This window comes from Lathyrus oleraceus, chromosome 2 (assembly GCF_024323335.1).
Source record: "Lathyrus oleraceus cultivar Zhongwan6 chromosome 2, CAAS_Psat_ZW6_1.0, whole genome shotgun sequence".
Classification (NCBI taxonomy): domain Eukaryota; kingdom Viridiplantae; phylum Streptophyta; class Magnoliopsida; order Fabales; family Fabaceae; genus Lathyrus; species Lathyrus oleraceus.
The window spans coordinates 325,739,131-325,811,219 of record NC_066580.1 but is presented as its reverse complement, the minus strand read 5'-3'; the positions used below and the strand labels follow the sequence as shown (position 1 = coordinate 325,811,219).

General features: G+C 35.4%; 2 protein-coding genes, 1 long non-coding RNA gene and 1 pseudogene across 4 annotated transcripts; 2 read left to right on the top strand and 2 right to left on the bottom strand.

The window, feature by feature from the left end:
- Window positions 1-44,752: 44,752 nt before the first annotated feature.
- On the top strand, window positions 44,753-45,577 carry LOC127123067 (ATP-dependent 6-phosphofructokinase 2-like; annotated as a pseudogene).
- A 412-nt stretch (window positions 45,578-45,989) lies between these two features.
- Window positions 45,990-46,772, bottom strand: LOC127123066 (formate dehydrogenase, chloroplastic/mitochondrial-like). The gene has a single exon (XM_051053326.1). It carries the CDS (start codon window positions 46,770-46,772, stop codon window positions 45,990-45,992), a length of 783 nt encoding a protein of 260 aa, XP_050909283.1.
- Window positions 46,773-49,429: 2,657 nt separating this feature from the next.
- On the bottom strand, window positions 49,430-50,945 carry LOC127119342 (uncharacterized). The gene is made up of 2 exons (XR_007802760.1): window positions 50,521-50,945; window positions 49,430-49,841 (listed from the first exon to the last, which is right to left on the bottom strand). It is a non-coding gene; the product is annotated as an uncharacterized LOC127119342 (long non-coding RNA).
- Window positions 50,946-65,616: 14,671 nt separating this feature from the next.
- LOC127119341 (RING-H2 finger protein ATL47) lies at window positions 65,617-67,294 on the top strand. Of its 2 annotated transcripts, XM_051049565.1 has the most exons (2): window positions 65,617-66,460; window positions 66,626-67,294. In XM_051049565.1, the coding sequence occupies exons 1-2, from the start codon at window positions 66,103-66,105 to the stop codon at window positions 67,210-67,212; spliced, it is 945 nt and encodes a 314-aa protein (XP_050905522.1). In that variant the 5' UTR covers window positions 65,617-66,102; the 3' UTR covers window positions 67,213-67,294. The 2 variants fall into 2 exon arrangements, with proteins under 2 accessions (XP_050905522.1, XP_050905520.1); XM_051049563.1 differs by having other exon boundaries at window positions 65,618-67,294.
- The last annotated feature ends 4,795 nt before the right edge of the window (window positions 67,295-72,089 follow it).

Below are 72,089 nucleotides of genomic sequence, written 5' to 3'. Positions count from 1 at the left end.
TTATAAAACAAAACAGCTTTATGCATTGATACATGAGAGTATGCATCGATGCATACTGTAATATAAGTGAGTATTTGGTGAAATGAATTAATCATGTATCGATGCACAATTCGTATGTATTGATGCATGCTCCTTTTTCACTAGCATGTATCGATGCCTAATGCGTATGTATTGATACATAGGTTGTTTCAATTTGTCATGTATCGATGCCTAATGCGTATGCATTGATACACAGTCTGTTTCAATTGATCATGTATCGATGCAGGGATCGTATGGATCGATACATGGAGCCTTTTGCCTTTCATGTATTGATGCATGACTCGTATGCATCGATGCATACTGAACAAAAGAAGTTTTGTGATATACCACATGCAGTATGTATCGATGCAAAGGTTTATGTGTTGATGCATACTGACATAAAATGGATTTTATGTGTTATTTTAAGAGATGTGTCAATGTAGGTCTTTTATGTAATGTTATGCAACAATAGAATGGGATAGAAACACAATAAGAACACAAGTGTATCAAGTGATGTAATGCACAACCAACATTTGGATGATGATCACACAATTTGCTATCATTCAAAATTAATTCAAGTAAAGAATTCTCTCACAAACTCCCCCTTTTTATGATGGCAAATTCTTGGCAGGATGTGTGATACTCCCCCTGAGTTTGTGCATATCTGCATTTTCTCCCCCTTTGTCAACATCAAAAAGAGAGAGAAACAGGTTTATCACGGTAGCATGGTGAAGCAGGTCATGGCAAAAAATTGATAAAAAGCTATCATTCACAAAGAAGGAAGCTTCAAGGTAAAGAATCATTCACAAAGAAGGACGAATAAGGGTAAAAACAGTAGAGATAAACAGCAATAGAAAAGCATTTTAAAGATACGAACGAGTTTAAGAGTTACATAAGCTAAACCATATATTGTGCAACAAAGTAAAACTTGAGCAATATGAAATGAAATGCAGTGAGATGAAAAGATGGTGGGTTAATTTGGATTGTGGCCACCACAGGACTCCTCATCATGTCTGTCAGGATCTTTGTAGCTTGGCGGAGGCGGAGGAGGAGGCATTGTGTCTGGATTTTGGCCCATGAAGGAGTATTGCCTAAATCGGTTCTGAACTTCAATGCTTCTAAAGCTGTCCATAATACCAGGATTTTCACGGCAGTCGTCCATAAAGCCGGACATTTCGTTGTAGAAAACCTGATGCCATTTAACCAAGTCTTGGTGCCAAGCGTGTTGATTCTGATAAATCCGTGTATGCTCATCATGCCAGTCACGATGCTCGTTGTGCCATTCAGATTGTTGAACATGCCAGTACCGTGCTTCTTCATGGCGTTCTTTGTTGACAATTTCCATCTGTTGAAGCATATGAGTGATGTCCGCAGTTGGTGTTGAGGATGAAGTACCACCGGAGAATGGAGGGGCTGTAGGTTCAGGTACATAGTTGGTAGGGGACCACCTTCGTGGCACCCAATCACCCCAACCAGCATTGGCCTCAGCTTGTGGTACATCTATTTCAGCCGCATCCTGCATTTCTTCATCAGGCTGATCTTCAGCAACATGGATGCGTTCCGAAGGCACGTCAAAGTTGTAAATTCTGGTTTTGGATTTTCTTTCGAAGAAATAGAAACATTTGCGGTCCTTGTCCCACCGATATCCCATATGTGATAGAGTGGCAGAGTCAAACTCTTGAGCAGCAGATGGAGATAGGAGAGGAACAATAGGTATTGCAACTTTCCAAAACTTAAGAATTTTCATTATTTGAGAAGCATAACCTAGAGCCACATTCTTGGAGCTGTCTCGTACGAAAAATAGACGTTTTACAAAGTAGTTAGCCCAATTTAAGAAAACCTTATTTTGCAGAATGTAGAGAAGATGTATGCTGGGCCTGTCCAACCGGGAATGTCCACTGTTTGTTGGACGCAGAATGTGTGTAATAATCCAGTGAAGAATACGCGGAGTTTGCTTGATCATACCAGACGTGACGTGTTCATCATCACTCAACGGTCTGTCTATCTTTAAGATAGATGGAGTAAAGTCCTTCATGTCAAATTCAGGATCAAAATGCAGGTCATGCCAGGACTTGACAGCCATCGACGGAGGCGGCATTTGAAATACTGTTTCCCAATCAGAGGCTTCAAAGGTATATGTTCTGACTCCGATAGAACACCGGAACAGATAGCCTCTACCAGTTTGTAAGCCAGCATGAAAGACCCGAATGAAATCCTCATGATAATCATCCTTTGTGGACAGAAACGACCCAAGTCTTTGTGCATGTAAGAGTTCAACCACTTCATTCAGGTGCAGGTGAATAGCATCTGTTTTATCAAAGACATGAGGTTTCATGACTAACCTTGTCTTGAAGGATTCCTCAAATTCAGCAGCAATAGCAGGATGAAGTAGCTCTAAGGCATTTGAAGGAACGTCTGGTGGTTGCTGAGAAGTACCGGCTGTTTCCTTTCCCTTTCCTTTTCCTTTGGCTCTGGCTGGAATAGTGCGTGGAGGCATGGTGATGTGAGATTTAGGGTTTTAGAGAGAGAGAGTGAAGATGAGAAAGATTAGGGTTAGCCACTGGTTTTGGGGTTTTTGAGAATAGATGATATGAAGTCTTGAGATAGGAAGTGATAGGATTGGCTGATGTGTCGATGCATGAGAGAGAAAAAAATGCATTTAATTCAGATAGCATCAGTATGTGTCGATGCAAATGGTCATGCATCGATGCCTATTATTCATATTTGGCCTGTGTATCGATACGTGCGATGGATGCATCGAAGCATCCTGAACCATTTTAAAAAAATTGAAATTCTGAATATATGTATCGATGCATACATGTTTTGTGTCGATGCATACTGATGCCAAAGCAGATTTTGATGACTTTTGATGCAGTATGGATATGCGTTATGCACTATGTCATGATGATTATGCTCAAGAGAGATTCAGAAGTCAGATTGTTAATGTGCACACAATATAGACAAGGAATATATGCAATCAAATTTTATATCAACTAGACAGAATTCTAAACTCTAAGAACCTCTTCTTGTATGAACCTTCACTTGATCTGAGCACGATCAAGATTTTCCTGCACGAAATTGCAAACAATTCACCGGTTCCACGACCTGCTTGCGAAATCCCCCGATCTCCAAACGCAACGCTGCGGCTGAATATGTTCTGCAAACGTGACTCCCAAACCCTCAAGAACACTCCAGTTCTTGAAGGACAAACCAGTAGGTTTTTCCTAGAAACCCCCTTCAATCTTCAACTCAGCTAGATCTTTGATCGTTCCACTGAAAACCACAGCTAGATCCTTGATCGTACCACTGAACGTTATCTCGATGCTTCTTTTTATCCAAAGAACAAGAATGGTTATGTGTAAATGTTCTTGAAGAAAAGTGATTGAGAAGATGAAGAAGATGAAGTCTCTTTCAGGTTTCTATTTGCTCTCAAAACAATTGCTCCAACACTGCTTTTTGATCTTGTGTTCAATTGTTTTTCCTCAATGAATTCGTTGCGTTTGCTGCTGTCATAACCTGTCTTTTATATGCAACCACAGGAACTGTTATAAAACAAAACAGCTTTATGCATTGATACATGAGAGTATGCATCGATGCATACTGTAATATAAGTGAGTATTTGGTGAAATGAATTAATCATGTATCGATGCACAATTCGTATGTATTGATGCATGCTCCTTTTTCACTAGCATGTATCGATGCCTAATGCGTATGTATTGATACATAGGCTGTTTCAATTTGTCATGTATCGATGCCTAATGCGTATGCATTGATACACAGTCTGTTTCAATTGATCATGTATCGATGCAGGGATCGTATGGATCGATACATGGAGCCTTTTGCCTTTCATGTATTGATGCATGACTCGTATGCATCGATGCATACTGAACAAAAGAAGTTTTGTGATATACCACATGCAGTATGTATCGATGCAAAGGTTTATGTGTTGATGCATACTGACATAAAATGGATTTTATGTGTTATTTTAAGAGATGTGTCAATGTAGGTCTTTTATGTAATGTTATGCAACAATAGAATGGGATAGAAACACAATAAGAACACAAGTGTATCAAGTGATGTAATGCACAACCAACATTTGGATGATGATCACACAATTTGCTATCATTCAAAATTAATTCAAGTAAAGAATTCTCTCACAAACTCCCCCTTTTTTATGATGGCAAATTCTTGGCAGGATGTGTGATACTCCCCCTGAGTTTGTGCATATCTGCATTTTCTCCCCCTTTGTCAACATCAAAAAGAGAGAGAAACAGGTTTATCACGGTAGCATGGTGAAGCAGGTCATGGCAAAAAATTGATAAAAAGCTATCATTCACAAAGAAGGAAGCTTCAAGGTAAAGAATCATTCACAAAGAAGGACGAATAAGGGTAAAAACAGTAGAGATAAACAGCAATAGAAAAGCATTTTAAAGATACGAACGAGTTTAAGAGTTACATAAGCTAAACCATATATTGTGCAACAAAGTAAAACTTGAGCAATATGAAATGAAATGCAGTGAGATGAAAAGATGGTGGGTTAATTTGGATTGTGGCCACCACAGGACTCCTCATCATGTCTGTCAGGATCTTTGTAGCTTGGCGGAGGCGGAGGAGGAGGCATTGTGTCTGGATTTTGGCCCATGAAGGAGTATTGCCTAAATCGGTTCTGAACTTCAATGCTTCTAAAGCTGTCCATAATACCAGGATTTTCACGGCAGTCGTCCATAAAGCCGGACATTTCGTTGTAGAAAACCTGATGCCATTTAACCAAGTCTTGGTGCCAAGCGTGTTGATTCTGATAAATCCGTGTATGCTCATCATGCCAGTCACGATGCTCGTTGTGCCATTCAGATTGTTGAACATGCCAGTACCGTGCTTCTTCATGGCGTTCTTTGTTGACAATTTCCATCTGTTGAAGCATATGAGTGATGTCCGCAGTTGGTGTTGAGGATGAAGTACCATCGGAGAATGGAGGGGCTGTAGGTTCAGGTACATAGTTGGTAGGGGACCACCTTCGTGGCACCCAATCACCCCAACCAGCATTGGCCTCAGCTTGTGGTACATCTATTTCAGCCGCATCCTGCATTTCTTCATCAGGCTGATCTTCAGCAACATGGATGCGTTCCGAAGGCACGTCAAAGTTGTAAATTCTGGTTTTGGATTTTCTTTCGAAGAAATAGAAACATTTGCGGTCCTTGTCCCACCGATATCCCATATGTGATAGAGTGGCAGAGTCAAACTCTTGAGCAGCAGATGGAGATAGGAGAGGAACAATAGGTATTGCAACTTTCCAAAACTTAAGAATTTTCATTATTTGAGAAGCATAACCTAGAACCACATTCTTGGAGCTGTCTCGTACGAAAAATAGACGTTTTACAAAGTAGTTAGCCCAATTTAAGAAAACCTTATTTTGCAGAATGTAGAGAAGATGTATGTTGGGCCTATCCAACCGGGAATGTCCACTGTTTGTTGGACGCAGAATGTATGTAATAATCCAGTGAAGAATACGCGGAGTTTGCTTGATCATACCAGACGTGACGTGTTCATCATCACTCAACGGTCTGTCTATCTTTAAGATAGATGGAGTAAAGTCCTTCATGTCAAATTCAGGATCAAAATGCAGGTCATGCCAGGACTTGACAGCCATCGACGGAGGCGGCATTTGAAATACTGTTTCCCAATCAGAGGCTTTAAAGGTATATGTTCTGACTCCGATAGAACACCGGAACAGATAGCCTCTACCAGTTTGTAAGCCAGCATGAAAGACCCGAATGAAATCCTCATGATAATCATCCTTTGTGGACAGAAACGACCCAAGTCTTTGTGCATGTAAGAGTTCAACCACTTCATTCAGGTGCAGGTGAATAGCATCTGTTTTATCAAAGACATGAGGTTTCATGACTAACCTTGTCTTGAAGGATTCCTCAAATTCAGCAGCAATAGCAGGATGAAGTAGCTCTAAGGCATTTGAAGGAACGTCTGGTGGTTGCTGAGAAGTACCGGCTGTTTCCTTTCCCTTTCCTTTTCCTTTGGCTCTGGCTGGAATAGTGCGTGGAGGCATGGTGATGTGAGATTTAGGGTTTTAGAGAGAGAGAGTGAAGATGAGAAAGATTAGGGTTAGCCACTGGTTTTGGGGTTTTTGAGAACAGATGATATGAAGTCTTGAGATAGGAAGTGATAGGATTGGCTGATGTGTCGATGCATGAGAGAGAAAAAAATGCATTTAATTCAGATAGCATCAGTATGTGTCGATGCAAATGGTCATGCATCGATGCCTATTATTCATATTTGGCCTGTGTATCGATACGTGCGATGGATGCATCGATGCATCCTGAACCATTTTTAAAAAATTGAAATTCTGAATATATGTATCGATGCATACATGTTTTGTGTCGATGCATACTGATGCCAAAGCAGATTTTGATGACTTTTGATGCAGTATGGATATGCGTTATGCACTATGTCATGATGATTATGCTCAAGAGAGATTCAGAAGTCAGATTGTTAATGTGCACACAATATAGACAAGGAATATATGCAATCAAATTTTATATCAACTAGAGTAAGAACATTTGTTCTAACATACACAATCACTCAGCAATAAGAAAATTGTAGAAAGGATTGATATTACCTCTGTTGGAGAAATCTTGTGATGGATAATTGACATCTAAAACAACTCTTATCAACAATGGTGAGGCATACTATAATTAAGAGGTAACATGCTTATGACATCAATTGAGAAAGATCTAAGATCCCTAATTCGCGACGAATGTTGAAGAAAGGTTCCGTTGCAAACGGTTTAGTGAAAATATCAGCAAGCTGATTTTTGGAATCAACGTGCTCAAAGACAACGTCTTCTTTTTCAACATGATCACGAAGGAAATGATGTCTAATCTCTATGTGTTTAGTGCGTGAGTGTAAAACAGGGTTTTTAGTAAGGTTTATGGCACTAGTGTTGTCACATTTGATAGGAATACGTTTGAGTTGAATGTTGAAGTCTTGTAGTTGCTGCTTCAGCCATAAAATCTGAGCGCAACAACTACCGGCTGCAACGTATTCTGCCTCTGCAGTTGACAAAGCCACAGAAACTTGCTTTTTGCTATGCCAACTGACCAAGGAGTTTGAAAATAGGTGACATGTACCACTTGTGCTTTTCCTATCTGATTTGCAGCCAGCAAAATCAGAATCGGAGTACCCTACTAAGCTACAATCACTTCCTTTGGAATACCAAAGCCCATATTTAGGTGTTCCGTGAAGATATCTAAATATGCGCTTCACCGCTTTTAGGTGTGATTCCTTAGGATTTGATTGATAGCGTGCACACATACAAACACTAAACATGATGTCAGGTCTAGAAGCAGAAAGATACAAGAGAGATCCATTCATACCTCTGAACCTTTTGACATCTACACACTTACCGTGCTCATCCTTATCTAGATTTCCATTGGTAGGCATTGGGGTGTCGATTGATTTTTGAGTCATTCATTCCAAAGCGCTTGAGTAGTTCTCTGCAGTATTTTGTTTGACATACTGCTGTACCCTCATCAAGTTGCTTTATTTGCAGTCCTAAGAAGTAGTTCAGCTCCCCCATTAGACTCATCTCAAATTCACCCTGCATAACCTTAGAGAATTCTTCGACCAAGTGTATGTTAGTTGAACCAAATATGATATCGTCGACATAAACTTGAACTAAAAGAATGTGCTTCCCTTTGTGTTTAATAAAGAGAGTATTGTCCACTTTACCTCTTGAATATCCATGATCAATTAGGAATTTGCTAAGCCTTTCATACCAAACCCGAGGGGCTTGTTTAAGACCATACAAAGCTCGTTTTAATTTGTAAACATGATCTGGATTTTCAGCATTTTCAAAACCAGGAGGTTGTGAAACATATACTTCTTCATTTATGACACCATTAAGAAAGGCACTCTTTACGTTCATTTGGTAAAGCTTAAAATCCTTAAAACACGCATAGGCAAGCAAAAGACGTATAGCTTCAAGGCGAGCAACTGGAGCATAAGTTTCCTCATAGTCTATGCCCTCCTCTTGATTATACCCTTGTGCTACTAAACGTGCCTTGTTCCTAGTAATCACTCCGTTTTCATCAAGCTTGTTTCTAAAAACCCACTTAGTGCCTATGATATGATGATCTCGCGGACGAGGGACAAGTTCCCAAACGTCATTTCTTTTAAATTGATTAAGCTCTTCTTGCATGGCCATTAGCCAAAATTCATCTATCAAGGCCTCTTTGGCGTTCTTAGGTTCTACTTGTGAAACAAACGTGAAGTGAGAACAAAAATTACTTATCTTAGAACGAGTCATTACTCCCTTTGAAATGTCTCCCAAGATGTTGTCAATGGGATGGTCTTTTGAGGATCTCCAAGCTGTTGGAAGATCATTCACTTCAGCTGTCTTTTCTTCCTCAATTTCTTCATGACTAGTATCTTCCTCCTTCTCATGGGCAGCTGTTTTGGACTGATCAGTTTCCTCAACAGCTTCCTTGAGTATGTCTTCTGTAGATACACCTGCGTCATCAAAAGAAATACCTTTTCCGACATTTTTCGGATAAGACTCATCAAAAGAAACATGAACAGATTCTTCAACGGTAAGTAAACGCTTATTATACACTCTATATGCTTTACTTGACAGTGAGTAACCAAGAAATATACCTTCATCCGCTTTTGCATCAAACTTCCCAATGTTTTCCTTTCCGTTATTCAAAACAAAACATTTACAACCGAATACGTGAAGATGTGACAAGTTTGGTTTTCTTCCTTTCAAAAGTTCATAAGGAGTTTTATTTAAAATAGGGCGAATTAAGATTCTGTTTAGAACATAACAGGCTGTGCTGACAGCATCAGCCCAAAAGTATTTTGGTAATCCACCCTCATTAAGCATTGTTCTTGCCAACTCCTCTAAAACACGATTTTTACGCTCCACAACGCCATTTTGTTGTGGAGTGCGAGGGGCTGAAAAGTTATGCTCAATACCATACTTGTCACAAAACTTCTCAAAGTGATAATTTTGAAACTCACCACCATGATCGCTACGAATTGTAACTATTTTGGAATTCATTTTGTTTTGGGACAGATTTGCAAAATTTTTAAAAGCAGAAAAAGTTTCATCTTTGCTATGAAGGAATATAGTCCAAGTGAATCTAGAGTAGTCATCAACTATTACAAAGCCATAGTAATTTCCACCTAGGCTCTTTGTCCTAGAAGGTCCAAAGAGGTCCATATGGAGAAGCTCAAGGGGTCGTGAAGTTGAAATTACGTTTTTAGATTTAAAAGAGACCCTTGTTTGCTTTCCCATTTGGCACGCATCACATAGGTGGTCTTTTGAAAATTTTATTTTTGGTAGACCGACTACTAGATCCTTAGATACAACCTTATTAAGCAAATCAAAATTAACATGTGCTAAACGTCTATGCCAAAGCCAAGAATCATCATTCAAGGTGACTAGACATTTAGTACTTGTTAAAGGTACATCAAACAGGTCAAGCATATAGATATTGTTTACTCTTACACCCTTAAACACAATGTTTTGTTCAGCATGTTCAATTATGCAGCAAGTTTTTGTAAACGAAACTTTATAGCCCATGTCGCATAGTTGACTTATACTTAACAAATTGTGTTTAAGTCCCTCTACTAGATGGACATTTGAAATAGTAGTGGTGGAGGGATTACCTACACTACCTTTGCCGAGTATAGCTCCTTTGTTATTGTCTCCATAAGTAACATATCCCTTCTTCTTTGCCTTGAAGTCTATGAAAAGCGATATGTCACCGGTCATGTGCCTCGAGCAGCCGCTGTCAAGAAACCACCTTCTATCTGCGGAGGCAAGGCACTCATCCTTTTTGTCATTGTTTTTCTTCTTGTGGTAGGACAGATTTTTTGTGTGAGCCATAAGGCACAGATTTGCAGCTTCATCACCATCACTTGAGCTTTGTGTGCTTGATGAATCACTATCATTTTCCCATGCAATGTACGCTCTTCTTTGTTTGCTGTACCCTTTTGGTGAATCTTTTCTTTGATCCTTATACTTCATAGGGCAATCCGTTTTATAATGTCCAGATTTACCACAATTAAAACAGGATCCTCTTCCTCTACTCTTCTTGTTCTCTTCTTGTTTCGAATTTGTAGATTGTTTTCGAAACTTCATGAGATTTTTGTCGGAATGCTTGACTCCATTCTTTCGAATGAATCTATTGTATCTCCTTACAAACAGTCCCATTTCCTCATCATCCGAGTCTTTGTCACTACTTGAATCATTGTCGCTTTGCTCTTTTCGTGAGGACTTAGAGCTAGAGGCCACAAGAGCTATTGGCTTCTTCTCTCCCTCTTTGTCTCTTTTCTTCTCCTTTTCCTTCTTACTTTTGTTCTCATATTTTTCAAGACTTTCCAATGCTTGCTGATGTTCTTCCAGCTTTCCAAACAAAGTTGTAATCGTAAGTCTTGTTAGATCGTTGGCTTCCTTGATTGCTGTTACTTTAGGTTGCCACTCCCTGCTAAGACACCTGAGAATTTTATTAGTAGCAATTTCATTGGAAATAGGTTTTCCAAGAGCATTCAATCGGTTAGTTAGATGAGTGAATCTCTTTTGCATGTCGGAGATGGATTCTCCTTGTTTCATGCGAAAGAGCTCAAACTCTTGATTGAGTGTGTTAATGCGGGACTGTTTTACTTCAGTAGTACCCTCATGGGCAACTTCTAAAGCATCCCACATTTCTTTAGCTGTCGTGCAATGGGACACTCGATAATACTCATCAACACCAAGTGCTGAAATTAACATGTTTCGAGCTCTCCAATCACACGACCACTTTTTCTCATCTTTCTCATTCCAATCATCTTCTGGTTTAGGTACTATGGCGCCAGCTGCATTAGTCATAGTAATTTGAAACGGACCGTTTTCAATGGCAGCCCATACTAGCCTATCCACAGAATTTATATGAACTCGCATGCAGTCTTTCCAGTAGCCATAATTTTCACCGTTGAAAATAGGCGCTCTATTATACGCCCCCTTTGGTTCAGAATCCATACTGTTACAGGCAGCCACAGAGCACCAGCGAACCGGCGCTCTGATACCACTTGTTAGACGGTGTGGCTAGTGATCGAGAGGGGGGGTGAATAGATCACCTCTTTAAAATTTAACGGATTTAAAGTTTTTATCAGAGTTTTCAAAGTTGGCGGAAAAATCAGTCCCGAATCGACTTCCGTCTATTCTGAACCGCTACTAGAAAACCGGACACACAAGTTTAATGCTGGATTTTAATGAGAATGACAGAGACAATCCACACCAGAAATTTAACTAATTGAATGCACTTATCATTAAAGTCTATTTCCAATGAATAACGACTAGCTAACCGTTTTGTCAAACAGTTGGTGTGTGTGTGATCAATGATAGACAGCAATGAAGTTTGCTTAAAAGTTTTCTTGCCACTGCTGTCTTGCAAAAGGAACAATCACAACACACTAACTGGAATTGCTAAAACAGTTTTAAAACGTAAAGAGGAATAAGGTAAGAATACGATACGCAGAGATTTGGTAAGGAAGTTCCCCACGTCGTCCTCGCGTGTGGGTACGTCTCCCTCTCAATTTCAAAAGAAATTGAGAACTTTGATTATCAATTATTGCAGAATCCGTTGATACAAGGTTATGATACAAAGACAGAATTCTAAACTCTAAGAACCTCTTCTTGTATGAACCTTCACTTGATCTGAGCACGATCAAGATTTTCCTGCACGAAATTGCAAACAATTCACCGGTTCCACGACCTGCTTGCGAAATCCCCCGATCTCCAAACGCAACGCTGCGGCTGAATATGTTCTGCAAACGTGACTCCCAAACCCTCAAGAACACTCCAGTTCTTGAAGGACAAACCAGTAGGTTTTTCCTAGAAACCCCCTTCAATCTTCAACTCAGCTAGATCTTTGATCGTTCCACTGAAAACCACAGCTAGATCCTTGATCGTACCACTGAACGTTATCTCGATGCTTCTTTTTATCCAAAGAACAAGAATGGTTATGTGTAAATGTTCTTGAAGAAAAGTGATTGAGAAGATGAAGAAGATGAAGTCTCTTTCAGGTTTCTATTTGCTCTCAAAACAATTGCTCCAACACTGCTTTTTGATCTTGTGTTCAATTGTTTTTCCTCAATGAATTCGTTGCGTTTGCTGCTGTCATAACCTGTCTTTTATATGCAACCACAGGAACTGTTATAAAACAAAACAGCTTTATGCATTGATACATGAGAGTATGCATCGATGCATACTGTAATATAAGTGAGTATTTGGTGAAATGAATTAATCATGTATCGATGCACAATTCGTATGTATTGATGCATGCTCCTTTTTCACTAGCATGTATCGATGCCTAATGCGTATGTATTGATACATAGGCTGTTTCAATTTGTCATGTATCGATGCCTAATGCGTATGCATTGATACACAGTCTGTTTCAATTGATCATGTATCGATGCAGGGATCGTATGGATCGATACATGGAGCCTTTTGCCTTTCATGTATTGATGCATGACTCGTATGCATCGATGCATACTGAACAAAAGAAGTTTTGTGATATACCACATGCAGTATGTATCGATGCAAAGGTTTATGTGTTGATGCATACTGACATAAAATGGATTTTATGTGTTATTTTAAGAGATGTGTCAATGTAGGTCTTTTATGTAATGTTATGCAACAATAGAATGGGATAGAAACACAATAAGAACACAAGTGTATCAAGTGATGTAATGCACAACCAACATTTGGATGATGATCACACAATTTGCTATCATTCAAAATTAATTCAAGTAAAGAATTCTCTCACAGATTGAAGGTTTGTGTCAAGAAATTCGGATTTTCGAAGAGAGAAAATTTGGAAGAAATTTGGAATTTTTCAGATCTGAGTTTTGTTTGTCTCCAATAAAATTAGGGTTTTGCTTTTATATGGTGTGTTAATGATACTGAAACGAAAATTAAGCCAAAGCTAAACATGATTAGTGACATAGGAGGTGTAGTGCAAAAAATGCAAGTGAGCTTAGCATGTACATGCTACACATGAACAGTGCCATGCTAGGCCTTGAAATCACTTAAAATCAGCCAATAATCAACATAGAATTGGTATTTTGCATGCATGATCAACAAAATTTAACTTCTTGATTTTTCCTCCAAAATGTTCATGCATGGACAAATGATCATGTGAATAAATTTCATGCAATGCAATGTTTGATTTGGAAAATATTGGTCATAAGGAGCATGTTGCAAAAAGGGTGGACCAATTTGGAGTTTTGGATCAAAAGTTATGCCATGTTGAACTTCCATGCACACTTGGCAATAATTTGATCATAATTCTTCAAACATTCATCAGATGCTCATGATCTTGGACTTTTTAGAAATGGGAGAGAAAGATCTTCAACTTTCATGTTCAACAAAAATCCATTTGAAGCTTCTTTGATGTTCGAAAGTCAAGTTGAATATGGACCAAAACTTGCCATTTTTGGAAACTCGAAATTACAGGTCACTTTCCATTTTTGGAAATTTTTGACATGACCTCAAATTCTTCAGGATAGGTGTTTGAAATGTCAAATGAACCTTGTTTGAACATGAATGAGGTATTTCAATCATCTCCTCATCCTCAAAATCCTCAGTTGACTGTACAGTTGACTGTCTTGGTCCTCAGATGACCTGAAAATGCTTTGATGAATTTGAATCTCCAGCACTTGGGAAAAATGCTCCAAAATGGAACCATAACTCATATAAGCTCATCAAAATGATCATATGGTCCACATCTCAAGAAAATACCATCATCTCTTGCACAAAGGATGCTCAGGAAGTGCTTGACCTGTGTTTGCTTGAGCTGCAAGTAACAAAGATTAATGACATATTTTTGTACTTTTTGTTAGTAAATGAAATGATAAAAGCAATGATATACAATGCAAGTATGCCTGGTGATCAAAACCACTCAAAAGAGATCCCTACCCAAAGGGGAAAGGAAGCCAAGATGCTCAAAGATCCTTGAGGCTACGCAATGAAATGCTATGATGCCATGAGGGATCTTAGGGACAAAATTAGGGTCTTACAGATGCCCCTATTTAAGGTCATTCTAGCCGGAGAAGTGAAGGTTAAAATCTTCGTCTCGACGAGGTAGAATGGGCTTAAATAATAACAAAGAGACAAATTTTGGTCCCTAAGAGACCTCATGATGCAAATGTATGTATGCAAAACAAAACTCTATGTGGGGACATGTGTCCACAAAGAAGAAAAGACAATCCATAGGAATAATGCACTCACTAGGGACAGAGACTCTATTGGGGAACTCTCATGAATAAATCATTCAATGAGGAAATACTCAAATGGGGAGTAAAGACTGAAAATGCGTGAGCAGGTCACGACTCAAAACTGGGGATAAGAGTTTTCCAAAGGGAACAAATCCATTGGAAAAAAAAACCCAAACGGATTCAAGGATGCGTGTATTGGGGAATATGCCAATACAGTAGAACTATCCACAAAGGATACTTCGGATAAAAATCCAGAATCAGGCTGGGGAAAGATTTGAACAAAATATCCCTGCCGGGGAAAATGCATGTATTGGGGAATATGCCAACACAGCAAAACTATCCACAATGGATACTTCGGATAAAAATCCGGACAAAAACAATCCACTAAGGGACTTCGCTGGGGATGTCTTAAAAAAAGACTCCCGGGGAAGCAGCGAGATGAGGTGTTACCGGTTACTGGGTAACAAGCTCAAGAAGAAATGAATATCTAAGACCAGTATAAGGGTGAGAGATATCAAGACTTCAAAACATCTGAGGAAGACCTAAAAAGGTATATTTCAACTCAGGAAAATCTGACTCCACAGGGGACCAAGGTCATAATAGGGAGCAGAAAGGAAGGAACACCAGGGATACCGGTTACTGGGCATATAATAGGTGACCGACCAACGTGAATTGGGGAATATTCCCAAAACACTCATCATCCGAAAGAAAGACTTCAAAAGCTAACACGACTAGGATGGACATGTGACTCCACAAAGGGAAACACAAATCTTACTCAATTGGAGAAGGACAGAAGGCTTCAACCAAAGAGCGCATGAGATATATTATCTATTACCGTCAGAACGTAGATAATATACTCGAATGGAAGGAACACCAGGGATACCGGTTACTGGGCATATAATAGGTGACCGACCGAGGCGTGAATTGGTTTTTACTTCCAAAACACTCATCTTCCTGGAAGAAAGCAAGACGCAAACTTGTTTATAGGATGGATATTTGATTCCGAAACAAAGGAATACGAATCTTACTCAGCTGGGGAAGGACAGAAGGCTCCGACCAGAAGAGTGCATGAGATATATTATCTATTACCGTCATAACGTAGATAATATACTCGTATGGAAGATTATCCATAACCGGTTTACTGGGTTAATAAAGGATAAATCGACCGAAAAGAAAGGCATCGGGATACCAAACTAGGTATATAATGATGACCAATCAAGGGGAGAAACAATCATTACCAAAAAAAAGGGTAAATGAAAGAAGACTCACGGGGGATACATTGTTGAAAACAATGATCAATGAGATCCATCACCGACAAACGGTAAATGAAGGAGGATCCGCTGGCGACCTTACTGGAGATAAAATTGCTTAAACAGAGCAACTATCCACAAAAGAAGGAGGGAATATCAAGACCGAATATTGGATAATGATAAACGCCACAGAAGGGATTATATCTACTGGATATTGGGTAGAAAACCACGGAAGAGTAACCGTCATCAACTAGGATGAACAACAAAGGTTAACTCTATACAGGGGGAAAAATTAGGGTTTACAACTACCGGTTTACTTGGTAGAAGGCCACCAACTCCGCTGAGGGAAAGATGAATAATTCTTGATATACTGATCAATTATTCAACAAAAGGAGGGATTACACCTACCAGTTTACTGGGTAGGAAACCACAAATTCCACCGGGGATATCGTGAATGACTACTAAATATTGAGTAATTATTCATTTATACCACGGGGAAGTACAAGAGACAGTTACAAAAAGGCCAATTCAGGATCAATCCAAAAAGGCAAACTGAATCAAGACTCATCCTAATGAGGATATAACTCAATAGGGGACACCCATCCCAATATATGTGTTGGGAGGAAACTGAAACAACCATCATCCACGAGGATATGACTCAGTGGGGAATATGGAAGGAAAGGATAAACACTTTCTGCTTATGGGGCAGACTCTATATTGAGAGATCAGACACACCCACATCTGCTTGGGGAAAATATATCACCAGAAGCAGGGAACAACAAACAAAGATATATGGCAAAGAATGCAACATGAATATCTGAATGTTATGATTATGCATGAATATGCGTGATTTATGTTTGGTGAATGCTGACAAACAGACATATCTAACACAAACAAGCCCAGGGAACAAACGCCCGGTACTACACCACAGGAGAGAAAGCCAAGATCACCAGAGAATAAACAATTCTGACGGGGATCAGGAAACAGCAAGATCTCTGCAAGGGATGAATCACCACAGATAAAAATCCATCACACCAAATCACTGGGGATTTATCTGAGGAAAAGAAGGAGAACTGGGGACCAGCCACCAAAGATCAAACCTTCCAAGAGGAATCACAACTGCTGAGGAGGAAAGAATCACTACTCTGCTGAAGGAAGGGGAGGTGAAAACCTCAACAAGCACTCTGATGGGGAGGAGTCGTAACAAAGACTCTGCTCAATAAAATCTGCTCGGGAGAAAAAATCTGTTCGGGAGAAATCCCAACAAATACCCTGCTCGGGGGAAAAATTTCAACAGAAGCTTTGCTTGGGGAGAAACCCCAACAACAATCTGGAGAAAGAGGATACAGCCATGCCAGGAATATGAACAAAAGTCTTACCCTGTTGGAGATCATGCCACCCTTGGGAGAGCACTGAGAATTTCTTAAGTATCCTTTCATCATTGTGAATGTTCACTTTGTTTAAAAACAATTTTGAAAAACTTGTTTGTTTAAAACAATGATAGTTTATCAATTGAAAACATGCAAAACATTTGTTGAATTGAAACAAATAAGAGTGCGAATGATGGGATAAAAGCCCAAATTGATTTAATTGAATGGTAGTCTGCAAATGGCAAGACTCCACAGATCTGTACAAATTTGAAATCGGTGATATATATTGAAAGAGGGCTACATTGAACATAATGACCATTTCTCTACCAATTCGAATCCGATGTATTTGACGCTTCAGTTGACGATGACTGAGCGAGACCTCTGACGAATGACAGATGTAGAACACAGTCTTGTCAGGATGCAGTTACTTGCCAAATCCCTAATTTTTGCCTAGATTGCCCCAGGGTGAGGTACTCAATCTAGCGGGATGCAAATTCATTTTTTTTATGTTTCTAACTTTTTCCTGGATCGCCCTTTCGGGTTTTCAATCCACCGAGACGCTCGTTTTTGCCTAAGTCGCCCTTTCGGGTTTCAACTTAGTGAGCTATTCTGTTTTTTCTTTCCAGGCGAAGTATTTCTTAACTGCATTTGAATTCACAGGACGAGTGAAATCCTCCCCATCCATAGTTGTAAGCATCAAAGCACCGCCTGAAAAGGCTCTCTTGGAAACATATGGACCTTCATAGTTTGGAGTCCACTTGCCCCTGGAATCGGGCGCGAAAGACAAGACTTTCTTAAGCACAAGGTCACCTTCTCGGAACACTCGAGGCTTGACCTTCTTGTCAAAAGCTTTCTTCATTCTCTGTTGATATAACTGACCATGGCACATGGCAGTCAATCGCTTCTCTTCGATCAGATTCAGCTGGTCATAACGACTCAGAATCCATTCGGCATCAGTCAACTAGGGATTTGAGGGTATTTTATTTTTTTATTTTTTTTTTATTTTTGATTTTGATTTTGATTTTGATTTTGATTTTGATTTTGTTTTTGTTTTTGTTTTTCACCCTCTCTTTTCTTTATTACATTTGTAATGCCCCAGTTTGACTGTTTTGCTGATTCTCAAAATGCAGCTAAATGATCTTCTTTTCATACTCAAGAAGATGGGTAATCTCGTCAGGAATCCCTTCAACATCATCTTCCTCTGCTTCGAATACAGGGAATTCAAAATTGGGGAGATGGCGTTGGATCATTATGTTCAATGGGTTTTAGAAATCAACCTGCATAATGATTTGGATATGAAAAGCTTTTTAGAAATCAAACAAGGCAATCATTATGCAGATGAAAAGATTGTTTTTATTCTTGTTTTTCAGGTTTTTTTGTGATCACCAATTTCATGCAAAAAGCAAAAAGTGAAAACAATTGGAAAAACAAATGTTTAACATGCATTTATTGAATGAAAATATCATTGCATTAATGATGCCAACAATGTCATCACTTCTCCTTTTGGCATGGGAGAAGGGTTTTCAAACAAAGCAAACATATTACGCTGACTTATGAATGACCGTAGGAACATCCACAGCGACCCAATTGTTGCAGATTCCGCCAGGGATAACAAAATTGTCAGAGTCCTCTGCCTCCTCTTCCAAGATGGCAGCAACTTCTTCAGCTTGACCGGTGTGGATGAAACCTCCACTCTTGAACAGCCCTTTCTCATTGAAGACCCCAGAAGAAAAGCCAATGCCAGCCCGGGACTTGTTGTCTTCAAGTTCGATCATTTTTCCTAATCCAGCAGTTGCACCACGCTCAATGGCCAACTTCGCATCTTTATAGGAAGCAAATGAATGAGTTCACTTCTCAACAGGCTCGGATATAGATAAAGCTTGGAAAGGAGTTCCAACTTCATCCTCAACATCAATGTATGAGAGGGAAGACAAGTGGCTAACCAGGAATGATTCCATCAAAGCACTTAGTCTGGCGACTTCCTCTTTGAGTTCACGGTTCTCTTGCTCTAGATGATCCATCAGTCTGGAAGAGTTGGCTCTGGTGTAGTACCGGTGAGTCAGCTTGTCTTCAAAATAAATGAAGAGCACAGAGTTAGACCACAAGACCTGAGGCTGAGAATAACACCTGCTTATGCATATGATGCATGAAATGCTCGTGCATATGATTTGTTTTTATTTCAAAGGAACTCGAGGGTTTTATTTGCAAACTTTGAAATATTAAGCATTTTATCGCATATGGAAGTATCTCGTAAAATAATTCTTTGTCTTTCCATGTCTGACAATTTTTGTAAAGAAACCCCTTAAGTTCCTTGAAAAAAAATTCTCATTTTTTGATGATATGGATGCAGATGAATGCATGAATGCATGAATGCAACAATCACACTCAAGGATCAAGCAAAGCACACCAGACAAAGGTCATGGGATGGCTCATAGTATCCCTAATATCAATCATCCATTTTGGTGGATTATGGTTTTCACCTTATCGACACCCAAGTTCCATTGATATTAACGATATATGAACGGCTCAACCATCCTTAATATCAATCATCCATTTTGGTGGATTATGGTTTTCACCTTATCAACACCCAAGTTCCATTGATATTAAGGATAGTTGAACGGATCAACCATGAATCACGGGTTTGTTGTGAGTCACGAGCATGGAGTCTCGGTTAAGAACCACCCAAAGGGAGTGTACTAGGGTTTAAACCTGCCGAACATGTTCTACCAGAGGTTCCCAAAGTCATCATCCCATCTTTCGAATATTATCGGAGGAACGAATACTCGTATTCCAAAAATATTCTCAAGAGAGACTCTTATGAGTGTAGTATCGCGTAACAATCGCATCAAATCTGACATTTGAACGACCTCCGCATTACGTCCTAAAAATAGGCCAAGATGGGCTTGGTAAACTAAGGTCCTTGGCTTCTAAAGCACATATTGGAAAGATAATGCCTAACCACAAATAACTTGTGTGACATTATTATCCCAACATGACCTCCACCAAGTGAATGGGCTCGCAAGTCAACTTGCTAAGGAATAACTCCACACAAGTCGACGAGACTATGCCATTCTCCTATCCTAAGGTGCACTCGAGTTCGGGTACAGAACTCATCTCACAGAGATCACCAAGCAAGCAAGCAATTGATATATCAAGCAATTCAAACATTACAAACAATACAGTAATCCCAAATAGCACCAAAAATATGTCATAAACAATATAATACAACAAGTTTGAAAAGTTGGCAAAACCCACCAGGAAGAGTCACCCTCCACAGCAGAGTCGCCACTTTTCTGTAGCGGTGTATTCGTCACCATTGGAAATATTAACTAGATCCAAGGTAAATCATACAAAGTCGAGTCGCCACCGCACTTCTATTTATCCAAAGGAATGGCTAGAAAGCGAACAAAACCTAAAAGTTTTACAAACAAAACTAGTAAAAGAGGGTCAGAGATCTGGGTAAGGGGGTTGGTTATATCATGGGAAGATGTTAGGCACCCACAACATCCTAGGTACTCCTAGGGAGCCCTTTTCACAACTTGTTGTAAAAATTAATGTTTATGACATTTTTATTGTGCAAACATGATTGAAGAGATGAGAAAAGAATATACAAGTTTATTTACATTTTTGTGTTTGGATGGATGAACCCATTGCCTACGTACCTTTTAATGAAAGATAAGGATCAAAACGCCGTAGTTCGGCTAAAAGATTTCTAAAAGTGAATGGATTGATTTTAAACAAAAGCCTTAAGGTCTTTCGTTATCAAAGGGAGAAAACTCGACCTGAAAAACCACAAGTCCACCATGTGAGAATAGCTTCAATATGCTAGTGAGGGGTTAACCCTATAATCAGCATGGAAGTCTTACAATTCAATCACTAAGGATAAAGGTGAGTATTATATCTACCACAAAGATAACTCAAACCTAATAGCAAATGGTTATGAAAAATTTGATTAAGAAGTGATCATTGAAATCACAAAAGAAGCACATTTGAGTGGGTTGAATTAACCAATTAGAAGTATGTACAAAAATGGTCAAAGTTGATTAGAGATTCGATTCACAATGAGTATTATGAAAAGAAAGTTTGAAAATCAAAGGAATAAGGCCTAGGTTTCTAGTTTTGAAAACAAGTCAGATGTTTGCACAAAAGTTTTCTGGTTTTGGGTTAAGGATGCAAAAGGATCGAGGTTAAGCATGCAAAAGGTGAGGGTTAAGGGACAAAGCCACAAACATGGTTGCTTTCTCAAGATCATAGAAATGATCCAAGTAAGTTCCTTTGGAATTAGGCAACACAAAGTAATAAGCAAATAAGCAGGGTCTCATAAGAGAACAACAAACTGGAAATGGAGTGCCAATCAATGGTCTTACATCCAACTCCAAAAACAAGCTGGAAATAGATAGCCAATCAATGGTCTTACATCTAACTCCATAAAAGAAAACAGGAAACAGATAGCCAATCAATGGTCTTACATCTAACTCCACAATAGAAACAGGAAACAGATAGCCAATCAATGGTCTTACATCTGACTCCACAAAAGAAACAAAATATGCATGAAAAGCAAACATATGAATGATTCACAAATGAGCAAACAAGCAATCAAGTATCACACTCTATACACAAACAAGAGGCTCAGACAAATTGGTTAGGCTTTAGTCAAGGGGTCATATCAACCTCAACAAATAAGCCAAAACTGTATGGGTGTTTTTTGAAGCTCTTAACCACTAACATTGAGAGTTAGGGTGAAGCTGATGAAAGGAAATGAGGGTTAGACCTCATAGCTCTTAACCCTGGCCTGGGTGAGCTTAACACAAAGAAGGTGTGGGGATCCAGAATGAGGAATCATATTCCACATGACTGACTCTATACAAGATTTTGGGTGTTTATTCAAAAGCATCAGCACGTAGTGTGAGCATAATGAAAGACTCAACTGAATAGCAGGGGATTGATTGCAAATCCCTTCTATCTGCCAATTGCCTCTTCACTTAGGAGGTCTTAACATGTAACCATGCCTCATTTAGAGGTCTTTAGCTCAACCATAAACAAACACAATCATTGCCTCTTAAGGAGGACTTCAGCCAAATGCCTGCCAAACAGAAACGACAGGGCTTCCAGACTACATGGAGTTAGAGAGGTTACCTAAGTGGTAAACCAACCACAAGCAAAGCAAAGCTCAAGCAATGAGCTAAAAGCGACTAAAGTACCTGTACAAAAGGCTAGTCAATTAGTAACTCAGGCAAACAAACAGAAAACAGACAAAACCAACAGTGGTTTCCAATATGTACATAAAGCAAGTCCTAAAAGGCAATCACTCAAGTGAGTTCACCACCAAAAGACCTACAACACAATCAAAGTTAGTTAACCAAAGTAACTTGCATCTCAAGTAATGAGATCACATCAACCATTATAGCTAATTGCTTGAACCTGAAATACAAAGCTCAAAAGATGAGTACAAACCACTAGTGCAAAGACTAGGGTCAAAGGCAAAGCAAAAAGTCAAAACAGAAGTTGATGTTCAACAAGAAGCACATTTAATCAAGCATGAACATGTCCTAAAAAGGATCAAATCCAAATCAATAAGCAAAGCCATCAATGAGCATGATAAGGCAAAGGCAATCACAAAGCACACAATTGGACCTCAAGAATGAAAATTCCATATTAAAACAGAAATGAATCAAACAATCATGAAAATTTTTATGTACACACAACATATTAAACACAAGCAGCATGCAAAAAATTGGAATCAGAAAAGCTCAATTGACATGTATATGAAAATGAACAAGACCAACATCAAATTGTGTGACACACATTGTCACACCATACATTCATGTGTCCAAAACAGAGATGAAAAATGATAAAAATGCAAACCAAGCCTCAAAAATCATGCAACATGTTAGGAATCAACATACCAAATTTTAAAGCAATTGGCCAATGTATGAGCATTTCACAAGAGAATTGGTACAACATGTCACATTTGCACTCATGTTCAAATAATCAATCACATTTAAAATTCCAGAAATGATAAAATCATGAAATCAGCATCACAAAATAATATACATTCATATGAACATGTAGCAAAAAATTGGAAGTGATTTGGATTCATTTTCTATTTGTTATGATTTTTTGAAGTTGGATGAAAATATTGAAATAAAAATGAAGAAAGCACATGATAAATGGAGGGAAATGAAATTGATTGGGTTAATTTGAAAAATGCTGCCAGAGAGAATCGAACCATGTAGCAAAAATAATCAAGCGCTGAACAAAATAAATTCCAAATTGCCAACGATGGGAATCGAAGGGAGGTTCAGCGCGCTAGCTACGAAACGCAACGTTCTATTAATTGATGTGGCGCCCAGTCAGCGTGGTCAGAGCACGCGTGGAAAAGTCCAAGGAACAACAGCCAATGATTTCGCCATGCAAGAGCCACGCAAGCAATACACAGGGCAAAAACCCTAGCGCTTGCAGACGGCGGAGGGAGCGGTGGTTTCCACCGTCTTCTTCGTTGAGACGGTGGTGCTACAGTACACTCAACAAATTTTATTTCAAGAATCACATAAAATTCATACCAATCGAAAGCTTATCTCATGCACATTCCAAATCCAGGCTCAATTAACATTAATTCTTCCTAACCAGTGCAAATCGAAGAGAAACATAATTGCATTCAAAACTTCTACTCAGCATAACTCAATCAATACTCAACCATTTCAAATTCTAAAAGCATCAGGATAATCAGCATGAAAAGATCTACAATATCATGTGCATAAAAAGAAGAAAGGTGATGATCGAATTTTAACCTCTTGAAGAACAGAATGATGAAATCGTGGATTCAAGCTCTCAAAAGTGTCTAGATCTTCTCCTTTACTCTTGTTATGAAGCTTTATGCACCAAGAAGCGACTGAAAGCATTCAAATCCAACTCAATTTCAGAACTCCATCTTCATGTTCATGTGCTTGTATGGCTCGAAATCCAGCTCAAATGAACAGTCCAGATGATGATTCTTGCTCAGAATTACACAGGGGTCACGAATATGCAAAGAGATTGAAGGTTTGTGTCAAGAAATTCAGATTTTCGAAGAGAGAAATTTTGGAAGAAATTTGGAAATTTTCAGATCTGAGTTCTGTTTGTCTCCAATGAAATTAGGGTTTTGCTTTTATATGGTGTGTTAATGATACTGAAACGAAAATTAAGCCAAAGCTAAACATGATTAGTGACATAGGAGGTGTAGTGCAAAAAATGCAAGTGAGCTTAGCATGTACATGCTACACGTGAACAGTGCCATGCTGGGCCTTGAAATCACTTAAAATTAGCCAATAATCAACATAGAATTGGTATTTTGCATGCATGATCAACAAAATTTAACTTCTTAATTTTTCCTCCAAAATGTTCATGCATGGACAAATGATCATGTGAATAAATTTCATGCAATGCAATGTTTGATTTGGAAAATATTGGTCATAAGGAGCATGTTGCAAAAAGAGTGGACCAATTTGGAGTTTTGGATCAAAAGTTATGCCATGTTGAACTTCCATGCACACTTGGCAATAATTTGATCATAATTCTTCAACCATTCATCAGATGCTCATGATCTTGGACTTTTTGGAAATGGGAGAGAAATATCTTCAACTTTCATGTTCAACAAAAATCCATTTGAAGCTTCTTTGATGTTGGAAAGTCAAGTTGAATGTGGACCAAAACTTGCCATTTTTGGAAACTCGAAATTACAGGTCACTTTCCATTTTTGGAAATTTTTGACATGACCTCAAATTCTTCAGGATAGGTGTTTGAAATGTCAAATGAACCTTTTTTGAACATGAATAAGGTATTTCAATCATCTCCTCATCCTCAAAATCCTCAGTTGATTGTACAGTTGACTGTCTTGGTCCTCAGATGACCTGAAAATGCTTTGATGAATTTGAATCTCCAGCACTTGGGAAAAATGCTCCAAAATGGAACCATAACTCATATAAGCTCATCAAAATGATCATATGGTCCACATCTCAAGAAAATACCATCATCTCTTGCACAAAGGATGCTCAGGAAGTGCTTGACCTGTGTTTGCTTGAGCTGCAAGTAACAAAGATTAATGACATATTTTTGTACTTTTTGTTAGTAAATGAAATGATAAAAGCAATGATATACAATGCAAGTATGCCTGGTGATCAAAACCACTCAAAAGAGATCCCTACCCAAAGGGGAAAGGAAGCCAAGATGCTCAAAGATCCTTGAGGCTATGCAATGAAATGCTATGATGCCATGAGGGATCTTAGGGACAAAATTAGGGTCTTACACTAATCAATAAATTTTAATTCAAGCATTTAATTCTTGCAATTTACTTTAATGCAATTTAATTTCTTTCTCATTAATTCATTTGTCTTTTGCCCTTTGCTCACTTGAGCTCATGTTTATGTTAATACAATTTGCCTTTTGCTCACTTGAGCATATTATTGTGTATATATTATTGCCTTGTGCTTGTTTTGTTTTTGTTTGTGTGAACCCAATGCAAATGGAGAAAGGACTTAGATTTAGGACCTTACCTATGCTAAATGGAGTTTCAAGAGCAACTAGGTCTCATATCTTTAGAATGCTATATATGTTGAAGAGCAACTAGGCCTCATGCCTTTAGAATGCTTAATCTTGAAGATGAATTGAAAGAACCCTAATTCTAAACTCACTTTTGTCCATTCTTTTATTTGCATTGTGGAACTTTTTGATTTGTGTGTTCTTGTGTGATAGGGATCCTAAACTTGATCCAATTAGAAGAACCATTGTCATGGACATCCAAGACAAGAGATACAAAAGCCAATTGGAAGAGTCCTAGGAGCTTGATTGATATTTGCTTATTGCTTGCTAAATCCAAAGGAAAGGAGCAACTTGGATTATCTTTATGATCTCAAGAAGGGAACTCCAAGTGGTTTTATTTCTCTTCCCTCATCTTTGCATGTTTAGGAGCTAGCCCTTCTCTTCTTCTCTCCACTCTAACCCAAGCCAAACTTTTTGTGCAAACATTAACATTGTTTTCAAAATTAGAAACCTAGGCACTATGCCTTTGATTTTTCAAACTCTTTTCATAACACTTATTTTGAATTGAATCTTAAGTCAACTTTGACCTTATTTTGTGAATACTTTTCATTTGTAAATACAACTCACTCAATTGTTTTTGTGGTTCCAATGACCATGTGTTTTAAAGCTTTTCATAAACATTAGCTATTAGGTTTGAGTTATCCTAGAGGTTGATATAATACTCACTTGTATCCTTAGTGATGGACTATAAGTCTTCCATGCTTATTATAGGGTTAACCCCTCACTAGCATGTTGAAGCTCTCCTCACATGGTGGATTTGTGGTTTTAGGTTGAGTTTTATCCCTTTGATAACAAAAGACCTTAAGGCTTTTGACCAATCAATTCACCAACTTATTTTGAGATTTTTACCCCGAACTACGAGGTTTTGATCCTACTCTTTTTTAAGATGGTACGTAGGCAATGGGTTTATCCATTCAAACACAAAATTGTAAATAACTTGTATATTCTTTTCTCATCTTCCCAATCATGTTTGCACAAATATTTTCACAAATACCAACCTACCATACAACATTTGTAAAAAGGGCTCCCTTAGAGTACTAAGGATGTTTTGGGTGGTTAAAACCTTCCCATTGCATAACCAACCCCCTTACCCAGATCTCTGACATTTTTATTAGTTTTTGATTTGATAAAACTTCTCGGTTTTTGTTCGCTTTCTAACCTTTCCTTTGGATAAATAGAAGTGCGGTGGCGACTCGAATTGTATGATTTACTTTTGATTTAGTCAATAAATCTAAAGGTAACGAATACCCCGCTACATATTGGTGTTATCCTGATACATGCAGATTCCCTTCTCCCCAGTCCGAGTATTTACATTGATTTATTTTTCATGAATATCCCCTCGTGTCTCTAGTAGTTTTCAAGTTGTAGCCTGGCCTACGCATAGATTTTTATCCTGCAAAGTCTATGTCTCCTCAGTGAGTTTTTCTTATGGAATCCATTCTACTCCTGTGGACTTTCGGTCTCTCTAGATTCTTTTCCTTTGTGCCAATATATTCCCCACAAATATTATTTTAACATTCATATCATATGCATCATGAGGTCTCTTAGGGGTCAAAATTTGTTTCTTTATATTGTTATTTAAGTCCATTCTACTAAGTTGATACGAAGATTTTAACCTTCACATCCTCAGCTAGAATGTCCTTAAATAGGGGAAGCTGTAAGACCCTAATTTTTACCCTAATATCCCCCATGTTATCTCATCATTTTCATTGGCTTTGGGATCGCACCTTGGCATCCTCCTCGCCCCTTATTCATTGGGTTTGCATTGGGAGAGATCACCAGGCACTTTTGATTGTATCATACTTTATTTTCTTTTGTTTACTAACCAAAAAACCAAATATATGTCTATGTGTAGCTTTTTTTCTTTTGTAGGTTATATGTGTGTTTGTGTGTGTATGTGTGTGTGTGTGTGTGTGTGTGTGTAACTGTGCCTCATCAAGCTCACAACTAGGGTTTGAGATCCTCATGGCAAGAGATCAATCAAGAAGAGGTCCATATTGGTTCTAAGTATTGTATATGAACCCCCATGTTCTTAATTTATCATTTTGATCAAGAATTCATCAAGAGTTTGAAGCTTGTTTGCCTTGGAAGCCCTATATCATCTAGGTATCTTGTGTGACTTACTCAACAAGTTTCTTTACCAATTGGTCAAATATGTCAAGGGATAATTCATTATACATCATCTTATGCATATATGATTCTCCATGATCCCCAAAGATCAAGAGAACTTCAAGTTTGCAAGTTGGTTCAAAGAGGTTGACCAGAGAAACTCAACTGGTCAAATTTGGGGTTCCCTAGACCCTATCTCCTATAATTTTTGTCATATGAAAATGATTCCAAGAAAAACGTTACTCTTTATAACATTCAAAACAACTTTCATGTTGACATAAAGAGCTCATTTTTATTGGAGAGTCATTTTGTATGGTGAAAGATGTTAGGTCATTTTGTTTGTGCCCTAGTTAGAAGGTCAACTTCCAAGAACCATAACTTGCTCAATGTTTATGATATGAAGGTAATCCAAGTTTCATGATGAACTACAAGATGTATTCTCCAACTTTTATTCTTTGATAAATGTCAAATTCCAATTGAAAACACATGTTTCAAGAGGAAACATTATAGGTCATTTTGGGCCATTACCATTGAACAAGCAATTTTCCTCAACTTCTAAAATCCATAACTCCCTCATGTCAAATCCAAATGGTGTAAATTTTTTGACCAAATTAAATAAGAATGAAATACATACAACTTTGGTGAAGAAACCATTTTCATTTGGAGATCATAGCAAAAGTTATTCAAGGTGGAAGAAGTGGTCATTTGACTTTGTACTTAGAAAATTTTCAACCATGTTTGATTTCTCGAACTTCCACCTCAAACTTCATCATGATCCAAGTTCAAAATGGAAAATTCTTCAACATAAAAGTTGTACCCCTTTATGTCACCTTTCCAAAGAGTCTAAGATCATGGCATTTGGAGCATTTTACAAGGACTTGCGGATGGTTACATTTCATGGTCCCATTTGGATAAATCACATGACCAATTCTCAAGTACAATTGCATGGCCTCATGTTAAGATTTCAGCATCATTCATACACAATTATGGACCTTTTCCAATCATTCCATGGGCCTATCACACGCCCATGCAAGCATGCACTAACATTGCTATTTTTGACATTTTTTGGTTTGGTGTAGAAATGAACCATGGAGCCTATATATACATGTTCTCTTGCTCAGAAGAAGGGGACATGGCCCAAGATTTGAACTGCAAACACCCTCACCTCCATTAAAGAATAATCTTGAAGGTTTTCAATTGAAAATTGAGTTTCAATTTCTCTTCTGTTTTGAAGTTGAAACTCCAAGAATCCAAGCCATTTGAGCATCCATTCCACTTCCTGTAAACAAGTAGAAGCAAGCCCAAGCTAATTGAGATTGAGATCAAGCTTCTTCACTGCAAATAGAAGGTAAATTTTGTGAAACTTTCTCTCTTCGATTCTCTCTCAATTCTTTATTATTTCAAGTAGTTTTTGGTTGGCTGAAGTCCTACCAATGTAGGCAACCAGATTGAGTTGCTTTGAGGTCAAATCGAAGCAATTCAGATCATGCACCTCAAACTTCAAGTCCACGTATCTTTCAATATACTTGGAAAATTGGGTGAAATTGAGGCCAAATTTGAGCTCCTGAGCATGTTTTCTTTAAAATAATGTACTCACTTTTTATTTTGGTGGTGGTTGGTGGTGGACCAGTCCGGTGAGGTCCACCGGAGAAGATGACCGGAGCGCTAGCTCCGGAGGTGTGTTGGCAGTGTCCCAACCACTTGATCTTGATTCCACGTTCTAATCAGGGCCCTTACTATGTTAAACACATGTTGCTACACGTTTGAATCACGTGTTAAGTGCACTCTAGCGCGTAGCCATTAGATCTGCCACCTCAATTAATGAGGGAGATCTGATGGCCCTCGTTTTTTATAATTTCTTTATATTTTCTGATTTTTCATTTAATCCCTTTATTTTGTTTAATTCATATTAAATTTATTTTTAATCCAAAAAATATCTGACTTTCACCAAAAATCTTTAAATATTTTCCTCTTCCATATTTTGAATTAAAATCATTTTTTTGGATTAATTTTGATATTTTTTATGAATTAAATGGATTTTGACTTGTTTTTAAATATTTTAAAATACTTTTGACTTTCCAAAAATTATGATTTTTTTTGTTTAAGGTCCTTTGACATTGTTTGAACTAGGATAAATCCCTTCGCCATTTATTTGGTGTTTTGAAGGGATTTGAGGTTTTGTCCATTTAACAATACATTTTAATTCATTTTTAATTTGATTTTTAATTGAATAATTGTTTAAAAATTATGTTGAGCCATTTAATTGGTCTTGTGATGTTTGACTTTATGTTTGGCCTTGATCATGGTTGATTTGACTTTTGTTTGACCAATACTATTGGATTTAGGGGATTGATGAAATATACATTTCATCTCCCAAAATGAATGGATAGTATTGATCAGATGAAATTCCGTCTATGATCAATTTGGGTTTCTATTTCCCCTTCACTCTTCATCTCCATCCCTATTCTTCCCCAATCCATCATTGACCAATGATTTCTCTAATGTTTAAATGCTAGTTTATTCATCAATGTCCCGGGTGTCAGATGAATCAACACAAGTCTGATTGAGATAGGTCCCTCCCTTTTTTTTAGTGTGTGGTATGTTTTAGGAGTTTGGTTCTTTGTACCAAATCTCTAACATGCATTAACAACTATATTTTTGTTGCCCGACCTCAGATAGTTGTGACTTCTACATAATTCCAATTACGATTGCTTAACATAGAGCTAAATTTGTCTCGCAAGGCATAGCATTCTAGTAAGTGAGATTGTAAGTCTCCCATTCTTCATGGAATTGTGTGAAAACTTGACGTTTTTTCCATTCAAAAAAATTAGTGGCATACTTGTTGATTTATCCTAGTTGGAGCCCTTCTCATGGATGGTGTCTTGGTTCATGGATTCATACTTGTGAATGAATGGTTGAGTGTTCTCCAAAGAATGACTTAAATAATTAAAACTATTCACTAATATTTGACTAACCATTGACTAAGTTTTTATTAATGTTGCTTTACTTTCAAGTCATTTACTTTATGCAATTTAAATATCAATACCTTTATCATTCATTGCCATTTACACTTCATGCAACTTGTTTATGTTTCAAGTCCTTTTCACTTTGCTTATTTTAGCAATATCTTGTGATTGTATATATTGTTTTCTTGTCTTTGTTTTTGTTTGTGGTCTTAGGACCTTAAAATACTTAATAACAACAAAAACTCTAAAAACATCTTGGTGGACTGTTGGGTCTGATCTGAACTTTTGGACTTAGAATTAGGCAACATTCCTTATGCTAAAGGACTTGGCCAATTCCACTATCTGAGACTAAGTTATCTTTGAAAATGCCTTTCATTAAATGCAAGCCTGAAGTGCCACTATGTTCATCTATCACTTTGTCTTGGTGCTTAATTGTTATACTATTATTATTATTGATGTCTGATTACTGCTTCTGAGTTCACCAAGGAACATTTCATCTGATACATTTGAAGACTATCAGCTATTGGAATGCTTGCTCGGATATTATAGCTATCTTTATTTGATGCCTTAGTCTTCATATGGTTTTCTTGGATATTTCTTATGTTTGTTGCCTGCTAAAGTCCAAAGGAAAATGGGTTTCTATATGACATTCTTGTTTGTTGGATTGCATCCGATTGGTCAGATCTTTTCAACTCTTAACTTTTAATTTTTGTATAGGATAATCCCTTCATCTCCTCTCACTTCTTTAATTTCAAATCTCTTCCTCTTTTCAAAAACTTTCTTTGTTTGTGTTTTTCAACTTAGACATGTTTTAATGATTAGAAACATTAGCCTTATGCCAATGAATTTTTAAACTTTTTTTCTTAAAATCAAACTTGTAAGTGAACTTTACCATATTGACTTTAATTTCAAAAGGACAAAAAGAACTAACAACCCCATTCAAATCTTTGGCCTTTTGTACCTTTTCTTGTTAAACTTTTGTTAAAATACATTTACCAACTTCTTTGAAATTTTTACCACGAACTACGGGGTTTTGATCCCTCATTTTTATGTTGGTACGTAGGCATAGGACCGAAGGTCTTGTCAAACCCCAAAATATAATTAATGAATTATTTCCTCATCCCCTCAGTTTATATTTTATCAAACATCATTTTGACCAAAACACTTGCACACGAAAAAGGGCTCCCTAGGAGTACCTATGACACTTTGGGTGCTAACACCTTCCCTCTGTGTAACCAACCCCCTTACCTGTAATCTCTAGCATTTTATTAGTTTTGATATGAAAAATTCTTATCTTTGGGTTTTTCTATGGTTGTAAATCAGATCAAAGGTGAATGGGAGACGAATCAACCCGGTTTGATACCGTATAGAGATTATGTGAGGAGGATATCAACTTTTTTTACAATGGTTGAGTTTCATCATATCCCTCGAGATGAAAATTGGATGGCAGATGCTCTTGCAACGTTAGCTTCCATGATTATGGTGAAGTCTTTGAATAAAGTTCCTAATTTGACTGTGATGCGTCTTGATAGGCTAGCTCATGTGTTTACTATTGAAGAAGTCAAAGATGAAAAGCCATGGTATTATAATATCAAATGTTTCCTCCAAAGTCATATTTAGCCGTCTGGGGCATCTTTGAAAGATAAGAAGACTTTGAGAAGACTTTGATCAGATGCATGGATAAACAGGTAGCAGGCATGTTGATGACTGAAGTCTATGAAGGTTCCTTTGGTACTCATTCCAATGGATATTCTATGGTAAAGAAGATGTTGAGAGTAGGTTACTATTGGCTGACAAGGGAATCTGATTGTTGCATATTTGTGAAGAAATGCCATAAGTGTCAAATTTATGCAGTAAGATTCAAGTTCCTCCGACACTGTTGAATGTCACTTCCTCTCCATGGCCCTTTTCCATGTGGGGTATTTATATGATTGGCGTGATTGATCCCAAAGCATCGAATGGACATTGTTTCATTCTGGTGGCTATTGATTACTTCACAAAATAGGTTGAAGCAGTATCGTATGCAGATTATATGTCATTATGGTGTGCCAATAAAGATCATTACTGATAATGGATCGAGCTTGAATAATAATATGGTGGAAGCTCTTTGCAAAGACTTCAAGATTGCACATCATAATTCTTCTCCCTATATACCCAAGATGAATGGGGTTGTTGAAGCTGTGAACAAGAACATCAAGAAGATTATCCAGAAGATGGTTGTGACATATAAAGATTGGCATGAGATGCTCTCGTTTGCTTTGCATGGGTACCGTACATCCGTCCGCACTTCAACAAGGGCAACCCCTTTCTCTCTTGTTTATGGCATGGAAATGGTGCTCCCCGTAGAGGTTGAGATCCCATCATTGCGTGTTTTGATGGAAGCCAAGTTGACCAAAGCTGAGTAGTGTTAGACCAAATATGATCAATTGAATTTGATTGAAGAGAAGAGATTGATTACCATGTGTCATGGTCAGTTATATCAATAGAGAATAAAGAAATCTTTTGATAAGAAGGTCAAGCCTCGGGTGTTCAGAGAAGGTGACCTCATTCTCAAGAAGATTCTATCTTTCAAACCTAATGCTAGAAGCAAATGGAGTCCTAATTATGAAGGCCCATATGTTGTTAAGAGAGCCTTTCCCGGCGGTGCTTTGATTCTTACAACTATGGATGGTGAAGATTTCACTCGCCATGTGAACGAAGATGCAGTCAAGAAATAATTCGCCTAAAAAAGAAAAGAACAACTCGCTAAGTTGAAAACCCGAAAGGGCGGCTTAGGAAAAAATGAGCGTCTCAGTGGATTGAAAACCCGAAAGGGAGATCCAAGCAAAAGTTAGAGACATAAAACAGAAAATATTTATCCTGGTAGATTGAGTACCCCACCTTGGGGCAATCTAGGCAAAAATTAGGGATTATGGCAAGTAGTTGCATCCGCCTACTCTTGATCTTTGAAGCAGTTTTGAACAGTCATTTGGTTCTTATTCATAATTCTCAACCGAAGACAAGAATGCAGTGGATTTCAAAGTTTGTAGGAAGAGTAGTGGTCATTGTATTCAATATAGTCTTTTTCCATGTAAGTTACCATTTTCAAACTTTATAAAGATCCCTGGAGTCTCTCCATTTGCGAACTACCATTATATTAAATAAAGTTGAGCTTTTATCCAATTGTTTCTTATTCTTATTTGTTTCTGTTTTAAAGTTGAATTTTTATGATGATAACTTTGTAATAAATAAATCAACGAATAATCATTTTCTGAAATAATAAGACATTTCATTAAAAGAACATTGAATTCAAAAAGGAATATCAACAGCAATCTAAGAACGGTAAAGTCTTGATGTGTGAAGCATTGTTGTCTTCCCCAAGCAGTTAGTTGGTGATTTTACCTCCTCAACAGTTCGTCATTCGTCTCCATTAGAGCTGATGTGTTGTTCTCTCTGTAGTTCATCATATGTCCCTAGCTGAGAATTTATGATCTTTATTCGCGTTTGGGTCTTTGCATGAACCTCGGATCTCCATGTAACCTTTATTTGGTTCTTGGATCCCCATCACCTTTATTTGGTCATTGCATAGTCGTGGCAGTTTCTCCCTTGCCCGAGTTTCCAGATCTGGTTAGTTCATTTTGGTATCTTGGAATTGGTTTATTTCTCCATCTCCAAGAAGAATCTGATGATTGTAGCTTTCCTTTTGAGGAATATGTTGCATATTTGTATCTTCATGTGGCCTTTGATTTGTCCTGGCAGATTGTTGAATCCCCAGTGATGCCCCATATAATTGATTGTGGATGGAATCCCCAGTAGATCGTCTGGTTCCCCCCGCTCAGAGTATTTACCTCTTGTTGTGACTTGGGTCCCCAACGGAGTTCCATCTTCTGATAGAAGATTTCTTCCTTCAGGCAATATTTGATTCTGAGCAGTATTGATCACGGCCCCTGTAAGGTTGTCTCCCATTTGATATGGTGTTGACTTAAAATTCCCCGCAATATATATATATATATATATATATATATATATATATATATATATATATATATATATATATATATATCCCTCGACTTGAGATATGAATCTTCAGCAGATCCTTCTTATCCGTAACATATTGGTTGGTATTCTCGTCTCCTGCAACCGAGTCTTTCCATTGATTAATTTTCATGAAAAATCCCCTCGTATCTCTAGCAGTTTTTCAAGTCGTAGCCTGGCATACGCATAGCTTTTATTCCCAAAGTCTATGTCGCCCCGGTGAGTTTTCCTTATGGAATGCATTATGCTCCTGCGGATTTTCGGTCTCTCCGGATTCTTTTCCTTTGTGGCAATATATCCCCCATAAAGATTATTTTTACATTCATATCATATGCATCATGAGGTCTCTTAGGGACCAAAATTTGTTTCTTGATGTTGTTATTTAAGTCCATTCTATCGAGTTGATACGAAGATTGTAACCTTCACATCCTCGGCTAGAATGACCTTAAATATGGGCAGTTGTAAGACCCCAATTTTGACCCTAAGATCCCTCATGCTATCTTATCATTTGCATTGGCTTTGGGATCACACCTTGGTATCCTCCTCACCCCTCATTCATTGGGTTTTCATTGGGAGAGATCACCAAGCACATTTGATTATTTCATATTTTGTTTTTATTTGTTTACTAACCAAAATACAAAAATATGTCTAGTGTAGTTTCATTTCTTTTGTAGGTAGTGTGTGCATTCACGTGTGCCTCATCAAACTCATATCTAGGGTTTAAGACCCTCAGTGCAAGAGATCAATCAAGTAAAGGTTCACAATTGTTCTAAGTATCATATACGGATCCCCATGTTCTTTATATTCCATTTTGATCAAGAATTCATCAAGAGTTTGAAGTTTGTTTGCCTTGGTAGCCCTAATTCATCTGGGTATCTTGTGTGACTTCCTTAGCAAGTTTCTTCAACAATTGGTCAAATATCTCAAGGTATACTTCATTATACATCATCTCAATCATATATGATCCTCCATGAGCCCCAAATATCAAAAGAACTTCAAGTTTGCAAGTTGGTTCAAAGAGGTTGACCAGAAAAGTCAACTAGTCAAATCTGGGGTTCCCTAGATCCTATCTCCTACAATTTTTGTCATATGAAAATTATTCCAACTGCAAAGTTACTCTTTATGACATTACAAACAACTTTCATGTTGGAATCAAGATATAATTTTGCTTGTAAAGTCATTTTTATGGTTAAAGATTATAGGTCAATTTATATGTGCCCTAGATGGAAGGTCAACTTCCAAGAACCATAACTTTTCTTCTTTTAGGAATGTCAAATTCTACTTTTAAGGGCATGTACCAAGAGGAAACATTATAGGTAATTTTGGGACATCATCATTGAACAAGAAATTTTCCTCAACTTCTAAAATCCATAACTCCCTCATGAAAGATTCAAATGGTGTCCAATTTGTGACCAAATTATGACCAAATTGAAGAGTAATGAAATTTAAACAACTTTGAAGAAGGAACCATTTTCATTTGAAGCTCATAGAAAAAGTTATTCAAGGTGGAAAAAGTGGTCATTTGACTTTTAACTTAGAAAATTTTCAACTATGTTTGACTTCTCCAACTTCCACCTTAAAATTCATCATGCTCCAAGCTCCAAATGGAAAAAGTTTCAACATCAAAGTTTCTCCCCTTCGAGTTAGATTTCCAAAGAGTCTAAGATCTTGGAATTTGGATAATTTTTTAGTGGCCTACACATGGGTTTAATGCATGACCCTAATTGGACGGTTTCATGATCATTTTTCAAATTCACATTGCATGGTTTCATGTTATTGTTTCAGGATGATTTGCACACAATTTTGGACCTATTCACATCATTTCATGGGCCTTGTGCACGCCCATGCAAGCATGCAAGATGAAATTGCTATTTTTAGCATTTTATTGAAAGTGTGTGAAAATTAATTGGTTGGATATAAATACATTTCCTTTAAGCTCAAAATGAGGACCCTACTGCCCCAACTTTGATCCTGCAACTCCCTACCCTCCATTGATAGGATAAACTAGAAGATTTCAATTGAAATCGAGTTTCAATTCCACTTCTGTTTTGGGATTGAAACTCCAAGGATCCAATCCATTTGATCATCCATTTCACTTCCTACAAGTTGGAAGAAGCAAGCCAAGCCAAATTGGAAGAGAGATCGAGCTCAATTGAAGCAAACTGAAGGTGATTTTTCAGAATTTTCTCTCCTTCGATTCTCCCTCAATTCTCCACTATTTTGCTTGTTCTTTGGTTGTTTGAAGACCTACCAATGTAGGCAACATGATTGAGTTGCTTTGAGGTCAAATTGAAGCAACTCAATTCATACTCCTCAATTTTCAATTCCACGTATCTCTATATATAGTGAGAACTGGAGAATTTTGAGGACAAATTCGAACTTCTGGCGTTTTTCTCTTCAAATTAGTGTATGCATCTCTTATTTTTATGAACTTTGGTGGTGGACCAGTCCGGTGAGGTCCACCGGAGAAGATGACCGGAGCCTTAGCTCTGGTGATGTGTTGGCATGCTTCCCATACCTCTGATCATCTCCTCACGTTTTAATCAAAGCCCTTGGTTTTAATTACCCTTGTTGTGACGCGTTGACTCAAGTGTTTGGTACACTCCTAGCGCGTGGACATCATATATGTCACCTCAATTAATGAGGAAGATATGATGGCCCATGTTTTTTCCTTTTATTTTAATTATTCTGATTTTATTTTAATTAGTCATATTTTGTTTAATTCATATTAAATTCATTTTTAATCCAAAAAATATGGGGCTTTCACCAAAAATCTTTAAATATTTTCCTCTTCCATATTTTGAATTAAAATCATTTTTTGGATTAGTTTTGATAATTTTTGTGAATTAAATTATTTATGACTTGTTTTTAAATATTTTTAAATACTTCTGACTTTCCAAAAATTCTAAAAAAAAAATTCTAAGGTCCTTTGACCTTGTTTGACCTATGATAAATCCCTTGGCCATTTATTTAGTGATTTGAAGGGATTTGAGGTTTTGTCCTTTTTAAAATGCATTTTATTCCATTTTAAATTTGATTTTTAATTGTTTAAAAATATTGTTGATCCATTTGGTTGACTTTGTGATGTTTGACTTTCTGTTTGTCCTTGATCATGGTTGATTTGAACTTCCATCTGATAAATACTATTGGATTTAGGGGGTTGATAAAATGTACATTTCATCCCTCAAAATGAATGGATAGTATTGATCAGATAAAATTCCTCCTATGATCAATTTGAGTTTCGATTTCCCCTTCCCTCTTCATCTTCATCCCTCTTCTTCCCCAATCCATCATTGATCGATGATTTCTCTATAAATCAAATGTTAGTTGATTCATCAATGACCTTGTGTTAGATGAATCAACATGAGCCTGATTGAGATAAGTTCCTCCCACTTTATTTTTGTGTGTGGTATATTTTAGGAGCTTGGTTCTTTGTACCATGTCTCTAACATACATTAACACCAATATTTTTATGCCTCAAATAATTGTGACTTCTACATAAGTCAAAGTACGATTGCTTAACATAGAGCTAAATTTGTCCCAAAAGGCATAGCATTCTTGTAAGAGAGATTGTAAGTCTCAAATTCTTCATGGCATTGTATGAAGACTTGACCTTTTTTCCATTGATGAGAGCTAGTGGCATACTTGTCGATTTATCCAAGTTGGATCCCTTCTCATGGATGATGTCTTGGTTCATGTCTTCATACTTGTGAGTGAATGGTTGAGTGTTCTCCAGTGAATGACTTAAACAAATTGAACTCTTTACTAACATTTGACTAACTACTTATTAATATTGCTTTAATTTCAAGTCAATTACTTTGCAAGATGTTTATGTCTTCAGTATCTTTATCATTCATTGTCATTTACATTTCACACAAGATGTTTATGTTTCAGTCCTTTTCACTTTGATCACTTGAGCCATATCTTATGATTGTACATATTGTGTGCTTGTGATTTTGTTCTGTTTGTGGTCTTAGGGCCTTAAAATACTTAATAACAACAAAAACCCTTAAAAAGTATCTTGATGGACTGTTGGATGGGATCTGAATTTTTGGACTTAGAATAGGCAACTTCTCTATGCTTTGAGGACTTGGCCAATGCCACTATTTGAGACTGAGTTATCCTTGGTTGTTCCTTTCATCTGATGCAAACCTTGAGTGCCCTTGGTTCATCTGTTACTTTGTCTATATGCTTAAGCTGTTATTTTGACCTTGTTATTGATGTTTGATGATTGTTTCTGGGAGTTTCCAAAGAATATTTTCATCTGATACATTTGAAGACTGCTAGCTATTGGAGTTCTTGCTTGGATGTTATGGATATATTTATTTGATTCATTGGTCTTCATATTAATTGCTTGGATGTTGCTTATGCTTGTTGCTTGCTCAAAAGTCCAAAGGTAATGGGTTTCTATATGAAATTAGTGTCTTGTGGATTGCTTCCCATTGGTCAGATCTTTTCAACTCTTAACTTTTATTTTTTTGTCTATGATAGTCCCTTCATCTCCTCCAACTTCTTTAATTTAAAAATCTCTCCCTCATTTCAAAACCTTTTTTGCTTGTGTTTTTCAACTTAGACTTGTTTTAATGAGTAGAAACTTTGGCTTTATGTCATTGAATTTTCAAACATTTTATTAAATCAAACTTGTAAATGAACTTAACCATATTGACTTTAATTTCAAAAGACAAAAAGAACCAACAACCTCATTTAATTTTTTGCCCATTTTGTGCCATTTTCTTTTAAACTTTTGTTAAAACCAATTCACCAACTTCTTTGAAATTTTTACCCTGAACTACGGGGTTTTGATCCCTCATTTTTATGTTGGTGCGTAAGCATAAGACCGAAGGTTGTATCGAACACAAAATATAATTAATGAATTCTTTTCTCATCCCCTCACTCTATATTTTTATCACACATTTTTTCAATTAAAACACTTGCACACAAAAAGGGGCTCCCTAGGAGTACCTAGGACACTTTGGGTGATATACCTTCCCTATGTGTAACCAACCCCCTTACTTGTAATCTCTGACATTTTATTAGTTTTGATTTGAAAACTTCTTATCTTTGGGTTTTGTTCTTACTTTTGCCATTTTCCTTTGGAAACAATAAAAGCGCGGTGGCGACTCTGGTTTTATTGACGTCGAGTTTATCCAATAGCTCGACGGTCATAAATTTACCGCTACAGACCCCCAAATCATAATATACAAGTTGAAGAGGCTCAGTATAAATAATTTTAGAAGGTTGGGAAGGTAACCTGTGAGACTTTCCCCTGCAACAAGCAACACAAAAGTCAATATTATTTGTGGAATAGTAGTGAGATTACACAACTTCAAAACAAAATTTAGAGTAACAGAACTAGGATGTCCTAGTCGATTATGCCAAAGTGGGTTAGGTGATACAGTGTAATTCACTTGGGAAGGGGAAATACTATTCAGAGATGAAACAGACTTGAAACTGGTATTATCTAGAGGATATAGGCCACTGGCAGCTACGAGGCCTTAAAGGAGATGCGCATTATCAGCCTGTGATTTCACAACATAGTGACATGGGTGAATTTGGAAATAATAATTATTATCATAAGCAAATTTGTGAACACTAATTAGGTCTTTAGTGATTGAAGGAACATGTAGAATATCTTTGAGATACAATTGAGTTTTAGGATTAATAGGAAATGGAAAGGACTTAGAGCTAATGGAATGAACACATAAACCTTATCCATTTCCTAGAAAGATGTTTTCTAGGTGATGAGGGGGAGGCACTCCAATATTGTTAGGTGATGGCTGAGAAATCACATTGTTTGTGGCACCTATATGAAAGAAAGGAATGGGCGCAGTAGGATTAGTAGCATTGGTAAACATAGCTTGAGGAACTATGGCAGAAGGACCCAAAGGAACATGCATGGTCCAATCAACTGGTTGTTATAGTTGAGATATGACATTAGCAATGTAATTTGCAATAGTAGCAGGTCTCACATGCTGATAGGAATTGCCATAGGAATTACCATAGTTACCATAAGCAGGAGCATCGGGATATTGACCTTGTAGAGCGTATTGAGTATTGAAGTGATGGTAATAAATGGATGCATCATGACCATACATGTAGCAAACTTGGCATTGAATATTTCCATGACCAAAGCCACGACCACAACCACGACCGAAACGACTGTTGCCACAGCCACCACGAGCACCCTAAAAGTAACGTCCATGATTATAATTTTTAGACTTAGAGTTGTCATTTAACTGAGTGTCGGCAATGTAGTTTTCTTGAGGAGTGACATTCTAGTTTCTTGAAGATGCTACTTGAGTTACATTCAGCGAAGCAACTTCTTCAACAACTTTTTGTTTGATGACTTGTTTTTTGCGCAAGTAATAATGCTTTAATCTCATCAAAATCTAACCAATCAGCCTTACTGTTAATAAGCGTAACTAGAGACTTGTATTCTAAAGGTAATCCTTCGAGAATAACATCAAATTGCTCAGTCATAGTAACTATTTCACCGATTGACATTAGAGAATCAAAGATTGCCTTGATTTTATTGAGAAATCCAGTAACAGCGTTTGTACCTTTCTTGAGTGTCTGTGACTCTGTTCTCAGCTGATGTGCTTGTTCCTTGACTTTAAAATGGAAATTCTGGTGAATTCGATCCCAAAGTTTCCACGTGTGACTGCAGCCAATGACGCTGGGGAGAACTGATGCAGAAAGTGACTATTGAAGCCATGAGAGGAGTAATTGATCTTGCACTTCCCACGTAGTGAATGCAGGATTTATGTTACCGACAAGATGATCTGCTTTGGATAAGTACTAGTCGGGAATTCGCTGAGTAACACAATAATGATGAAGAATGTGCGCTCGGAGCACTGGTTCAACCTGTTGTAGCCATACTAGATAGTTTTTATCATCTAGTTTTTCTATAAATTTATAGTTGAAATTAGTGAAAGGAATACTCAATGTCATAGATGAGAGCGTCGGTGATGATGAACTCGCCATTAGAGAAACACAATGAGCTTATAGCGGAAAATGAAAATGTAGGATCTATGAAGCCACTTGTATAATGGATTCATAATAGATTCAGAAACTTGTATAATGTGAATTTGTTTTTGGATTTATTTGGAATGGAGCATGATGCTCTATTTATACAAGAAGAGTTGAACATTCAAATTCTACAACTAAAGATGATCTTTCTTATTCTATTAAAGTAAGGTAAGCCTTACTTATTCTATGATAGTGCTGATCTTTCATATCCTACTATATAAATGAAAATTAAGTCTAGGCTATTAATGTGAATCAGGAGTGGGACTCATCATATTCTCTATTACAGAGAATCAAAGTTCACCACCATACCAAAAACCAGAACCATAGTCCTCCTCTATCAATACAAGCCACTCCTTTCACTTAGCAATCTACATTATTGCATAGCATGCATAATCTCATGCATCATACAAGTCCAACATAGAGCTGTCAATTTAGGGGGCCAATTAATTTAGGCCCCAACCCCCAAAATAAGGGGGCCTAAAAAAATTAAAGAATAGTAAGCCCTCAAATACATAGGCCCTAAAGTTAGATAGGCCCAAAATTTAAAAGAGGGCCATCAGGCCCCAAATAAAATAAAAAAACTTAATTTTGAAAAACAAAATAAAATAAATTCAAAAAATAAAAAAACTTTATTTTGAAAACCAAAATAAAATAAATTCAAAATATAAAAAAATAATTTTTAAATAAATCTGCTAAAAATTTCAAAAATAAAAAACAACTTTAATAAAAATTAAAAATAAAATTTTCAACATAAAATTCCAAAAATAAAAAAGAAAAGAAAACATATTACACAAACCAGATCAATTATGTGACTTGCTAATATTTATACACTTGAGTGGGATTTTATGTTCTTTTTCAAACACAAACAACAATATTATCCATCTCAATTCACGAAAAATACTATGTAAACATATCACTGAAAGATATATGTCGATACTCCGGACATTCAACATTCGAAATTGAAGTAAATCAATACAAACATGAACCACATATCACATAAACAAAGACACTAATTCAACCAAAAAAACATGAAAAGATAAATTCAACAACCAGAATAAAGTATATGGCACTAAAATTAGTCTTCCACTTCAATCTTGCAATCCAAATGTATGTTGAGTCATTGTCACCTCAGTATTGCCTTCATCATTAGTGTTGATATCTTCCTCATCTTAAAAACACAATAAATCATACTTAGGTGCAGATGCAACAAAACAATGACATGAGTATATCATAAACATGAACAAATAAAAATAAATAAAATACAAAGTAGTATTACCATTCATATTTTCCGAAAATCCATGCAACCAGCTTCGAGTACAAATCAACATTTGGATGTGTTCAGGAAGAGTAGAACTTCTGTATTTCGTAAGAACACGTCCACCGATACTGAAAGAAGACTCAGATGCTACAGCCGTAAGAACACAATCTCTGAACTTAAGCATCCTTCCACCAGATCCTTTAATATGCTTGACACTCTCTCTAATTTTATAGAGGGCTTCACTAGCAACTTTTAAACCCTCTTGGACAATTAAGTTGAGTACATGGGCCGAACATCGGATATGAAAAAAATTCACCATCACACATCAAATTGCCTTGCACTCGAAGATGAGTTTTCAAGTGGTCTTGCATGTTATCATTGGCAGATGCGTTATCCAGCGTAATAGTAAATATTTTCTTATCAATTCCCCATTGCTTTAAGCAATCAAATAAAGTAGCTTCCAGTGCAATACCCGTGTGGGGGGCTTCATTCGAAGAAAGTTAAGAAGACAACTAACTAACTTCCAATTTTCATCAACAAAATGAGCAGTCAAACAGATATAACCCTCACTAGTAGATGCTGTCCAAACATCCGATGTTAGACAAATTTTATTTGGAATCCTACCCATGATTTCCTTAAGCTTGATCCTTTCTTTATCATATATTTTTTCAATATATGACACCATGGTATTCCTAGAGGCCATTTCAACACATGGATTCAAATATTTCACCCAAACTCGAATTTTTTCATACTCGACAAAGCTAAAAGGAAGATCATGTGCAATAATGGCTTCTCCAAGTAATTCACGATGTGTGTTTTGGTTGATTGGGGTTAGGCTTGACGATTCCTCTAGACTAAGAAGGCTCAACTGGAAACTTTTACAAATAAAAACATGACGACTTAGATGTGAAGTTCCATAACTTTGACCAGACTTAGGGTTTTTTCCAATGGCAAAATCAGTACTACAAAAATTGCATGCAGCTCTTTCAACTCCATCTTTTCCTTTGCCGATTTTAGTGAAAATAATCCAAAGTGTTGACAATATTTCCTTATGAGTTTCATCTTGACCTTGTGCATACTCACTCGTATCCATTGACTCCATACTATAACAAAAAGAATGTGTGTTATCATAACACTGTTATGTCATGGTTATATATTAAGAGTCACATTCCAAAAACTAAAAAAAATATATAAACATAGAGTTAAAATATATTGCAATGAATTTTAATATCATTCTATTTACTTGTATACTCCATTTGGTAACTAGTAGAAAGATAAAATGATGAAATCTGAAACAGCGATAGACACTTATTATACCTCATCATATCCAGTCTCTGTTTAATTAACTGCTTTCGAAACCTCAAATAAAACAGCAATATTGCTGCAGCAGTTTGATATGCTTTTGTGAGCTGGGAACTGAAAAACAGAAAAGCAGGACTAACCTCTATATTAAGGAATATCTTTTTGCTGAGCAAACTCTCAATGGCCTGGAACACAACATAAGCTCATAAGTACATGAGAGTTCCATATAATATTCAGTGCAAATTTAATTACATGTATAGATTTTCATTTCATAACAGAAGAGGCACGCAACAAGTATTACATACAACAAAAATAAAATAAATTAACATTTGATTTAAAGATAATAATTAATGATTGGTGTTGAGAGTGCTGACCAGGATAAGTTGTGCTCAAAACATATAAATGACAAGATATTTTTAGAATGCAGATTCTTCAACTACAACACATGGACCAGTCTTACCAAGTAGCTAACTGAATATATCAGGTTAGTTACTTAGTTTCTTTCCGAAGTTTTGTTTGAATTTTAAATAGACAAAAATGTGAATGAAATAAATGTTTTACTGATAATGCGCTTGTGCACATCAACATGTGTACATTATAGGTGGAGATGGGACTATGCGAGGGGCTGTAAAGATATTCAATGAAATACGACAACGCATACTAAATATTGCAGTTGTTGGGATTCCTAAAACAGTGGATAACGACATAGGAATAATCGACAGATCTTTTGGATTTCAAACATCAGTTGAAATGGCTCAATAAGCAATCAGTGCAGCTCACGTGGAGCCCGAGAGCGCAGTTAACGGTATAGGCCTTGTGAAGTTGATGGGTCGAAGCACAGGTCACATTGCTCTTCATGCAACACTCAGCAGCCGCGACGTTGATTGCTGCCTAATCCCGGAGTTAGATTTTTACTTAGAAGGAAAAGGAGGGCTCTTTGAGTTTCTCGATCAACGACTTAAGGAAAACGGACATGTTGTGCTTGTAGTTGCGGAGGGTGATGGCCAGGATATAATACCTAGAACTGATTCGCAGAAGGAAAAGCGAGATGAATCTGGCAATTTAGTTTTCTTAGATGTTGGTGTGTGGTTAAAGTCAGAGCTGAAAAAGTGGTGGGATAGGGAGCATCCTGGTGAGCTATTTACAGTGAAGTATATAGATCCTACCTATATGATTCGTGCGGTTCATGTAAATGCTACTGATAATCTGTACTGTACACTATTGGCACATTCTGCAATTCATGGTGTTATGGATGGATATACTGGATTTGTTGCTGGTCCTATTAATGGAAACTATGCATACATTCCACTGGAAGATGTAACATGTGCTAATAACCCAGTGAATACAAAAGATCATAATTGGTCTTGGGTGAGATCTGTCACCAATTAGCCTGATTTTCTAAAGAGCTAGACATTTTGCAACACAAACTTTGAAGGGAGATCAGATTTATAGGTGATTTTCATGTGATGATCTCAACAAGTAAGAGATGGATGTGCATAATAATAAATGATCAATTATAATGTTGTGCATACATTTGACACAGGACTATGAGAACATCCTTCTCCCGACAGATGAGCAGTGGTCGTTTCTCCTTCGGTTTCCTATAGGATGTTTTGGTATCTGTCTCGGCCTAAGCAGTCAAGCGGTTTTATGGCATAATCTGGCAACAAGTCCTGCCACAAGGTTTCTTCATATTACACCAAATATCAGTTTTCTAATATGGTTATTAGCCTTAGCAGTGTTGATAGTTGTTTCCATCACCTACATTCTGAAATGCATATTCTACTTTCATAGCACCTTATTTTCTACTTGAACTCAAAATCTATGGCCAGTGGCTTTTTGGAGGCAAAAGGCGTCTATCTAAGGTTGCAAATCCCTCTAACCATCTCTCTGTATCTGGTAACTTTGTTGGAGCAATTACATCGCACTTTGGAAGCATTGTATTGAGGTCCTCTTCAAACTTAGCTCCAATTTCTTTCTCCAATTCAGGCTCCATCTTAAGTCTATCATGATATAAAAGGTTACAGTTAAAAGGTTTCAGCCTTTGGAGTAAAAGCTTCCTGATTCGTCCAGCACCCACCGTTCCTATCGTCTTTCCTTCAAGATCATAGGCTCTATGTGCAATGCCAGCAACATCCCATTCTCCTGTAATAGACTGATGGTAACCAGGCACAAAATTCCTCACCAGAATGAGAATTCTCATGAGCTCATCCTCAGCAACAGATACTGTGTTGCTTCCTGTGACCTCTGCGACGGTTAAACTAGCAGCAGCCGCAGCATTGAGATCAATGTGATCAGAACCAATTCCGGCAGTCAAAAATAGCTCTAAATTCTTAGCTTTCTTAATTCTTTCAGCAGTAACATAGGCAGGGTGAAATGGTGTAGATATCAGAACATGAAGATCAGGAATGGTAGTTTGTGTTTTAAATTTTGTTAAAAATGCTCTACTCAAATCAAACAATTTCATATTCATCAAACTGGTCCAATTACTAGGCACTACGCCATTGATATGATTACCCTCTAATCTGATATCAACTAAAGAACTTAAATTTGCAACAGAATGACTCAAAGTACCACTAAGATTAAAACACGGCAAATTAATCATCGAAACTTTACCATCAGAATTGCATTTTAATCAAATTTATATCATGTATAAAGTTGTTGAGGCATTTCCACAAACAGCTTGTGAGTGTACATATTAAGCAGTATTGTAAACATGTTGATTCAAATGAGATAAAAAATAAAATTTGATATTAAGAAAACTAGAGATTAAAGAGAAATGGAGATAGAAGAGTACCTTTATTTCTGGGATAGAGAAAAGTCGACGGCGGTGTAATTGGTTGACGGTGGCGGAAGCTTTGCACAGAACATGAATGGAGTGATAAACTCAACGTCCAAATTTTGGGAATAAAATAAGGCCCCTCAATGGGGCCTAAAAAAATGTATTATATAAAGGGCCTAAAATTTTAGGGCCTAAAATAAATCTCAATGATAAGGGGCTTAATATATTAGGGCTTTAATAGGGCTTAATAATTGGGGCTTTTAAATATAGGGCTTATTTGACAACTCTAGTCCAACATAAGCATACATCATTCATAACAAACATATATGTTGCAACTGATCTATTTTCCCTAACAAAATATTTTGGTTAATCCTCAGCAGGTAAACCTACGAAAGTTTGTCTTCCAGTCCATATCCTCAATAAACAAATCCCTAATAATACACTTACCTTTAGGGGTGTGCATGGATCATAAACCAAACCAAATTGAACCATATATATGGTTCGGTTTGGTTCTTAAAACTATTTTCATAAAATCAATTTATTTTTTCAAAATCGGTTTATAAGTGGATCGGTTCGGTTTTAAACCGGTTTTCAAAACAAAAATAGTTTTAAAAAAAAACAGTTTTAAATCAATTTCTTTAAAACCAATTTCTTTAAAACCAATTTTTTATTTTCTTAAAAAAATCAATTTCAAAACCAATTTTATAAAAAAAATAGTTTTTAAAACTATATTTTTAAAAAATCAATTTTATATCAAAAATAATTTTATTTTATTTTAACTAACTTTTTTATTTTCACTAGTTATAAAACTATTTTATGTAAAAAAAATATTTATTTTAAAAAATTACTTTAAATTTGACTTTTATAATCACCACAAATAATATCTCGATTAAAAACAATCCTAAAGTATGATGTGTTACATAAAAACGGTCATAAAATAAAATAATTATGAACCATATCTATAAATCATAATTGTTCATAAAATAAATAATTCATCAAAAAAATAGTTCAAACTTCTAAAATCTCTCATAATTGTTCATAAACAAATTTTATGAGGTTTTAAAATATTTTTTCTTTTAAAATTTAAAAAACATAAAAAACAAATTTTTTTTAAAAAAAAATAACAAATATTCAGAAAAAAGAAAAAAAATATATAATTTTTTTTTGAAAATAATAAAATATATTCTGAAAATAAAAAAAAATTAAAAAAATCGATTTTTTTTAAAAAAACAGATTTTTTACCGGAAAAAAATACAAAATATTTTTGATAAAAAAATAATAATTTTATTTAAAAAAAATATCAAATATAATTTTTTCAAAAAAATCCAAATATAATATTTTTTGTGAAAAGAAAAAAAAATCTGACTTTTATTTTTAAAATAATTTTTTATAAAATTTAAAAAATTTTAAAATATAAAATTGATTTATAATGTGATAAAACATGAAAACATACAAATATAAAAATTTATGGCATAGTAAAATTTGATTATCCAATAACAAAACCAAATTTTTATAATGGGTAACGGTTTATATTAGGATAACAAAATGGATACCCAAATTTTTATTTTAGCATTTGGTTTGGTTTTTTTAAAGTGGATATTTTTTTATACTTGGTTATGGATAACCGGTTTTTTTGCACACCCCTACTTACCTTCCTAACATTGCACTCACTCCATTCTCAACGGACAAATTTTTGGATATTCTTGTATTTAATCCTCTTCTACTTTGAATGCCTGAAAAGTTGTCGTCATTCATACATTCAAGTCTAAGATGATTAAATATAAGCAACTGTCATACCCCAAAATTTTCCCTACCTTTTTTCCATTTTTATCTGGCTCATGATACTCACTTCATTTGCATATTCGTAATCATTTAGGGCATTTATTTACAATTGCATTTTTAAATAAACATCATCGAATCAAGGGTTTTGCTATTTATGATACAAAGATGTGGATCTCTATGTTATGTCTTGACCAGGGCACTACAACTAGTGGTTGATCTTTTTCTTGGATTCTAATATGGGTCTATGACATTCTTGGATCATTATGGACTATATTGGATTTTGAGGGTTAATAAGTGATTATCTTGGGCTTTGATTTTGTTTTATTCATGGCATAGTACTTCATTCAAGTGATCAAGGTTCAAATTCAAGATTCATTCAAGTTTATATTCAAGGCAAATTCAAATATTCAGAATTGGAATTTGGAGGGAAGTCGTATTTTCTTGAAGCACAAGTTACACAACTCAATTCAAAAGGCAATTTTTCATTACCAAAAACATCCATTAATTTACAAAAGAATCCAAGTCAAATTCCATACAAAAATTACATCTTTTACCTAGAGTTGACTTTTGGTCAACTGTTGACTTTTTGGTCAAACGTTGCAACCTATCACAATAAGCATGAGCACAATGCAACCTATCCAATATGATCAATTGAAAATCCAAGGATGATCTAAGCATTGTACCACAAATTCATTAACTGACAGAAACTCAAAACAATAGAAATTCAATAGTAAGCATCCATAACAACCCATAGCAAGTTCAAGACATTTCCATTAACACCTAACCATTTACAATCCAATTCACACCAAATATACCATCCAATATACCATGGCCTACCTATACACATTCATGCAATATTGTCTACTAATTCACAAGAAGTGCAAGTTAACATATATCTCAATCCAACATGTTCAATACAATACCTAATTTCCCATGGCACTCAATTCAAAACATAGCCTACACAATTTCAACACAACAATTCATTCACATAACTCCAATTCCAATCCATATGAACTAATGACATAGCTACTCAACAGTATGCAATAAAATCCCATAAAGCCATACCAGTTCAAGCACTGCACAACCATCATAGAAATTCTTTCACATAATCTGAAATCCATTTAATTAACAATCTCATTTCATTAATAAAAAAAATAGCAGCTCAACTCATAACTTCAAAACTAACTTTCACAATACATTATCATAGCATCCATTTCCTAATTCAAATTGTCAAATTTAATCAAAAATAATTTCTAACTACACAAATTCACTAACTTTTTCCTCTAACAGTCATGAACATAGCAACTAATATTTCCTAACAGTTTCTAACTTCACTTAACACTTCATGACTCTAAACTAACTTCAAGTTCAAGCTTCTAACTAACTTTAACAGAACTAACATAACTTAATAGTGTTAAAAATCTAACAAACTTTCCTCTTGAATTAACTAACTGTTAATTGTGCCCTAACATTTTTAATAATCAATGCTTAACCCACCCGAAACTATTAGGATAATCATCTATATAATCATTAATCATTATGCAGAAAGGGGTCATGAATCACATTCTTTAAAATCACACTCTTCAATCTCCTTTAGAAATTCTGAAATTCACTATTCAAATGCTCTCTCTCTCTACAATTTAGTTCAAAAATTCATCGTCCTTTATTCTCTCACGCGCATTCAACAATAACAATACAAAATAATCATAATTTTCATCCTACAGACTAAGCACAAGGAGAAGAAGAAGAAGCATCGCTGAAAGAAAAGGCTAAGGAATTTGAAGCATACCTCTGATTTTCTGTATTCATTATTGTCTTCAAGCTCCAACAAATTCCAAGGAAAATTGCAGCATTGCAAGTAGGTCTCCATCTTCTCTTTTTGCTTCAAAACACTGACCGCAATGTAGCACTGAGAGGGACGAACCAAACCCCTAAGGTTTGAGTTTGATTTAGACCTATACATCTATTTAATTTCGAAATTTCTTTTTAGGGTTCTTAGATATTTTGTTTGGATTCAAAAAATCTGATGGAGTTTAGGAGGAACTAAGGCTGTAAACAGAAAGAGGGTGTTAAGAGGAATAGTTTGGTGGTGGTTTGAGGCCTGTTTGAGAGGCTTCGCCGCCTCATGCTCAACGCCTTTGTCGGCTACACTCCCTCAGGGACATTGTACCCCCAATTCATTTTCCTTTATTTTCCTTTGTTTTTTCTTCGGTTATTTCTTTTACCATATATTTTTATTACACAATTTTTTTATATACACATATTAGTTTTTTTTTGTTTTTTTATCACTTTCAGAATAATACAAGCATGTTAGATCTTAATTAGGTTAATAAGGATTTGATGTAGAGATTCTCTTTAATTTTCAAATTAAGATTTTTTAGAAGATTGGGGTTTATACTTATAAATCCTAATTATTGAGCAAATAAATCCATGTGCTTATCAGGTCTTTAGCATGATCGTAGTTGATCAAGCTCATCCTTGATCAATTAATTACACTTGCCTTTAGACCTTGTCTTAGACTTCCTGAATAACTTGATTGCTTCCCTTATCCAATCAAGTGATCATAACTCTCTTGATCACTTAACGAGGTTAGACCTTTGTGCCTGCATTGCACTGGATCTCAAGTCAACTCAAGCTTCATCTACAAGACTCTGAAGACTCTGGATATCAAGACTTTGATCACTATTGAGCTTCATCATTCAAGCATCAACAAAAAGACTCTTCTATTCCTTCAGACACTTGTTAATTATGATGTGAATTGTGCGCCATGAGCCTTAGGAAATGGAGAAGAATGAGAGACATTATTCTAACCCTTGTTATGAGTACCTTTGTGTACGGGACGTAGGCCCCAATTATTCAAAGTATTCGCCTTCATTCATAGACTTTAGTGCAATTCAAATCAAATATCTTTCATGTTGTTTTCCCCACAGGCAACACTTCAACAATCAACATCAACAATAATGTTCTATTTGGACCAAACACATCACTTTTTAACACATATACACTCTTGAGGTTAATCACCTTCTCTTGGTTAAAATACCTCCATTTGGGTTAATCCATTTTTATGGTTAAAATACTCATCTGTGAACCAAACACCTTTCTTTGGGTTAATCACCACTTCTTGGTGAACAAACCCTTTCTGTATTGGTTAATCATCGTCTATCGGTTAAAATACCATATTCTCATTCATGGGTTAATCACCATTTCTTAGTTAACATACCCTTTCTGCAATGGTTAATCATCGTCTATCGGTTAAAATACCACATTCTCATTCATGGGTTAATCACCACTTCTTGGTTAACATACCTTTTTTGCATTAGTTAATCACCGTCTATCGGTTAAAATAGCACATTGTAATTCATGGGTTAATCACCACTTCTTGGTTAGCAAACCCTTTCGGCATTGGTTAATCACCGTTTCTTGGCTAAAATACCACATTCTCATTCATGGGTTAATCACAACTTATTGGTTAACATACCTTTTTTGCATTAGTTAATCATCGTTTATCGGTTAAAATACCATATTCTCATTTATGGGTTAATTATCACTTCTTGGTTAACATATCCTTTATGCATTGGTTAATCACCGTCTATCGGTTAAAATACCACATTCTCACTCATGGCTTAATCACCACTTCTTGGTTAACATACCCTTTCTGCATTGGTTAATCACTATCTATCGGTTAAAATACCATATTCTCTTTCATGGGTTAATCACCACTTCTTGGTTAACATACTCTTTCTGCATTGGTTAATCATTGTTTATCGGTTAAAATACCACATTCTCATTCATGAGTTAATCACCACTTATTGGTTAACATACCCCTTATGCATTGACTAATCACCATTTATTGGTTAAACTCCACACTCTTTGATTCAGACACACCACTCTATAGATTCCAATAACACAATCTTGGTCCAAACCATACTTTCAAACAACAATTTCCTCATTTCACCACTCCTTTTTGTAATTCAAGCAATTCTCTCTTTTTTAACTCATATCAATCAACTCTTTTTTTACTTTTATCACACAAACCTTTTTTCAAAATAATTTTCTTTCTTTTCATAAAAGAACTGTTATAATTTGTTCCTTACCAGTCAGACTAAAATCTTAAAGCATTCGAACAAGGATCAAAATCAGCTAACATCTACACACTTCTAGGACACAATTATAATTATTCCCTAAAATCAACCAACACATCCACATTTTCTACCATGAACTACGGAGCTCTGATTTTTCATTGCACTATGGGAATACGTAGGCACGAGGGTTTGAATCCTTGGTGAGCACACTAATTAATAAACTTGTTTTTCCCCTTTTAGCATTCGCAAGTAACCTTTAGATATAACACATATTCGTGCAAAGAACAATCAAAATGGTTACCTTTGAGTACAACGGATGTGAGACGCGTTAATACCTTTCCCTTGCATAATCAAGTTTCTTACCATGTTTCTCTTCCCCTTGGGTTTTATCGATATCTCCCCTTTCCTTTAGAATAAATAAAGTTCGGTGGCGACTCTATTGTATCTTCGAGCGTGCGACGAGCTCAGCTATTTTCCGCGGCGCGACAACAGGTACGTTTCTGAAACATTATATGAGTTGATATATATGTTGTTTTTCTTCTTATTAATTAAAATTTTATGTTTTATGTTGTTTAAGGGTTTTTGTTGATGAATGTTGTTGTTAATGTTTGTTTAAAAGACAGGTTTATTATATATTATGTAGTTTGAGTGTTTTTCCAATCCCTTATCGAATATATAACTTTTCAGATTGCATTAAAAAATTATAATATGATAGATAAAATTATATTTAAAAACAAGTACACGTTCAATTCTAGACAAGAATTCTTCAATTCGTTATCCGTATTTTATTCTTTAACAATTAGAACTTTATTTAATGCTTGTAGTTCTTCAACCGCTCATTTCTCCACCTCTAATTTTGTCTATAAAGTAAATAATATTTTACAAAATGAACTAGAGATGAAGGACAGGGAAGTTGAAGAACTAGGAGCATTAAACAAAGTTCTAATCATTAAAGAATAAAATACGGATAAGGATTTGAAGAACTCTTGTCTAACATTGAACGTGAACTTCTTCTTCTAATGTAACTTAATTTGTCATATTATAATATTCTATATCAGATTGAAAGATTATGTGTTTAGTGAGTATTTCTGAAATAAATATTTCACATAATTTATAATAAACTATGTATATATCACAACAGTTGTTTATATCAACTATTGTTAAATGTTATGCGTTAAGAATATCACAACAGTTATTTAAAGTAACCGTTGTGATAGATAGCGTGTTACATAGCTTATAATTATGCACGCACGGCCGTGGTGGAAAGCATCATACATACAATCACCTCCTATTTCACAAAGGTTATGATATCCATTTTTCAAACGTTGTAAAATGACTTTTCTGTAATAGTGTATAAGCAATTTTTTATTGTTTCAATGGGGAGTGTTATACACACATTGCGTTCCGTAAGAAATGACCAATATATGTAGCTATGTTCAATCCTTTCGGAATGATCATTGCACTTGTCACGGGGGTAATATTTTTGGGAGACAATCTTTATCTTGAAAGGTAAATAAGTATATGTAATTAAACAACAACAAATATGTGAAAAATAATTCAAACAATCTAATACTTCTAGACTAGTCTTTCTATTTAAAAATTGGTTTTACTTATTGTTGAAGCATGATTGGAGCTGCTATAATAGCCATTGGATTTTATACTATCATGTGGGCACAAGCTCAAGAGGAACACAAAACAAGCCAGATAATATTTTCACATCTTCTTTAGCCCCTCTTTTGTCAACCAAAAGCATGAGTCTTTAGGAGACTTTCCTTTTGTAAGGTGGTAAGAAGGAAATACATAACATTGACAAAGGCATGCTCACTTTAGAATCCAAAAGCCAAGTCATCAAATTAGTCTCTTGATCCATTAAGTAAGGAGGTGTTATTAACAGAAAATTGTGAAAACTATATTATGCCCCCTCTTAAATTCTTCCTTTTTCTTGTAGATCTTATGCAATAGTTACTTTTTCTATTCCTTTAATCATGTTTATTTTATCATAAGTGTAACTTGATATAGTTTCATTAAATAAAATTGTAGAAGATCCTTTCATTGATATTAAAGTAATCTTTTTAATTGAAATTAATCACAAACTCTTATATTGGTCTCTTTTTTTTAATTTAATTATGTTACAAGTTTTGTCTCAATATTGATGCGAAATGTAGAAAAACCGTCACAATTTTGGGATGGAACTTAAGAATTTTGTTGTCATATTGGGATTAAATGAAATATTTGTATTTAAATAAATATTTACATTTTGTTCTTGTTTCTGCCCTGAACAAATGAAAAACATTAAAATGCTATCTCCAAAAATTTGCCACTGATTAATTGTGATGGACTTATTTTGCTGTGAATTATGTTGCATATTTTAATTGGGACATAAATTAAAAAAGAAAAGACGAGTTTGTTGTCATTTAAAAACTAGTAAAGGTAATGTGGATAATTTTATAATGAGGAATTTTTTTTTTAATGAGAATTGTATTTAACATATATTTTTCACTTTAGGAACTCCTCAACAAAATAGGGTAATGGAGAGAAAAAATAGACCCCTATCAGAGCTAGCAAGGACGTTGTTCAATGAGACTAACATTTCTATCATTTGCGCTGATACAATGAACATTATTTGCAATATAATGAATCGTGTTTTGATAAGACCAATTCTAAAGATGACGCCCTATGAAATATATAAAGGAACAAAGGTGAATATTTCTCACTTACATGTCTTTGGATGTAAATGTGTTGTTCTTAACAACGAAAAGGATAATCGTGAAAATTTTGACACAAAAGCTAATGAAGACTTTTAGAGGTTTTAATAAAAGAACTTTGACAATAGAAGAATAAGTTTATGTAACTTTTGAAGACTCTAACCCCTTGTTTGTAGAAGTAGAAATTGTTGATTGTTCAGGAATCTTAGAGAAAATATCTCTAGAAGATAAAGATAAAAATAAAGATCAAGATCAAGTGGTAGATCAAAGTTAAACTGAAGATATTCTAACAGAAAAAGAAAATATAAATCATCAAAATCTTCCCAAAGAATTGAGGACCACTAAAGACCATCAGATTTAGAATGTCATTGGAGATATTTTTAAGGGGGTCATAACTCGATACTTCCTTAGCAAGGTATGTGATCAAATGGAATTTGTTTTCCAAATTCATTCAAAGGAAGCTGATGAGGCTCTCATCGACAAACATTGGTCTCTTTATATGTAAAGGAGTTAAATAAGTTTGAAAGAAACAACATTTGGTAATTTATTCTCAAATCTTTCGTTAATCAAATGATTGAAATTCGTTGGGTCTTTTACAACAAGACTAATGAGGATGGAAATGTTTTAAGAAATAAAGCGAGACTTATTGAGAGAGTATACAATCAATAAACATAAACTTTGATGAAATGTATGATGTTGTAGCTCGATTAGAAGCCATAAGGATGCTTCTAGCTTTCTCAAGCATCATGGATTTTAAACTCTTCCAAATAGAGGTAAAAAGTTGTGTTCTTAAACTGTTACATCCAAGAGGAAGTGTTTGTTGATCAACCTTCTAAATTTGTGACCTCTTCTTTTCCTAATCTTAGAGCTTGGTATGAGAATTTAAGCAAATTTCTATTTGAAAATAATTTTCAAATAGGACGAGTTGACAAAACTCTTTTTGTCAAAAAACCCGGAGCATGACATCTTATTTGTTCAGATTTATGTTTATGACATCATATTTTGTGCTACTAATGAATCCTTGTGTAAGGAATTTTCTAAGATGATGCAAAATGAATTCGATACGTTAATGATGGGGAGGCTCTGATATTTTTAGGCCTTAAAATTCATTTATCTAAGGAAGGCACATTCATCATCAAGCAAAGTACTACAAATAACTATGCAAGAGATTCAACATGGAAAAAATAAAATTTATTTCCATTCTAATGAGTACTTCATGTAGCTTGGACAAAGATGAAAGAAAAAAATCAAGTCAAAGAAATTATATATCAAGGTATGACCAACTCTCTCCTTTATCTCACTGCATCTCCTTCTGATATCATATTTGATTTATGTCTTTGTGCCCATTTTCAAGCAAACCCCAAAGAATCACATCTTGTTGAGGTAAAACACAATATGAGATATCTCACTAGCACACCACTAGTAGGTTTATGGTACACCAAAGTGACATATTGTGCCACAATTGGGTACTCTGGCAGTTATTTTGCTAGGTGCAAATTGGATCGTAAAAGTGATAGTGATACATGTCACTTACTTAGTAACTCACTTGTCTCCTAACATATAAAGAAAAACGCAATTGTAATTTTATCCACAACTGAGGCAAACTACATTGTTGCGGGTAGCTTTTGTATGCAAATTATTTGGATGAAACATCAACTAAGTGATTACAAAGTTGATCTCAGAGTTATCCCGATAAAATGCAATTACATTAGGGACATAAACCTCATGAAAAAATCCATCGTTTCATTATCGCAATAAACACATTGATGTTAGGAACCATTTCATTAGAGAACATGTCGAAAAAGGGGATTGTGTAGTTGAGCATGTGTATTCATTTAATCAACTGGCCACACTTTTACTAAACCTCTTCCTAAGGATAATTTATTTTTCATAAAAAAACTAAATTAGGAATATTCAATTAATCATACATGGATTAAATCTTCTAGATGCCTCTTCTAATTCTTTTTCTTCCCTTTTTATATGTGTTCTTACATGATCTATGTGCTTGCTTTGTGTTATTTTCTTCCTTTTTAATTATACCAAAGTGGGAGAAGTATACTCTCATGAGAGTAGGGTATACTCTCTATATTTATAAGGGGGAGTGTAACCATTCCAATATTTTACCTCTGCTAGTCTATTTGTCCACCTCCTTGAGTTATGCATTGTCATCATCAAAAAGGGGGACAATGTGAAACTATATACTTACAGGTACACTAATTCGCAAATGATCTTGGTGATTTTGATGATAACAACACCTAATTTAAAGTGGCATTTAGTGAATTACCTGAGGATCTCTGATCAAGAAACATCTAATGATGGTGTATATATAAGATGCTATATGAATGCTCATCAGTTATAAGAAGAAAGTTGCAGATGAAATGTTGAATCAATGATGAATCAAGCAAAGAATCTAGAAGCTTCAAGGTTGTAACACAGAGGAAGTGCGAAAGCTTGATTAGTCTTGTGTATGAGTAATTAGTGTATTGTAAAATTATAAGAGTAACCAAGGTTGTTAGACTCGCGAGTCTACTCAGACTCGGAAATGGTTTGTAGACTCGACTCACAGACTCGAACAAGTCTATGGAAAATTAAAAATGACTTTCAAAAACATATAAGTGACATATATGTGACATACACATATATTTATAAACCTTTTAATTCCTCATATATGACACAGATATATATAATGTAACACCAATTAACATCAAAATTTAAATTTCATACTCCATAACAAAGTTCTTAACAAAAAACTCGATAATAAAACCAACTAAATAGGAAAGTATATAGTTAAATAATTAAAGCACTATCCACTATTAATTGGAAACTACATAAAGCAAAAAAAAAACATAATATATATATATATATATATATATATATATATATATATATATATATATATATATATATATATATATATATATATATATATATATATATTTTAATGGCTTCAAATATCCAAAGCTCCGGTGAAATCACCACCACCAATATCATCACCATCATCTTCATTGATATCTTGACTATCATCATCAAACTCTGCTCGAGGCAAAACACCTTTTTCATAATTAACCAAAGTTGGATTTCTTGAAGTTCCACTTTCACCTAACTAAAAATTGGCCCTACTACAACTTTTCACAATATTAGTAACAGCAACATTAGCTTCCACAACATTGTTAACACTAACATCATCTTGCTCAACATTAAATTTAGTTTTCACATTTTTTTCATTAGGATCTTCAGTTATCCATTAGTCATCTAAATGAATATATTCAAATGAAAGAACGATACATTTTTATTTTCCTTTTCTACTTTTCAAATTCAAATTGTACATGACATAAACCAAGTTATTACTCCTTATTTGATGAAACCCACTTCTTCTCTTTGTATGAACCTACAAAGTAAATAATAATTCAAATCAATATTTCTAAACAAATAAAAACCAAGTCTATAAACAAACAAATAATATTTCAATATTGTTTTAAAGGAACTTCAATTCTGTTCAAAACTAGAGGAGCTGCATGTTAAGCTTAGAACACGAATTGCAAACCACTTTAATCAGTGGAGTCATATCTCCATAAAAATCCCATCATTCAACAGGTAACATATCCTTCCTAGAGTTATTTACAGCTTCACAACTAGACATGCTTCTTGCATAATAAAAGCCAGTCATTTGTTTAAGAATTTTGTTACATTCAACAACATCATTTACCATCTTATTCAAACAACCGAACATCAAATTTCTAACTTCATAATTGAACAACCAGTTTTATTTCACTCCTTTTTATAATCCTTGTTCCGTTTGGGAACTAGAAATAGATGCAGTTAAAAAAAATCATGATCTTGAACGGTGGCTCGTATCTCTATAATGCTGGTGTGGGGTGACCTACATGGTTAGCACTCCAACGCCTAAGTCAGTTCAAGATTCAAGATGAATATAGTGAAAAGTTAAGATCAAATATTCTACCTTGCTCTTAGCGTGGGAACTGGTTTTTTACCTTGGTCTAAGTATAGTGGATTTAAGATGGACTAGGCCTTGGTCACTTGGGCCTTTCGTTGGTCCAGAATAATTTCCCCCAAGGTTTTGTCGAGAACTGAAGGTGTCGGGGGAAGTCTTAAGTATCATTGACCAGCCTCCACGACGTGGTATGATGTGGAATGGAACTAAAATGCTTAGGTTCATTTTTGAAAAAGTAGTGGGGAACAGGCACATTGAATGCGGTTCCATCATTGAAACATTTCATCATTCTTTTCTGACACGTGTAATGACATAACCAGTTAAGGCATGACACAGTTTATCTAGAGCTTGAGTGAACTTGAGTTGGCATGTATCCATGAGTGTAAATCTAGTGTTGATCTTGTGATTTATTTTCATAGTTGGTCTGATCCTTTCAGCTTTTGTTGCTTATAAATAGGGTGAATTGAGTATTTAGAAGTTTTTTCGCAACCTTTAGCATTTCAAACTTGCAGTTAATTTCCAGAAAATATATTTGCTTCTTCTTCTCTAAGAGTATCAATAAGACCGATTTCAATTCTTCCCTTAATACTTTTTCCTTTATTCCATTCCTCCCGCTTCTTCAATCCCACATCACCAGTTACCTTTAGAATGCAAGCTTTGTCCTTGGTATTTTATATTTTTCCTAGTCATGATGAGCAATAATACGGTCGACCTAGTGAATGACTCTGAAGTTGAAACTTCATATGCCTCTACAATGGGGACCTCCTATAATTATCATATTTCTCCTCTTAGTAGTGGTCACCTATAACCAAAGAGCATACCCATATTTGATGATTCTGACTCGGAAAGGGTGTCTAGGGATTCATTGGAGGAAGAAACTTTGTCATCTAGTACATTAGATGTCCTTATATCAAATCTTGGCGGAGGAATAATTTGTTTGCTACAAAAAGGAGTAAATGATATTTGCTTAAAGTGTAAATGGCCTTAAGTCTTTTGTAAAGTCGTGTATGGATATTTATTTTTAGAGTGTGCTACATTAAGGTGTACATGTTTCCTTGATGGAATGTCGAGGTAGCATGGCGTAGTTGTACTCAGAAAATGCTTGCGTAGAGGAAGCATTGGTACAATTTGATGTGTCCGTATTTCGGATCAGAACTTGCTTAATATGAGTTCAGCTCTAAGAGTTTATGCTATCCATTGTACTTGTAAGTATATCATGTTAAACTAGCTAGATGCGACTAATGCCCTAATCACGTTTATATGGATAAGGCATGAGTCCGGTTAATTGTAATTGTGTTTCGAATTATACTTACAGACAAGGGACATTAAATTGGATATATGCGGCCATGCTTTGAACTGAGCTCCACATCACAAAGGATCATACTCGGCCAAAGATAGAGGATCCACATCCCTGCCCTGAGGCGAAAGCTCGGGTCGAGGTGGACCTTGTAACGCCATGAATTCAATTAACTTATTTAATTGAATTTTTGTCACTCTTATTTAATTATTTGAGTGATTTAAAGTGTTTTTAATTATTTATTTTAGTGATAATGTGTGTTATATGGCTATTTGGCAATTATGGATCATTTTGGGAGATTTACAGAGAGTGGTAGGAATTGATTAGAATTATTAGTTAATTTTAAGTGATTAAAATGATAGAATAATAATTAAAATAATAGAAAACAACAAGTTGTGAGGAAGTACGTGGAAATTGGAATTAATAGAAAGACAGGGTAAAATGGTGATAATTAGAAAGGAGTTGGGGCTAAGGTGTAATTACTAAATTTAGTAATTAGGTTAAATATATAGAAAATGTGAAGGGAGCCTTTTTGTCTAATACGTAGAAGTTTGGGAATTTAGGGAAATAGACAAACCTAGGAAGCTCATGAAGGGGAAGAACACCATAGCCGAAAACTTTGATTGTTTTGCTGCTGGAAATTCATGTAAGGAGATTGGGAAACTACTATAATATAGGTGTATTGCATGAAGCGTGAAGAGGGATCCTCACCCTCTTCTAGATTTTACTCACCGTTGTTGTGTTTTATGAGCTTGATTATGATTATGTGAATCCATGCTATTTTCCATATTTTATGTATAAATTCGTGCTCTGAGTAATACTTAATAAGTGTGAATATGGATGTTATCCCTATCATGGTTGTGTAATTGGCTTATGAACATATTCTCGAATTCATGATTAATTGGTGAAATTGGATGTTAATTGATGAGTATCTTATGATTGAATCCTTGTATAATATGTATCAATTGGGGGTATAAGGGGCGAAATCAGTGCTTCGAATGAGCTCTCATGGCCAAAAACGAAGAAATTGCTTTCCACTTCAGTGTGACGGTCGTCACGAGTGTGACGGGCTTCCCGTCATGCTTATGGGTTAGTTGACGATAGTCGGTAAAGTGAATCCGGATCATGAATCTTTGATAAGATCTTCGGGGAAATTGCCATCATTTTTCGATGCTTCCAGCGTGAATCCGAATCTAGGATCCTTTCTTCTTCTTCATGGAGCTTCCAAGGAGAACTAGAGATCTCGAGATCTAGTAAATCGTTGTTGAAACCAGAACCAACTAAATCGTATGTAACGAATCTCTATGCTCGATTCATAATGCTCTCAATTCGGTGACATGGGGAGGTTACAAACATGTTGATTTGAGGTTGAATTTGAAGTCGTGGAAATCATAGAAATCAGAAGTTGTTTCCTACAGACGGCGTCGTTGTTCTGTTTAAGAACCATAAATGGATGCAGTTGGAGAACTGATGTCCTTGAATGATAGTGTTGATCTCCATTACGGTTGCACATGGTGGATCTACATGGTTAGCACTCCAACGTTCAAGTTAGTTCAAGATTTAAGATTAATGTAGTTAAAAATGGAGATCAAAGAGAGTACCTTACCCTTTTGTGTAACACCCATTTTTTTACCCCAAAATACTTAACATATAATCATAGTAAATAAGCACGCATATAAACAAAAGGGCGTCACATCGACGTTTTCAAAAACTAAAAGCTTTCAAAAACAAAACATCATTCATCATCAATATACAATACACCTGGTCATTTAAAATAACACATTTCACTTATCATGAATATTCAAGCATATGCGTTCGCAGCGGAAAATAATGAATACTCATGTATTTCATAAAATGGTCCATGTCCCATACCATGATCATCTCTCAATAATCTCTTCAAGATAAGATAAAACCATATCCAGAATATTTGGCACTATGGCCTCTCAAATAGTAATGGCAACTAAGCATGTTCACAAGTAATAATATAATACTTATCCAAATAGGATACAAGTTCAATACTACCAATCTACCCCGTGTTACATGACCAGAGCATTGACTCATTACCTAGTCTTCAAACTAAAATACGGAAACTCTCCGGCTAATCTCGAGTGAGCTACCGTCCACTTACTTCAGCAATACTACTCCGGAGTATCTGCGCGATGCCGCGTAAAGCATCATTCCAACAGAAGGGTGAGAATTCAAATCATTATGAAGAAGTATAATAAGGCACATTGATTAAATCAACAATTAAAGGAACTCGTCACACTTCATATAACCATGTAAATAATATTAACCAACCTTTATTTCACATGTTTCAAGCACACACAAAAACTCAAGGATTATAATATTCAAATCCAATATTATATTCCCAAAAATACACATAACTACAATTATCACATAATCACATACTTTGCCAAGTTATGTATCCAAACATCATCAATTCAATTACCATATCTCATACACACATCACAATCACAATAATGCATACACTCAATCATCACATAACTCTAATGCGACTCAATGCAAGACATGTGACTCTATGCATGTGGTACCTCAATGTGAACCCAATGTTTCACCGCTTTTCGATTCAATATCTAGAATCCAAGCCACGCTTCCGATCCGGACAAGATCAAAGTCACTACGTCTATTTCCAATTAAGGATCAACGTCTACTACGCCTATTTCCAATTAAGGATCAACGTATGCTACATCTACTACGCCTATTTCCAATTAAGGATCAACGTATGCTACATCTACTACGCCTATTTCCAATTAAGGATCAACGTATGCTACGTCTATTTCCAATTAAGGATCAACGTCTACCACACCTATTTCCAATTAAGGATCAACGTGTGCTACATCTACCACGCCTATTTCCAATTAAGGATCAACGTGTGCTACCATGTGAACCCACAGTTTCACCGCTTCCACCATGAAGCCGACCATGCCATGAATGTACAAATACCAACAACATATGCAATTAAGATCATCTCTACCATATTAACATTCCACATATCACCATAATTCAACTCTATGAATTATCCACCAATGGTACATATACACATTCATAAAAAATACACAATTCACATAATATGCAATTAAGATCATCTCTACCATATTAACATTCATAACAAATACACCATTCACATAATATGCAATTAAGATCATCTCTACCATCTTAACATTCATAACAAATACACCATTCACATAATATGCAATTAAGATCATCTCTACCATCTTAACATTCATAACAAATACACCATTCACATAATACGCAATTAAGATCATCTCTACCATCTTAACATTCATAACAAATACACCATTCACATAATATCTATTAGAGTCACCTTTCTAATGCTTTAAACCCCAACCCTAAATGATTCACGAGTTGAAAGTTATGAATAAAACCGTGCACGAAGGCGTTACTAAAAAGTTGTTGTTTTCTAAATTTTCCAACATAATTTTCATCTTCTTCAACCCCAAAAACGTCCATGAAATAATCTTCAAAATTATTTTATTCCTGAAACAAAGTTATAGCCTTCTATTTCAGATGTCCAACGCTTCAAACGACACTTGATTTGGACTTACGGATCAAAAGTTATGACCAAAACGATTCCGACCGAAAAACATAAAAATGGCTCGCGATTGTGACGGACAAAATGCAGAATTTTCTGCGATTTTCATCGTTGGAGGACTTTCGGACCTCCGATTTCGATTCCGTAAAAAGCCAAACGTTCAGAAAATTATAACTCATACAATACTCTAAGTATATAACGTTAATTTGCAGTTTTAACACAATCAAATCACCACAAATCAAGAATACTCATCAAAACCTAACAATTTCCACAACCATACAAAATTAGGGATTTTAACCTAAACATGCTTCTACCCATTGACCAAATCATACTAACCCATAATAATAAGGATTCTCCCCTTACCTCTTCAATTTTCTGGAAACCCTAGCTCCTCTCTTGATCTTCCCCTCTTCTCCTTACTTTTTCTTTTCTCTTTTTTTATTGTTGTCAAGTGATCAAATGAATCATAATTCTCACTCTCCTCCCCTCTTATATACTAGTATTCTATTTGGGCTTAAAACATGATACCTCTAATTTAATTAATAGGCCCAATAAGACCTAATATTTAAATATCTCTATTTAATTCAAATAAATCAACCAACTCAATATGCACACCAAATTAATTAATTCAATTATTTATTATATCTCATATCAACTAAATAATTAATTAACACACCAAATTAATTAATATAATCGATTATTATACTACCTAACAACCAATTAATTAATTAACACTCCAAATAAATAGAATAAAATATAATAATAATAATATAAAAAATAATTACTAAAATTGGGTTGTTACATTTTGCGTGTGAATTGATTTTATACTTTCGATCGAGTGGAGTGGATTTGAGATGAATTAAGTCTTATACAGATCTAAAATATATAGTAATTTTATCATTAAAATCAACATACTTAATTAAGTTTTTTTAAACTAGACATAACTCAAATAAAATATTTATTATGAGACGGAGAATGTATCATTTAATCTTTAAAAAAAATATAACAATTATTTATCAATACTACGTGTATTTAAGAACAATTTCACAAAATCAACAAAACATGGGACACTTGTTTAAAACACTACTTTTTCCAAAATAATATATAAATAATTTAAATACATCATCTTTTTACCAATTTTGTACAACACTCTCCCTCAACTCAACCTGACAAATGAATAAAGTGACAATTTTTCCTTCTTTGGGATGTCAATGACACTATCCTATATTGCATGGGACCCAAACAAAAAACCTTGAGTTTTGTTTTGGAAGTGCCTTTGATTTTCACATCACTAACATTAACATTACATAATTTAATACACACTCCATCACTCATTATCATCACCACCATCATTACTATTATTATTAGGGTTTCTCTTTCATCACAAAGAGAGAGAATTAACTCACCTCAAATATTTGCTCAGATTTCAAATTTTCAACAACTTAGGTAGGTCAACTACAACTGCAAACATTGACATTTCTCACTCACCCATGTTCTTTCCTCTTACTATTATTATCCTATAATTATTTTATTGTTATGACACTCATACTCTTTAAACACCCATCAAAAAAATCTGATTTTTTTTTATAATCTTTGCTTAATCCTCCTCTTAATAACCCTTCTAATGTGCTCATTACCTGTTTGTTCAAATGTCTGAGCTGGGTTTTATCCCAAACCAAGCAAAGTTTCAAACTTTATTCAAACCCACTTTATAATCAACACTCTCTCTAATTTGAATTTTGAAATCCCAAATTCTCAAAAATGCATTTGTTTCACTCTCAAATCCATGATAACAATGGTGCTATCGTAAATCCTCCTATTCTTTCACCATATTCTTCTCCAATTCCTTATAACTCTAACAGTAACAGCCAAAAACAGTCAGAACCAGCTCCAATTTCTTCATCTGGAAACAAAATAAGTCCTGCAATTCTCTTCATCATAGTTATATTAGCTATTATATTTTTCATCCTAGGTTTTCTTCACTTGCTTGTTAGGTTTCTCATAAAGCATAGATCTTCTAGTTCTTCATCAATTTCTCAATCAAATAGGTTTCCTGAAATGTCTGAATCTGATGCATACCAAAGACAGTTGCAGCAGCTTTTCAATCTTCATGATTCAGGTTTGGATCAAGCATTCATTGACGCTCTTCCTGTTTTCATTTACAAAGAGATTATTGGTTTGAAAGAGCCTTTTGATTGTGCTGTTTGTTTATGTGAGTTTTTGGAACATGATAAGCTTAGATTGTTACCTAATTGTAATCATGCTTTTCATATTAACTGCATAGATACATGGTTATTGTCAAATTCAACGTGTCCTTTATGTAGAGGGACACTTTATGCACAAGGGTTTTCGTTCGAGAAAAATCCTGTTTTTGAGTTTGAAGATCAAAGGGATGAAGATTGTGTTATAGGTATTGGTTCAGTTAACAAGAATATGGAAAACCATATAATGAATGGGAAAAGGGTTTTTTCTGTTAGGCTTGGAAAGTTTAGAAGTTCAAATAATGCAGAAGGGGTTGGAAAAAGCCAAGGAGAGAGTAGTAACTGTAGTTTTGATGTTAGGAGATGCTATTCAATGGGATCTTTTCAGTATGTTGTTTGTGATTCAGAATTGCAAGTTGCTTTGAGACCTTCTAAAGGTGATGGAAGTATGAGACAATTGAAGGGAATTAGAGAAATTCAAGATGAGAGTTTTTCCAATGATGGAGATGTTGAAGGCAAGAAAATTAACATTGCAAGGAAAGGTGAAAGTTTTTCTGTTTCAAAGATTTGGCAATGGTCTAAGAAAGATAATAAGATACCAAGTTCATCAGATACACATTTTCATAATTGTGTTGTCAATGAAAGTTTGCCATGGATGAATAAAAGCTAGAGGTACATGTTATATTAAGTTACTTAGTGTTTTTGTATTGTTAACTACTTTCATATATTCAATGAATCCATTTGTTTTGCTCTTTCTTCCACTCATATTTTTCTTTAGGACCAAAACATGTAAGTTATAACGAAGCAATTGTCTTGCAACTATATCATTTATCATTCTTGTATGTATTTTGCCTTATTTTGCAATATTACATATGACCTATCAATATAATCTGAACTCGACCGGCCGGTTCAATTGATTAAACCTTGATCTATCAATAGTTCGGTTATTTAAGTGGTTCAAATGTAATTTTATTCATGCTCAAATGATTTAAAATAATTGAATCATGTTCGAGATATCTCACCTATTCGATGTATGGTTCGATTTTTGAAATATTATAGAGTTGTAACAAATAAGTTATATCTATTAGATGTTATGATAAGGCAAAAAGAATAGTAAAGTTAGTACATGAGAAAATCACACCAAATGATATAGAGCATAATTTTGAATGTGGGTCCTTAATGCCATGAGATTCTTTAAGTGACAAAAGTGTTCTTTATTAGCAATTTCTTGTAAGGAGTAGGAAGGTGAAAGTGAAGTCAAATTAGGGTGGTTGTTTTGTTGGATGCTTTTGGTTTTCTTTGCTTTTTCACTTTTTGGGTAAAAAGGAGTAAAAGGAACAAGTATAGATTCCATTCCTTCTTCTATGTAAGTGTACATTATTATTGAGCCTGACCCTTTGTTGAGGGCATCCTTATTTGGATGGTTTAGCATTTAATTACCAAGATGAGAAGATAGGTGGAAAATGAAATGTGGGGTGGAGGAGTTTCTTAGATGAGGACAGTGGAGAGTGGGTAGTGGGTTTCTGTCACTTGTTTCAAAGGTTGTGTAGGTGTCAATTTTTTATGTCTATTTTGAAAGTTCTTCCCAATCAAAGATAAAAGTAAGTTTTATTTTTATTATAAGGGAACGGAGATGACAAAGGACATGTTCGTCATGCAAAAGTCTTAAAAAACGAAGTGAATGGATGGATATTGTTGATGGCGTCAGCCTAAAATCTTGCATGCAATATAGACTTGAATAATTAAGAACTTTTACGAGTCATATTGAGTAAGCTAACATTTTAACCTTGAACTGTGAACCAAATTATTTGAATAGTTCAATACCGGTTTCCGGTTGGTTTCAATCTGAGGAGTGAGAAAATAATGATTCAAAAGTCATGTCAATATAATTTTGAGTATAATTTTCAAAATATTGCTATCAACTCAATTTTGTGATGGAGGAAATTCTTGCATTGCGCTGTCTAAGGTGGTTACTGGTTAAGCATATATTAAAGGGTAGGGCAGTTGAGTGATTTTTGTCTTGCATATGGCATGCATGACAGCAGAAAACTGAGATATTGTCATGTCATTCAATGTGATTTAGTTAGGATATGAGTCTACCAGTTTCAGATTGAGTCACTCCATCGTACCGTTGAAAGTTGACAAAAAGCTAATAATAATTTGAGAAATTGCAATTAAAAAGTTGTTTAGAAAATGAGACTACTGAAGTTTATTCAATAACTATCATTTGAATTTAAATCACTCTGGAGTTCTTGAAAGTTTTGAATATGAAATAAAAAACCAACAACCATGAGAATCTAGTGGTATGTCTGCATTTCACCAAAAAGTTATTTTCTTAGCATTCGTAGCTTGATTTTCAGGGATTATTCTTTTCATTTTAAAAGGTGTGTTCTCACACTTTTGAAAATTTAAAAATGATATTTTTTATGTATTTGAAGATGCATTTTAAGACACTCAAAATTACATAAGTTATTGTCTTTTTGAATCTCCGAATTACCCATGTATTCATTTATGATAATTTTATTCCCTGAGTTGGTTTATTTAACAACTCAATGAAATTTTCTGAGATGTATCTCCGAAAATGTCAAGCGGAAAATTGGATAAAACATCACCTTGCATGATCTTCTTCATGCTCAAACATACTTCATTTTTAAAACCCTTAAAAAAGTTTCTTTCATTCTCAATCAACTCTTCAATACCAAAACATCATTCTTGTATTTTATCACATGAAAGGGAGCAAAAGAAGTTGCAATTGTAGGTAAAGTTCATTCATTTCATCCTTCATTTCTTGCATTGATGGGCTATTTGAGCTGAAAAATATTCGTTGAATATGAATATGTATCTCCAGACAAAGTTTGGTGTGTTACGGATATGCATCTCTGAATGGTCCTGATAGTTTGAGTTTTAAAGTTGTTTTTCTGTTATTTATGGTATTAGATATGGTGCACCCGAATCTGTTTTTCAAAGTTATTGTAAGTGTGGATGTTAAATCAGTCGAAGTGAAGCATTATGTTAAACTCGATGAAGTGAATGATGATGTTAAACCGGATGCTCTTCCAATGCTCAAACACACAAGTAAGAGACTTCTATGCTCAAGTACACAAGCAAGAGACTTCAAATTCTCAAGCACACATGTCAGATACTTCCAATGCTTAAACGCTCAGATAAGAGACTTTTATGCTCAAGCGTACATGCAAGATGTTAAACGAGGGAAACGATCTAGAAGAGGGGTTGAATATATGGCCAAATAAAATTTTCTTAATAAAAATTTTGCTTTGAAAAATATTTTTCTATGACAAACGGAAGCGAATCTGGATCGACTCTCATCTATCTGAACCGTTATTGGTAGAATCGAATATGCGTGTAAACCGTAGTAAAACATATGCTAATTATGAGAGAAGCAAACCAACAAGTTCAATATAATGTGTTTTAATATAAATCATACTAAGATAAATGATTTCCAATGAAATGTAAAAATAAACTTTAACTAAGGAGTTTTATCGAACACTTAGTGTGTAGTCAAATTATCGAACACTTTGTGTGAAATACATCAAGTTTAATTCTCTTTATGTTGAAGGTGTGAGAAAACAATTGCAATTGTTTAGATTACAATGGTTTCACAAAAACCGTTTAAGACACCTCAACACAACCAGAATTTTCAACAAATCAAATTACACACTAAGGGTTATCAAAATGTAAAAAGAGATTGAGAGAGAGAGAGAGAGAGACAACACCAAGATTTGTTTAGACAGTTCCCTAATTGTCCTCACTATAGGTACGTCTGCCCTTAATTCGAAATCAAATTGAGATATTGTAATTAACCTTTGCAATATCAGTTTACAAGAGAAGTAGTAGAAATTCAAACCCCAAATCCTATGTTTGATGTTGATTCTAGCTCCTTCTCTTACCTTAATCCTAGCAAAATCAAGTCACACAAGATCTCCAATTTGATCCTCCGGTTACCGCTAATTCTTTAACCGAACCTCGTTTCTTCAAAACTTTCACTCCGCTGAATCCAAATTCCAAAATCTTACCTCGAGCCTTTCAATTGATTCTTCGGTTACCGCTACTCGTTTGCAAGAACACCTGTTCTTCAAAGCTTTCACTCGGTTGAATCCAAATTGCAAAGACTTGTGCAAAAACCTCCAAATCAACCTTTGATCTTGGAATAAAAAACCTAAAGGTTTTATCAATGAATTCCCCAAATAAAAACTCAACCCGATTTGATTTACACCAACCTAAATTGGACCTTATCAATCTTGTCTTGATAGCAAATAACAAAAATGATTATGTGTAGTTGTTTAATACATGGAAAGAAAGGTTGAAGATAATGAGATTTATTTGTATCTTTCAGGTTTCAATATTTAGAAATGATGCATGAATGCATATTTATATGTATCTGTGTGTGTATGTGTGTGTGTGTGTGTATAAAAGAAATGAGCAAAGCAAATTTTTAGCCAAAATGCAAATTTTGAAAGTTGGTACATAATGTATTGACTCCAAATTAGAATGAGTCATTACATAACCTGAATGAGTCAATATGAAGCCCAAATGAGTCGATACATTGAAGGCAGTGTGCAATTGTTTGAGAAAATGCTTCAGGAGGAGTCGACTCTAAACACGAAGGAGTCGACTCATCCACCTAATGTATCGACCCACTCCCTCAATGTATCGATACATTGAGAGCAGGGACTGCCAGGTTGAAAACCCGTTCAGCTGGAGTCGACTTCAACCATGAATGAGTTGACTCATTCACAGGATGTATCGACCCATCTTGCATATTTATCGATACATTATAGGCAGAATTATTTCCTTTGAAAACGAACTCAGTGTGTATCGACTCATATTGTTATGTATCGACCCATTGACTATTTTTTCATGAAAAATCATATTTTTAGCATTTTATGGCCTATTGAATCTAATTTTACATGTCATATAATGATGATGCACATCTAGACAAAGATGGTAAGGTACAATATACACAAAGTACTAAGCTACCTAGTTTCGACATCATTCTAAACACATTTAAGAGTATAATGTACTCACACAAAAGACTTCAAATTCTCAAGCATTTAGCACGATACTTCTTAAACTTTAACTTACAGTTAAGAGATTATGAAAAAATACACTGAATATATAATCAGAGGTGTAGGCAAAATACAAACTGAAATACTCTTTTAGGATTTAGAATTTCTATAATATACAAGTGTTAAGAAATTATAAGTTAAATTTGTGCTTGTTATTTGACATAGTAACAGCTCTTTGAATGTCAATGGTTCAATATTTTTTTCAAGTCTTCAGCTCTTTATATAGAGATAAAGAAAATAGTCTTTGAAGAGTTTGCATAAAAGAGTCTTTGAGAAGCTTGATTTAGAGACGTTGAGATGTTTCTTAATATGGTTAATACCGTTGAAAGCTCATTTGAAATCCCTTTTCTAGAAAAGGATTTATATGTTACATCTCAGTTGTCTTCTACAGATTTTTGCTTAGGTCTTCACGTGATCAGAAAAGGACACAATCATCGATCCTTTAGATCTTCACTGTCTA

Excerpts from the sequence above, each read along its gene's own strand:
- LOC127119341 (XM_051049563.1), top strand. The coding sequence starts at position 66,103 with ATGCATTTGTTTCACTCTCAAATCCATGATAACAATGGTGCTATCGTA.
- LOC127123066 (XM_051053326.1), bottom strand. The coding sequence starts at position 46,772 with ATGATTAATTTGCCGTGTTTTAATCTTAGTGGTACTTTGAGTCATTCT.